This window comes from Bos mutus, chromosome 27 (assembly GCF_027580195.1).
Source record: "Bos mutus isolate GX-2022 chromosome 27, NWIPB_WYAK_1.1, whole genome shotgun sequence".
In the NCBI taxonomy this organism is placed as follows: Eukaryota; Metazoa; Chordata; class Mammalia; order Artiodactyla; family Bovidae; genus Bos; species Bos mutus.
This window is the reverse complement of record NC_091643.1, coordinates 1011612-1083700: the sequence shown is the minus strand read 5'-3', so window position 1 is coordinate 1083700 and position 72089 is coordinate 1011612. Positions and strand designations below refer to the sequence as shown.

The window sequence follows — 72089 nt, the reverse complement described above, 5'->3', positions numbered from 1 at the left end:
CTGTGACTCCAGAGAGTTTTCAAACACAGTGTTCCACCGTCCCCTGAAAACCAAAGCACTTTCCACTTGTGAGAATAATTTTCAGAGAGTTTGTGTGGCTTTTTAGATTCAACATAGGAAGGACTGAACATCAATTGCTATTCAGCTGCAGTGGCAGATCCGGAAATCTCTCCTCGGTGAATAAAGTTATTTGGAGAACCATTTATTTATTAAAAATGTGCATGTTGCTATGATACAAATCTGCAACAGGCACAGTGCTGTGCTAAAGTCGCTGTTCCTGGAGGGCAGTGCGCTGTGGGTGTGGGCTACCCTCCGCTGCCAAGCCAGAGCCCTCTGTCCCTTCCAGGGCAGTGGAGTCTGGACATCGTGCCCCTGTCCTGGCCTTTTCTGGAGGCCAGAACTAACTTCTCTTGGAAAATTGGTGGACAAATCCCCAGATTCAGTGGATTGCCTCTTATTTTAATTTTCCATCATAAGAAAAACCCCTTGATCCCTATGTAAATTCTAGACAGAATTTTGGTCAAACACATTGTGAAATATCTGTCTTCTTGCTTTAAGTTACATATTTGCTTTGTGCCTTTTCCCCAGAGTAGCTTTAGCAAATGGCTTGTGGTGTAAATTTAGTGAAGCAGGAACATTGGGGTGGGTGACGAGTGATGCGGAGCCTTAGAAGGAAAGAGGACGTTCTCACGGTTCACTGATGTGTGCAAAGTATTGATAACAAAAGCTAAGACCAAGGGGTTAAAATTTCACAGAAAGAGTTTGGCTTCACGTAGAAGAATGCTTTGGAAGTGATAATGTCATCTGGCCATCGAGCCAGGGTGCCAGATGCTGAGAAAGCCAGCTTCGGAGAGGTCATGCCTGGCTTAGAACTCTGGCTCAGCCACGACCCACTGTGTCCTCAGAAACCTTGTATCACCCCTCTGTGTCTCATCTGTGTTATTTGTAAAATAAGGATAACCATAGTGCAGAAAGCACAGAACTACTATGAAGATCAAGAGAAAGACGCAAACGGCTTAGCACATTGCCCTGTAAACAGGAACAACAAAAACAACTCACAGTCTAGTTAACATTTACTGAATGCCTCATATGTGCAGTCACAGTCCCGAGAGTTTTATATATGACCTCATACTATTTTCATAATATGTTGCACGCTGTCGCTTCAGCCGTGTCTGACTCTGTGACCCCATGGACTTCGGCCCACCAGGCTCCTCTGTGCATGGGATTCACCAGGCAAGAATACTGCAGTGGGCTGCCATGCCCTCCTCCAATTTTCTCAGTAACCATACATTGTCGGAAATCTTATGACTCTCCACCTTAGAAATTAAAAATACAAAGTTGTTAAGTGAGGTACAGAGGCCCGAGCTCTCACAAGCCTAGGATAAAGATTCTAACTCATGCAGTGATTTCAGAGTTCGAGGTTAAAACCACTGATCCTGTTCTGGGTTTTAGAATATGCTTGGCACATTGTAAGCCTTACATAAGTATTAGCTATTCCTTCTCTTATTATTAACTATCAGTAGATGCCTTGGAAAGCAGGGACCTGGAACTATTCAGAATTTGGTTCATCATTCTCAAAGAATTCTGGATGAAGGATGACTGCAGTTTGTAGAAAATTATTAATTGGCCTTAAATGACCCTTTCAACAGAGAAGGCAATGGCACCCCACTCCAGCACTCTTGCCTGGAAAATCCCATGGATGGAGGAGCCTGGTGGGCTGCTGTCTATGGGGTCGCACAGAGTTGGACACGATTGAGCGACTTCACTTTCACTTTTCACTTTGATGCATTGGAGAAGGAAATGGCAACCCACTCCAGTGTTCTTTCCTGGAGAATCCCAGGGACAGGGGAGCCTGGTGGGCTGCTGTCTATGGGGTTGCACAGAGTCGGACACAATTGAAGCGACTTAGCAGCAGCAGCAGCAGACCCTTTCAACTCTGCATTGACTTTGGAAACAAGTTGATGTGGATTAAAATACTCATTCTGCCACATTCTGTGCTTCCCCAGTGGCAAAACAGTAAAGAATTCACCTGCAGTGTAGGAGCCAAAGGAGACGTGGATTGGATCCCTGGGTCAGGAAGATCCCCTGGAGGAGGGCATGGTGACCCACTCCAGTATTCTTGCCTGGAGACTCCCATGCACAGAAGAGTCTGTCCTGCTGCTGCTGCTGCTAAGTCGCTTCAGTCATGTCCGACTCTGTGTGACCCCATAGATAGCAGCCCACCAAGCTTCCCCGTCCCTCGGATTCTCAAGGCAAGAATACTGGAGTGGGTTGCCATTTCCTTCTCTAATGTGTGAAAGTGAAGTCGCTCAGTCATGTCTGACTCTTAGTGACCTCATCGACTGCAGCCTACCAGGCTCCTCCATCCATGGGATTTTCCAAACAAGAGTACTGGAGTCCATAGGGTTGCAAAGAGATAGACAGGACTGAATGACTGAGTACGCATGCTCTGCTACTTTCTAGTTCTGTGACCCTGGACAGGATGTTTAACATCTGTGAAAATTTCAGTTGCCTGAAAAATCCCAAGAGTAATATCCATATTATAAGAGTTGAATGGAAATCATGTGTATAGAATTTCACACACTGATTGATACATGGTACCTGGTGGGTGATAGCAATAATTTCTAATATTATTATATTATTTATATTGATTGGTTTCTTCTTCAGTCGGTTTCATTCTCTAGTGTCATCTTTTCATGTTGTTGGACTGCTTAGTGTCTTAGAACAGAAACATTTTGCAGATGGTTCTGTTACTCTGTCAAAGAAAAAGCTAATTGGGTACCCAAGGTTAAAGGAAGACGGAAAAGACTAGAAGGAACCACTGAAAGTGGAGGAAGTGGTGCTGAAAACTAGAAGGGAGGAGATTAGCAGATCTGTGCGGCTGACTCCTCATGGTCGCCTAAATCTGGTGCCACTGCCAAGGACGGCTAATGCTGAAGAGGAATGACAGCGATGGGCATCCGCAGGTCACAGCCAAGCTGATGCGTCCCTAGCAGCGATGATAAGAGGGCTGACCCACGCGGATGGAGCGGGCTCGCTGGCCCTGGTTTCCTCTCCAGAGGCAAAGGCAGTAAGCGCAGTCCAGTCACCCCCGGCCTCCCCGTGAGAACCGTGGTGAGTTCCGCACTGGCTCCCACAGCGGAACGAGGGTGCTTAACCAGAGGACAAGTAGGCGTTCCAACAGGGCTGAACGACCCTGATGGGACGGAATCGAGGGGAATCCCCCAAAGGCAACACGTGTAGGTAAACATATTGGGTTCAGATTACACGTCTGACTCCTCGAGGATGGCCTCAAGCTCATATTTTTTTTATAAAATTATTTACCCGGATCCCAAACAATTTGAGGTCCTTTTTATGAGAGGAAAGCAGAAATTATTCGCAGGTTTATTGTGAAGGGTTTCTATTCCTTTACAGGTTTCAGGCTGTGAAAAGGGAGGGGGAGTGGGAGGATGGAATATCACAAAGAACGAAGCGGAAGCAGAAAATTCAGACTCCATGCGCTTCTCACACTATAGTTACGCTGTCACTAATGTAGCTATTAGCTGTTCACGTTCAGATTTATTATGCTGTCATTATAGCACTTTTCTTTGCTGATGTATCAAACCACTATTACATATTTGTTGGCATCTCATCTATTTAAGGGAAACAAGCGATTACCCGTTGCCAAGGAGACTAATAAGGAGTGTGTAAGCAAAGACTGCAGAGCTCTTGTTGGAAGATAAGAAGTGCCTGGTATTTTAGTTTCGATTAAATCGTAAACTACCTCATTGTTCGAAGAAAAATTATCTTCTTTCTCCCATTAAAAAAAAAAAAAAAAAACTAGAGCACTATTTAAAAGGTAAGTCTAAAGATATTTGAAAAATGAAATAGATGGACATGATTGACCAAAAATATTTTGGAAAATAATAACATCTGATGTTTCCCTAGAAAGAAAATTAATTTGGGGGATTTTGAAAAGTTTTCTTCTCCATCAGAGAAACATGCAACAAAAATATGGCCCAATTGTTTCTTTTAAAAAATTAAATAAGACACGAGGCTGTGGATATGAACTGTAGATTTTCACAGACTCTGTGGCACATGTTTCAAGGAAATTGCATGGGCTTTAAATAAAATTAGGAAGATCTGGGTATTCTTTCTCGGCCTCCATGGGTTGGCGGTCAGTCTTGCCCAAATGCTTGTCTTCTTGCGTTCCTTCCTTTGCTTATGAAACAGAGAAAATGACATTTCGCACAAGCATGGTTGCAAAAGTTAAATGAAATAGCATTTGTTAATCATCTACAATATGTAATTTTCTTGTACCTCTCAATACTTTGTCATCATTCCTTGAATTCAAGCTTTCATTGAATATCTGCATTTACTTCAGTTCAGTTTAGATCAGTCACTCAGTCGTGTCCAACTCTTTGTGACTCCATGAATCGCAACACGCCAGGCTTCCCTGTCCACCACCAACTCCCGGAGTTCACTCAGACTCACGTGCATCTAGTCAGTGATGCCATCCAGCCATCTCATCCTCTGTCGTCCCCTTCTCCTCCTGCCCCCAATCCCTTCCAGCATCAAAGTCTTTTCCAATGAGTCAACTCTTCACATGAGGTGGCCAAAGTACTGGAGTTTCAGTTTTAGCATCATTCCTTCCAAAGAAATCCCAGGGCTGATCTCCTTCAGAATGGACTGGTTGGATCTCCTTGCAGTCCAAGGGACTCTCAAGAGTCTTCTCCAACACCACAGTTCAAAAGCATCAATTCTTCAGTGCTCAGCCCTTTTCACAGTCCAACTCTCACATCCATACATGACCACTGGAAAAACCATAGCCTTGACTAGACGGACCTTTGTTGGCAAAATAATGTCTCTGCTTTTGAATATGCTATCTAGGTTGGTCATAACTTTTCTTCCAAGGAGTAAGTGTCTTTTAATTTCATGGCTGCAGTCACCATCTGCAGTGATTTTGGAGCCCCCAAAAATAAAGTCTGACACTGTTTCCACTGTTTCCCCATCTATTTCCCATGAAGTGATGGGACTGGATGCTATGATCTTTATTTTCTGAATGTTCAGCTTTAAGCCAACTTTTTCACTCTCCACTTTCACTTTCATCAAGAGGCTTTTGAGTTCCTCTTCACTTTCTGCCATAAGAGTGGTGTCATCTGCATATCTGAGGTTATTGATATTTTTCCCGGCAATCTTGATTCCAGCTTGTGCTTCTTCCAGTCCAGCGTTTCTCATGATGTACTCTGCATATAAGTTAAATAAGCAAGGTGACAATATACAGCCTTGACATACTCCTTTTCCTATTTGGAACCAGTCTGTTGTTCCATGTCCAGTTCTAACTGTTGCTTCCTGACCTGCATACAGGTTTCTCAAGAGGCAGGTCAGGTGGTCTGGTATTCCCATCTCTTTCAGAATTTCCCACAGTTTATTGTGATCCACACAGTCAAAGGCTTTGGCATAGTCAATAAAGCAGAAATAGATGTTTTTCTGGAACTCTCTTGCTTTTTCCATGATCCAGCAGATGTTGGCAATTTGATCTCTGGTTCCTCTGCCTTTTCTAAAACCAGCTTGAACATCAGGAAGTTCACGGTTCACATATTGCTGAAGCCTGGCTTGGAGAATTTTGAGCATTACTTTACTAGCATATGAGATGAGTGCAATTGTGCAGTAGTTTGAGCATTCTTTGGCATTGCCTTTCTTTGGGATTAGAATGAAAACTGACCTTTTCCAGTCCTGTGGCCACTGCTGAGTTTTCCAAATTTGCTGGCATATTGAGTGCAGCACTTTCACAGCATCATCTTTCAGGATTTGAAATAGCTCAACTGGAATTCCATCACCTCCACTAGCTTTGTTCATAGTGATGCTTTCTAAGGCCCACTTGACTTCACATTCCAGGATGTCTGGCTCTAAGTGAGTGATCACACCATTGTGATTATCTGGGTCGTGAAGATCTGTTTTGTACAGTTCTTCTGTGTATTCTTGCCACCTCGTCTTAATATCTTCTGATTCTGTTAGATCCATACCATTTCTGTCCTTTATTGAGCCCATCTTTGCATGAAATGTCCCCTTGGTATCTCTAATTTTCTTGAAGAGATCACTAGTCTTTCCCATTCTGTTGTTTTCCTCTATTTCTTTGCATTGATCACTGAGGATGGCTTTCTTATCTCTTCTTGCTACTCTTTGGAACTCTGCATTCAGATGCTTATATCTTTCCTTTTCTCCTTTGCTTTTCACTTCTCTTCTTTTCACAGCTATTTGTAAGGCTTCCCCAGACAGCCATTTTGCTTTTTTGCATTTCTTTTCCATGGGATGGTCTTGATCCCTGTCTCGTGTACAGTGTCACAAACCTCATTCCATAGTTCATCAGGCACTCTGTCTATAAGATGTAGGCCCTTAAATCTATTTCTCACTTCCAGTGTATAATCATAAGGGATTTGATTTAGATCATACCTGAATGGTCTAGTGGTTTTCTCTACTTTCTTCAATTTAAGTCTGAATTTGATAATAAGGAATTCATGATCTGAGCCACAGTCAGCTCCTGGTCTTGTTTTTGTTGACTGTATAGAGCTTCTCCATATTTGGCTGCAAAGAATATAATCAATCTGATTTCGGTGTTGACCATCTGGTGATGTCCATGTGTAGAGTCTTCAGTTAACAAATATGAATAAGACACCTCACAGTCTCTAAACTCAGAATTGTTACAGCAGTCTAATAAGTGATTCAGATAAATAAAATATAATTTTAATACTAAGTTTTCAGTATGGTTACAGAGTCCAATTGTTGTGGTAATTCCAGCTACTGTAACAGATCAATATCTAAGTCTTAGCAGTTTAACACTTCAATGATTTCAACATATGTGTTTCTAATGGTTAGGTTGATGGGCTTCCCATGTTTATGTAGAACCCAGGATCCTTTCAGCCTCTTCTGAAAACATCTGCTTCGTCTTCAGTGTAACAGGCAGAGAGGACCAAGGATTATCCTAGAGAGGTTCTCTAAGGCCAGACCTGGAAGAATTACATGTCACTGCTGCTTGAATCGCACTGTAACTGATTGGCTAGAAATCCGTTACAAAGCCACTCCTACCTGTAAAGGAGACTGGGAAAAGTCCACTAGCTTTGAGCCCAGGAGGAAGGAAGTGGTTTATGAGCATCTGGATCATCTCTGCAACCCAGAATCAAGCACACATACTAAGGAAAAGCAAAATAGGACTACAAACTTCAATCTAAGGTGGGTGGTAAACGGGAGTGAGGAAAGACTTCCTGGAAGAAAGGATCATTGGGTTTTGCTGAAAAAAAAAAAACAAAAACGTATTATTTACGCAACATTGGACGTGAGAGGGTGCTTGAGGAGGTGGAAACAACAGAAGTAGAGATTTACAGTATGAGGGGCTTCCCTGGAGGCGCTGCAGCAAAGAATCCGCCTGCCAGGGCCAGCGACGTCGGTCCGACCCCTGACCCAGAAAGATGCCGCGTGCACGGAGCAGCACAGCCCGCGTGGAGCAGAAGCAGAGCCCGAGCCTGCGCTGGGGCCTGCGCGCCCGACTTCCCAGCGCCCTGGGCTCCCCAACCAGAGAAGCCACCGCAGCAGCAAGTAACCTGCTTGCAGCAACTAGAGCAAAGCTCACGCAGCAATGGAGACCTAACACACCAAAAAATATTATGAATTTAAAAAAGGTTCAGAAAAATTCAGAGTATATAAAGTGATAGAATAAACAGTGTAATACATAGAGGGTACCATGGTGGTTCAGTATTACTGGAGTGAAGCAACACGCGACAGAGTGTGATATTAGGTAATAAGGAAAGGGTGGAAGAAAAATAATAAATATTTTTTTTATTATTTTATTTTTTAACTTTACAATATTGTATTGGTTTTGCCATATATCAAAATGAATCCGCCACAGGTATACATGTGTTCCCCATCCTGAACCCTCCTCCCTCCTCCCTCCCCATACCATCCCTCTGGGTCGTCCCAGTGCACCAGCCCCAAGCATCCAGTATCGTGCATAGAACCGACTTGTTTCATATATGATATTATACATGTTTCAATGCCATTCTCTCAAATCTCCCCACCCTCTCCCTCTCCCACAGAGTCCAAAAGATTGTTTTATACATCAGTGTCTCTTTTGCTGTCTCGTATACAGGTTATTGTTACCATCTTTCTAAATTTCATACATATGCGTTAGTATACTGTATTGGTGTTTTTCTTTCTGGCTTACTCTACTCTGTATAATAGGCTCCAGTTTCATCCACCTCATTAGAACGGATTCAAATGTATTCTTTTTAATGTCTGAGTAATACTCCATTGTGTATATGTACCATGGCTTTCTTATCCATTCATCTGCTGATGGACATCTAGGTTGCTTCCATGTCCTGGCTATTATAAACAGTGCTGCGATGAACATTGGGGTACATGTGCCTCTTTCAATTCTGGTTTCCTCAGTGTGTATGCCCAGCAGTGGGATTGCTGGATCATAAGGCAGTTCTATTTCCAGTTTTTTAAGGAATCTCCACACTGTTCTCCATAGTGGCTGTACTAGTTTGCATTCCCACCAACAGTGTAAGAGGGTTCCCTTTTCTCCACACCCTCTCCAGCATTTATTGCTTGTAGACTTTTGGATCACAGCCATTCTGACTGGTGTGAAATGGTACCTCATAGTGGTTTTGATTTGCATTTCTCTGATAATGAGTGATGTTGAGCATCTTTTCATGAGTTTATTAGCCATCTGTATGTCTTCTTTGGAGAAATGTCTATTTAGTTTTTTGGCCCATTTTTTGATTGGGTCATTTATTTTTCTGGAATTGAGCTGTAGGAGTTGCTTATATATTTTTGAGATTAGTTGTTTGTCAGTTGCTTCATTTGCTATTATTTTCTCCCATTCTGAAGGCTGCCTTTTCACCTTGCTTATAGTTTCCTTTGTTGTGCAGAAGCTTTTAAGTTTAATTAGGTCCCATTTGTTTATTTTTGTTTTTATTTCCAATATTCTGGGAGGTGGGTCATAGAGGATCCTGCTGTGATGTATGTCAGAGAGTGTTTTGCCTATGTTCTCCTCTAGGAGTTTTATAGTTTCTGGTCTTACGTTGAGATCTTTAATCCATTTTGAGTTTATTTTTGTGTATGGTGTTAGAAAGTGTTCTAGTTTCATTCTTTTACAAGTGGTTGACCAGTTTTCCCAGCACCACTTGTTAAAGAGATTGTCTTTAATCCATTGTATACTCTTGCCTCCTTTGTCAAAGATAAGGTGTCCATATGTGCGTGGATTTATCTCTGGGCTTTCTGTTTTGTTCCATTGATCTATATTTCTGTCTTTGTGCCAGTACCATACTGTCTTGATGACTGTGGCTTTGTAGTAGAGCCTGAAGTCAGGCAGGTTGATTCCTCCAGTTCTATTCTTCTTTCTCAAGATTGCTTTGGCTATTCGAGGTTTTTTGTATTTCCATACAAATTGTGAAATTAAGTAAATACTTTTTAAATTTAATATTTATTGTTGTTGTTCAGTCGCTCAGTCATGCCCGGCCTTTCAGACCCCATGGACTGCAGCACGCCGGGCTTCCTTGTCCTGACTACCTCCTTGCGTTTGCTCAAACTCCTGTTGGTTCTTTACAACACCAGACACTGCACCGCTGAGCATCATTTCTGCTTTGTCCCAGCCGCTTCATTCTCTCAGTAATTGCCCCGTGCTCTTCCCTCAGAGCATCCTGGACACCTTCCGACTTGGTGGGGGTGGGGGTTCATCTTCTGGTGTCATAAGTTTTGCCTTTTCTATTGCTCATAGGGTTCTCATGGTAAGAATACTGGGATGGGTTACCATTGCCTCCTCTAGTGGGCCATGTTTTGTCAGAACTCTTCGCTGTGACCCAGCCGTCTTGGGTGGCCCTGCACCACCTGGCTCATAGCTTCACTGAATTGCACAAGCCCCTTTGCCACGACAAGGCAGTGATCTATGAAGGGGAACATTTATTGACTACTTATTAACCACCAGGCCCAGTTCTAATATTTTATGTATATTAACTAATTTGATCCTCAGCAATCCTGAGTCAGGCAGATCCCCTAGAGGAGGGCATGGCAACCCACTCCAGTATTCTTGCCTAGAGAATCCCATGGACAGAGGAGCCTGGCTGGTTACAGTCTATGGGGTCACGAATTGTTGGACATGAATGAAGTGACTATGAGGTAGGCATGGGATTATCCCATGACAAGGGTGAGGAAACTATATAGTTTGTCCATGAACACAGAGTGATTAAATGATAGAGCTGGGATTCAGACCTAAGCTATGAACTTCCAATCATAACATTAAACATTTGAATATGTCTAGTATAAGGTCCTAATCGGAGAAGGCAATGGCACCCCACTCCAGTACTTTTGCCTGAAAATCCCATGGATGGAGGAGCCTGGAAGGCTGCAGTCCATTGGGTCCCTAAGAGTCGGACATGACTGAGTGACTTCACTTTCACTTTCGTGCATCAGAGAAGGAAATGGCAGCCCACTCCAGTGTTCTTGCCTGGAGAATCCCAGGGATGGGGGAGCCTGGTGGACTGCCGTCTACGGGGTTGCACAGAGTCAGACACGACTGAAGTGACTTAGCAGCAGCAGTATAAGGTCCTAATAGAAGATCATATTGGCTATGGGTGACTTATTACATCAGAGTGAGCAGGGGAGAGGAGCTACACAATGAAACCTGCACTCTGAGTCTGTAGTTCACTCTGGTGGTTGGTGGGGGTGAACTGGGCTTCCCAGGTGGGGCTAGTCTGGCCAGTACAGGAGACATCAGAGACATGGGTTGGATCCCTGGGTCGGGAAGATCCCCTGGGGGAGGGCAGGGCAACCCACTCCAGTATTCTTGCCTGGAGAATATCATGGACAGAGGAGCCTGGTGGGCTGCAGTCCACAGGATTGTATTGAGTTGGACAAGACTGCAGGGACTTAACATGTGCACAGGCACAGAGGTGAATTATTAGAATGTTTATCAACATGAGTGTGCGCTGAACTCCCCTGAGTTTATTAATCCACAAACAGCTGGGCTGAACCCGCAGAGTTTCTGGTTTGGTTGCACTGGAGTGAGGTCTAAGATGTGTATTTCTAAGAAGTTCCTAGGAGATGCTGTGCCCACATTTTGAGAATTACTGATGAGAAAGGGTAAGATTGAAATAAGCGTATTTGGGTTGGCAGTAGTTAACATTTGGAGTTAATAAAGAGTAGGTGTGTAATTCCCTGCTCCATTGTTAGAATAGCACCATTTTTGTTCTATTTTCTGAATTATAAAATGTCTATGAGATGTTGTTTTGATTGATACTGTGGGCTTAGTCGCTCAGTTGTGTCTGACTCTTTGTGACCCCACAGATTGCAGCCCACCAGGCTCCTCTGTCTGTGGGATTTCCCAGGCAAGAATACTGGAGTGGGTTGCCATTTCCTCCTGCAGGGAATCCTCCTGACCCAGGGACCCAAACTGCATCTCCTGTGTCTCCTGCATAGCCAGAGGATTCTTTACCTGCTGAGCCATAAGGGAAGCCCCTTTTTGATTGGTCGTTACCACCAACAGGAACAATAAGTAATTATACCGCAGTAAATACACAGTATTAGCTTGCCAGGGTTGCCGGGACAAACGTCAGAGTGTGTGGCTCAAACAACAGAAACTTCTACTCCTCCTTCTGGAGGCCCAGACTCCAAGACCAGAGTGTTGACAGGTCTGTTTTCTTCTGACGCCTTTCTCCCTGGCTTGTGGATCTCAGCTTCCTGCTGTGTCCTCACATGACCTTATTCTGTGTGTTTGCAGCCGTGGTGTTTCCTTGTCTTTTTGTAAGAACACTGGTCACACTAGGTTAGGTCCCATTGCATGAGAGCCCCACTTTATGGGCCTCATTTTAATCTAAATACCTCTTTGAAGCTTTTATTTGCAAAGACAGTTGTATCTATTAGAATTCACCCGTATATCTGATTTTGACTCAGTTATCTCTTTAAAGGCTCCATCTCCAAATACAGTTATATTCAGAAGTACTAGGTTTTGAGACCTCAATAAATGAATTTTGGAGAGATATAATTCTGTTCATAAATCTGCTAATTTAAATCTTCTATGAAGTGTTAAGTTTTTGATGTGTGACAGCAGTGATACGAGGGTATTCAATTTCCCCAAATTGCCCAGTTACTGACACTTGCATATTATTTAGCCAAATAGCTAAAGCAAAATTTTTCATCTTTCAGATATAAACAAAGATCCAGTGTTACTCTGCCATTCAGCCTGTATACTCAGGACAAAATATTCTGTTGAATACAGGTTCCTCATACATTACTAGAGGGCATATTAAATGGTACAACCCCAAGGAAGGAGAATTTGGTAATCTCTAGTAAACGTATGGAGAAGGCAATGGCACCCCACTCCAGTACTCTTGCCTGGAAAATCCCATGGATGGAGGAGCCTGGTGGGCTGCAGTCCATGGGGTGGCTAAGAGTCGGACATGACTGAGCGACTTCACTTTCACTTTTCCCTTTCATCCATTGGAGAAGGAAATGGCAACCCACTCCAGTGTTCTTGCCTGGAGAATCCCAGGGATGGGGGAGCCTGGTGGGCTGCCGTCTATGGGGCCGCACAGAGTCGGACACGACTGAAGCGACTTAGCAGCAGCAGCAAACTTATATTGCATTTTTTTCACCCAGGAATATCAGTTGTAAGAATATATATGCCATAAATACACTATCTAAAGTATGAAAAGAATGTCAAGATCATTTATTGCACTATTATATTATTATTTTAATAAAATCAAAATACTGAAAATAATGCCCAAAGATTAATGTGTGTCAGTTAAACTATGATATATTCACACAGTGGGTAATTATGCAGATGAAAAAATGAATGAGGAATATACCCATATACTACCATATCTAGGGTATATAATTATGTGAAAAAACAAGGCAGAATAAATTCTATGTGGAATGCTACTATTTATTTAAGAAATAATATAAATTAATGCAAGCAATTTAAATGTCTGTAGAGGAAGGGGAGATAGGGTAGAAGAAATGGAAACAATACTGTTTATAAAAGTGTATTTTCTGTAGTTTTAAAAATGCATTATTGAGGTATAATGATATCCAATAAATTGTGTATATCTAAAGATAACATTTACTAAATTTTGACATGTATACATCCATTAAATTAAGATCATAATTGTGAGAATAATCATCCATCATTCTCAAAAATTTCATTTGTGTTCTCTTCCCTCTCCAAATACCTTTCACATCTCCACAGGACCATCTCTAATATTCCTTCTGTCATTAGAGATTTTTCAAATTTTTCTAGAACTTTATTTAAATGGATTTACACAGGATGCAGTCTTTTTTGTATATCATTTCCTACTCAGAATAATTCTTTTGAGATACATCTGCATTGTTGCATGGATCAATAAGTCATTCCTTTTCATTTTTAGATGGTATTCCATTGCACTGGCATTGGCATGCCAGTTCTTATTGATACTATTGATAGATATGTGGATTGCTCTAAGTTTTTGGCTACTGCAAATGAAATTATTATGAATGGTTGGGTGCATTGTACCAATATATGGTTTCATATCTCTTGGTTAAATCTCCAAGTGAAATGGCTGGGTCTTATGGAACGTATATGTTTTACTTTATAAAGAAATTGGCAAGCTGTTTTTGCAAAGTAATTGTAACAACCAGCAGTTTATGAGAGCTTCCAAATTCTCTACATTCTCCCCACATAGTATGCTCACACACAGTATGGTCAGTTCTTTTCATTTTAGCCATTCTGGTAGATGTGTAGGAAGGTCTTCCAAGGTGGTACAGTGGTTAAGAATCTGCCTGCCAATGTACGAGATGCAGGAGACTGAACTAAATCCCTGGCCTGGGAAGATCCCCTGAAGGAGGAAATAGCAACCCACTCCAGTATGCTGTCGACTGAAAAAGATGCACAACGTGAGCATTGTGAGTTAAGTTTTATTAGGGGAAAAATGAGGACTCAGCCTGGGAAACAGCACCTCAGAGAGCTCTGAGGAACTGTTCCAAAGATGTAGTGGGGAAAGCCAATATATAAGATCTTGGTGAAGTGAGAGTTCAATGCAATCAGGAGCTTACTTTACAAAAAAAGTTTTTCTGCCAATCATGAGGAGCTGATGTCACTATGAAGGGATCTCGTGCTTTCCTAGACGTGAAGAGACGCAAGGATTGGGATCATGAAATCAGTTCCTGAAAATATCTAAGATCCAGTTTCCCTGGAGCACAGGGTGCCCCACTCTCCACCCTGACTTCCCCTCAGGTGTGTCGAAGGTCAGCAGCTGCAGCAGCTCAGGGTTCAATCTCAGCAGAGGCAGATGGCAAATGCCCTTGTGGTTCAGTCACTGGTAAATGCTCTTGGCAAGTGCCAAATTGTGGTTGCCAGTGCTTGCTTGGACAGTCCCAATCCCAGAGGAGCCTGTTGGGCTACAAAGAGTTATAAACGACTCATGGGGTCGCAAAGAGTCAGGAACGACTGAGCTACTGAGCATGAAATAGATGTGTAGTATCTTATTGTGGCTTTATTAGATGAGGGTCCATCTAGTCAAAGCTATGGTTTTCCCAGTAGTCATGTGTGGATGTGAGAGTTGGACCATAAAGAAAGCTGAGTGCCGAAGAACTGATGCTTTTGAACTGTGGTGTTGGAGAAGACTCTTGAGAGTCCCTCAGACTGCAAGGAAATCCAACCAGTCCATCCTAAAGGAACTCAGTCCTGAACATTCATCGGAAGGACTGATGTTGAAGCTAAAACTCCAATACTTTGGCCACCTGATGTGAAGAACTGACCCATTTGAAAAGACCTTGATGCTGGGAAAGATTGAAGGCGGGAGGAGAAGGGGATGACAGAGGATGAGACGGTTGGATGGCATCACCGACTCAATGGACATGAGTTTGAGTAAACTCCGGGAGTTGGCGATGGACAGGGAAGCCTGGTGTGCTGCAGTCCATGGGGTCGCAAAGAGTCAGACACAACTGATCAACTGAACTGAAGTATCTTATTGTGGTTTTAATTAGATTGTTCTAAAGACTGATGTAAAACAAACAAACAAAAAAGTCACCTGTATATCTTCTTGGTGAAATGTGTCTTCAATGCTCTTTGCAATCTTTTAATTTACAAGAAAAATATAACTTTGGTCCTTCTGAAGACCAAAATACATGTCTCATATTGTATTTGGTCTTCCTTCACAGTTCCAGGTTCACAGCTCCCCAAACTCTTGGAATTTCCTAAGTGTTCAAAGTGACAAAGTGTGTCTTTTGCTATGTTAATAAGGAGACTTTTGGAAAGTCCCTGAGGATGTAGACCTTCTGATTAGGGAGCCCCACTCCTGACCTCCAGGGAGAGAAGAGGGGCTCGAGGGTAAATCACATTGATGGCCAGTCCTTTAACCAGCCATGCCTATGTGATGAAGCCTTTGTAAATACCCAAAAGGACGGGGTGCAGAGAGCTTCTGGTTTGGTGGCCATCTGGAGTTTGGGGACCACGGGGCTGTCCAGTGCATGGAAGCCCCATGCACTCTCCCCGTAGCATCTGGCTGTTCCCAACGTACATCCTTTATAATAAACAGGTGATCAAGTAGGTATAATGTTTCTCCGGTTCAGTGAGCTGCTCTAGCCAATTAATCAAAACTAAGAAGGGGACCATGGGAGCCAGTGGGTCAGAAGGACAGATAACAACCTGGACTTGTGACTGGCATCTGAAACCCAAGGTGGTCACTGGAACTTCCAATCTATAGCCAGTGGGGTCAGAAGCATTTGGACTTGTAACTGGCCTCTGAAATAGGGGTGAGTGAGCAGTCTTGTGGGACTTAGCCCTCTACTGATGGAATCTAATGCTGTGTCCAGGTATATAGTGTTAGAATTGAGTTGAACTTTCAGACACCTAGCAGTATCCAAGGATTGCTTGTTGGAAGGTGTGGGAAATCCCTCACTGTCATGTTGAAATTGGGTCTAGGAGCCCTGAGTCTCACATTTTGCCCCTTTTAACTAAGCTGTTTATTTTCTTATTATTGAAGTCTAAAGAATATTTACATATTTTGGAGTCAAATCCCTTATCAGATATTTGCTTTGCAAAGACTATTTTTTCCCCAACCTATGGCTTTTCTTTTCATGTTCTTAACAATGTCATTCAAAAGGCAGAAGGTCTTACATTTAATGACTTCCAAGTTATGTTTTTTTCTTATGTTTCATGTTCTTGGTGTCAAATCTAAGTAACCTTTGACTATGCATGGTTACAAGAGTTTTCTCTTGTATTTCTTCCAGAAGTGTTATAACTTTAAGTTTTACATTTGGATCTTTGAACTAATTGTAAAAACTTTTGTATATGGTGCAAGACATGAATCCAGGGTGGGTTTTTTGTTTGTTTGCTGCATATTTCAGCTGAATGTTTCAGGAGTATTTGTTGAAAATACTCTAGTTTCCCCTTATAATTTTCCTTGCCCATTTACTGAAGATTCATTGACTACATAAGTGTGGGCCTATTTCTGGGCTATGTTTTTATGTATTTATGTTCCATCACCCTATTTGTCTGTCTTGGTGTAAGTACCATATTATTTTTAATACTGTAGTTTTACATTCCCTTAAAATCGGGTAGTTTTAGTCTTCCAACTTTGATTGTTTTAGAAGCCTTTTTGGCATTACCGTATGGATTTTAAATTCAGCCTGCTAATTTCTACAAAACACTCTACTGGAGTTGATTGAAATTATGCTGAATCTATAAATAAATTGCAGGAGAGCTGGTAGGAAGCCAGTGTTTCACTCATTTGTTTTGGTTTTCTTTCATTTCTCTCAACGATGTTTGGAAGTTTTCAGCTACAGTTTTTCACATTTTTGTCAAAATTTTCCCTATGCACATATTTCATATTTTATGTTTTTCTAAGTGGAATCTTTAATATTTAAATGTCTGATTATTTGTTGTCAGTGTTAATAGAATTGATTTTTGTATACTCATATCTTAAGATCTTGATAATGTCACCTCTTAACTGTAATACTTTTTTTTAGATGCTATCAGATTTTCTACAAAGATTATCATGCCATCTGAGAATATTGATCATTCTGCCTCTTGCCTACCTGTCTGAAATTTTTGTTTTTGTTTTTGTTTGCATCATTGCACTAGCAATCGCTCTAACACAATGCTTGACAAAAGGATGGCTTCAGTTTGGGACTATTACAAATAAAATTTCCTTACTTCTTATTTTAGAGGGAATTATTTAGCATTTCATGATTAATATAATATTAACTGAAAGTTTTTGTAGATGCCTTTTATTATGTTGAGAAAGTTCTGTTTTTCAGTTTGTACAGAATTTTTCTCATGAATAGATATTAAATTTTGTCAAATGCTTTTTTCTGAATATATTGAAATAATAATATAGTTTTTCTTTTTTAGTATGTCAATATGGTGAATTATGTTTAATGATTTTTAATGTAACTCAACTTTGCATTCCTAAGATAAACCTTACTTGGGAATGATGTATCATCTTTTTTATATGTTGGGTGACTTCCTAAAATTTTGTGAAGAATCTTTGTGTCCAGTTTAATGTGCAATTCAGGTCTGTAGTTTGGTTTTTTGGCAATATCTCTGCTCTCTGGTTTTTGTTTGTTTGTTTGGATTGTTCTGGGTATCAGACTCATTCCTTCCTCGTAGAATGAAGTGGGGAATATACTTTCCTCTTGAATTATTTGGAAACTTTGTGTAAAATGAGTATTGTTTATTGCTTAAGGATCTAGTGAAATCCTCAAGGAAAGCCATCTGATCTTGAAGTTTTCTTTTTGGGAAGAATTTTCACTTCAAGTCCCATTTCATTAATAGATGTGGGACTATTCATGTTACCTAATTCTTTTTCAATGAGCTTTAGCAGTTTATGTCTTTAAGGAATTTGCTCATTTTATCTAGTTATACAATATATTGGCATGAAATGGTTTCTATATTCATTTATTATCTGTTTAACATCCACACAATCGGTTTTGATGTCATGTCACATTTTATATTTACAGTTGACCTCTTTTATCGTGATCAATCTGGCCAACATTTATCGGGTTGTATTGATCTCACGTGATTTAATTGATTTTTCCCTTTTATTTCCTTAATTTATATTTATTTCTACTCTGACCTTTTTTTGTTTCCCTCTTTTGTTTTCTCTTTAAATTGGAAGCTGAGTTCTTTGAGACTTTTTATCTTGCTTTCTTTTTTTTTTCCTAATGTGAGCATTTAGTGCTTTTCCTCTCTCTTTCAGAATTCTATTAACTGTATGCCATACATTGTGATGGTGGAGAAGGGGGCAACAGAGGATGAAATGGTTGTGTGGCATCACCAGCTCAATGGATATGAGTTTGAGCAAACCCCAGGAGAGCGTGAAGGTCAGGGAAGCCTGGCGTGTGGCAGGCTTGAAAAGAATATGTATGCTGCTGGTTTTAGCTGGAGTGTTCAATAAATGTCAATTTAGGGCAAGCTAATTGATAGTCTTGCTCAACTGCTCTGTGTCTTTACTGAGTTTCTGTTTCCTTATATTAATTATTGAAAGAGACTTGCTAAAATCTCTGATGATAATGATGGATGTGCTTGTTTCTTTTCTCAGTTTATTCGTTTTTGCTTTATCTATTTTTAAGATCTATTGTAAAGTAAAGAAACATTTAGGATTGTTACATCCACTTGAAGAACTGACCCTGTGATCTTGAAATTACTCTTTATCCAAGTAATGTTCTTTGCTCTAAGATCTGCTTTGCTTGTTATTAATATGGCCACTCACTTTATTATTATTATTATTAGTGTGCAATTACCATCTTTTACTTTTAGTTTATTTGTGTTTTTACTTTTAAAGTGAGTCTTTAATAGGCAGCATACTTATGTGCATGCTAAGTCGCTTCAGTTGTGTCCAATTCTTTGAGACCCTATGGACTGTAGCCCGCCAGGTTCCTCTGTCCATGAGATTCTCCAGGCAAGAACACTGGAATAGGTTGCCATGCCTTCCACCACAGGGATCATCCAACCCAGAGATCCAACCTGTGTCTCCAGCGTCTCCTGCACTGGTAGGCAGATTCTTTACCACTGGTGCCACCTGGGAGGCCCAGGCAGCATATACTTGAGCATTGTTCTATTATTTATTTATTTGCAAGAGCCTTGCTGTTTATTTAAAGAAGACTGAAGAATTATTCACAAAATGGGCTTGAAGTTAAACATCTAAACAGCAAATGCATTCCTCTTGGTTTTACTTTTCTCAGTTTCCTGTGTGCTCAATCACTAAGTCATGTCCCACTGACTCTTTGTGACCCTGTGGACTGGGGGCCACCAGGGTCCACTGTCGAATTGTCCAGGGAATAATACTGGAGTGGGCTGGTATTTTCTCCCCCAGGGGATCTTCCTGACCCAGGGATGGAACCCATCTCCTACACTGGCAGGCAGAACGTTACCACTGAGCCACCTGGGAAGCCCCTCCAAAAAGCCTGTCGCCCACTTCTCCTTCCAGGCCATTGCAGCCCTGTGTCATCCCAGGCCCTCCAGTGGGGGGAACGTGCAGGGAATGGGACAGTTACCAAGGCAGCGTTTCAGGAGTGTTGGTGGCATTCACTCCATTTTTCTCTCAACCTTTGAGTCAGGGCTCAGCTGCAGGGCGTATCAAGCACTTTAACAGTAGAGTTTGCTAGGAGTCATGTATGGATGTGAGAGTTGGACTATAAAGAAAGCTGAGCACTGAAGAATCGATGCTTTGGAACTGTGGTGTTGGAGAAGACTCTTGAGAGTCCCTTGAACTGCAAGGAGATCCAACAAGTCCATCCTAAAGGAGATCAGTCCTGAATATTCATTGGAAGGACTGATTCTGAAGCTGAAACTCCAATCCTTTGGCCATCTGATGGGAAGAGCTGACTCACTTGAAAAGACCCTGAAGCTGGGAAAGATTGAAGGCAGGAGGAGAAGGGGACGACAGAGGATGAGGTGGCTGGATGGCATCACCAACTCGATGCACATGAGTTTGGGTAAACTCGGGAGCTGGTGATGGACAGGGAGACCTGGTGTGCTGCAGTCCTTGGGGTCACAAAGAGTCAGAAATGACTGAGCGACTTCACTTTGCTAGGATGGGAAATCCAGATCTTCACAGAACTGTGCTGCACAGGTGTAACTGTCTGTAGGCACACACCTGAAACAGTGGCTCTCATGAGACCCCTTCTCCGTGGGAATCAGTGTAAAATTCAAAAGATTATCTGGCTTCATGATTCATTTCTCACCACCTCCCAGTCATCCACCCACACTCCATTTTATTTTCTTTTTTAAAACTTTTTATTTTATATTGACGTATAGCTGATTACCAATGTTGTGTTAGTTTCAGGAGCACAGCAAAGTGATTCAGTGACACGTCTACATACATCTGTTCTTTTTCAGATTCTTTTCCCATATAGGTTATTACAGAATACTGCTCTATGCTACACAGTAGGTTCCCTGTGCCACACAGTAGGTCCTTATTGGTTAACTATTTTGTATACAGCAGTGAATATTATCCTTTTACCCAAGCCTACATTCTCTGCTTTTTTGAGTGGACTATTTACATTTAAAGTGACTATAATATTCTGTTTACATTTATTAATTTCTTACTTATTTTCTATTACTTTCTATTTGTTTTCTTCTCTTTTGTCTTCCACATCTGTCCTGAGAAACTTGGATATTTGTTGAAGGGATATTTGTGATATTAAAGCATTACAGGTAACCAGTTATCAGGAGCAGTAGTACAATTGTGATTGTATTGTTAACATAGACACGATTTTTTTTTTAGATATACAAAGTAAAAATTTGTGACTGAAATGATAAGATAGTTGAGATTTTCTTCAAAATAATGTGAGAAGTTTAAGTATGTGGGTCTATGGATGAAAAAAATATATTGGCTCTAAGTTAATAAAAGCGATGGATTCCTGAGAGTTTATTATACTGTTCTATCTTGTTTGCATTTGACATTTTTCATAATAAAATATTTTTAAATAAGAAAATCCAAACCAGATTTTAAGACTTACCTGACAGAGTTGTGTGTAGGATAAACTCTCGGTGCAAATCCCACAGCAAATAACTGGCCCATAATGGGGACTTGATATGTCTCAGTTACTGCCGCCAACTTCACAAACAGATGTAAAGTCTTGCAGTAAGGATTTGTACAACATGTGCTTCACTGACTCATAAGGCTTTGGGAACTGTCTCATCCCTACCTGAATCCACCCATTAGTAGAAGGTAGAAAGTTGTCACTTCTTTCTTTAGGGCACAGCCTTCATTCAATAAGTTGCTATGGTGATGTGTTAAATAAACTCTCAGGCATTCACTTCATAGCAAGTAGATGGGGAAACAATGGAAACAGTGACAGACTTTATTTTGGGGGGCTCCAAAATCACTGCAGATGGTGACTGCAGCTATGAAATTAAAAGACTCTTACTCCTTGGAAGGAAAGTTATGACCAACCTAGATAGCATATTCAAAAGCAGAGACATTACTTTGCCAACAAAGGTCTGTCTAATCAAGGCTATGGTGTTTCCAGTAGTCATGTATGGATGTGAGAGTTGGACTATAAAGAAAGCTGAGCGCCGAAGAATTGATGCTTTTGAACTGTGCTGTTGGAGAAGACTCTTGAGAGTCCCTTGGACTGCAAGGAGATCCAACCAGTCCATTCTGAAGGAGATCAGTCCTGGGTGTTCATTGGAAGGACTGATGCTGAAGCTGAAACTCCAATACTTTGGCCACCTCATGCAAAGAGTTGACTCATTGGAAAAGACTCTGATGCTGGGAGGGTTTGGGGGCAGGAGGAGAAGGTGATGACAGAGGATGAGATGGCTGGATGGCATCACCGACTCGATGGACATGAGTTTGAGTGAACTCTGGGAGTTGGTGATGGGCAGGGAGGCCTGGTGTGCTGCAGTCCATGGGGTCACAAAGGGTTGGACATGACTGAGCGACTGAACTGAACAGTCACTCAGTCCTGGAGTTTTCTGTGTCCTTAAAAGTATAGGACTTAAAAACTTAAAAGAAAATTAAATATAAAATTTTAATATTTTCTTACCTGTTTTTGTGTTTTGTTTTTGTTTTTCCACCAAGTCCTTCCCCCATTCTTGGGCAAAATCCTTTGTTGTGCCACCCAGTACTATTACAAAGAAGTAATTTACATCATCATAGCTAACTGTCAAATATTTTTAACATCCCAAAGCAAATAGCATATCCCAGGGAATATGCTTCCCAAAACAACAATATGCTTTCTTTGGCAAATAATCAATTTTGCTAATTATGATTTTATTTACATTAAAAAGTTAGAGATGCATAGCAATAAATATGTAATTGTATAATTAAATTTTCTTTAAAAATCATAATATTTACATTTATTTTTGGTGTATTAAAGACTTTTATATAGGTTTTATAGATATTTCTAATTCTCAGAGCTATGATAGAGATTCTTTTATTAATTTCATACATGAAAAATAATCCCTGAAATCATAAAGAAGTTTTTTAGCATGCCCAAAGTCTCAAAACCAAATGAGTGGAAGATTCACAAACTTGTCTGAAGTCTATCACATTGAAAACCACAGTTCTTCAGTGAGGACAGCAAAATCATCATATACTAAATTACATTTTAGTACCTAATATGTATATATTAAAACTGTTTAGAGAACATTTAGGATCTTCATATAATAAAGGCTGAATTTTGCTGTCTGATAGAAATATATATTTTATACATAATGAAACACATTCATATGCTTCACATTAAAAGAACTAATAACAAAAAATAATTTTAAAAACTGAATTATTTCTTTCCTCCTAACAACAGCTACATAGACGTTTGATTAGTAGATGCAGATTATTACTTTGTTTAGTTGCTAAGTTGTGTCCTACTCTTTTTCGACCCCACGGGCTGTCCATGTGATTCTCCAGGCAAAAGTCCTGGAACAGGTTGCCATTTCCTTCTCCATAGGCTATTCCCAACCCAGGGAAGCCATGTCTCCTGCATTGCAGGCGGGTTCTTTACTGCTGAGCCACCAGGGATTTGGTTTATTGCAAGGTTTCATGTTTACACGGTGTGAGGAAATGCCTTCCAGTTACCTCACAAGACCGTCAACGTCACCAAGTGAATGCTCACAGCTCCAGAATGTTCGTACAATAGCCTGTTACTGAAAAGAATATATTATGACTCCTGGGAAAACCTGTGGGATAAAAGCAGTTATCCCTTTTGCTAATCTTTCCCCCTGACCCCCCACGCTTTATGGCAACTGGTCAAAAGAATTTTAAAGAAAAAAAACAGTTGGGGAAAATTCATTTAATCATTACTCTACCTAAGGAATGGTCCAAATCTCTTAATACAAGTCCAGAGGAATTTCTGCTGTATATAGCATCACCGACTCAAAGGACACGGGTTTGGGGGGACTCCGGGGTGGTGATGGACAGGGAGGCCTAGCATGCTGCCGTTCATGGGGTCGCAAAGAGTCGGACTTGACTGAGCAACTGAACTGAACTGAATAGAACTGATTAGATTGTTCTGAAAGTAAACCTCAAGGGCCAAAACATGACTTTTCCTCCAAAAGAATGATAAGTTATTTCCACAATCACGTATTTTGAGCAAAATGTAATAAATCAAATAAATTCAAACACATGCGCTGAAAGGTTCTAGAGAAGCAAAGAGGGATTTTGAATCCCCTTTCTGGCCACATTCTGACAAATACTTAAGTGACTCTTCTGAGTCAGATACTGTTTTGAGGCATTGATGACATCATGGGGATCAAGGCAGACACACCCCATCCTCCAGCAGACCTTATATTTTAGAGGGGGGCAGAAAGAGGGGAAATAAACCAACAGATTGATGAGCTAGGATGCCAGGTAGCAATCGTTGCAAACCCACCTAACACGGTTCAAAATGGAATAACGCCTGTCAGTAGCCACTCAGAACTGGACCTTTCTGAGGTCAGTAAGTCTATTCTCAGAAAAACCACACCTCACAGAGATGCACCCACCCGGATACTGCTGGGGGCCAGAGCAGACCTGAGCTCACCCTACTGTTTCCTGCAGCTCGCCCATTGCTGCTGCTGCTACTGCTAAGTCGCTTCAGTTGTGTCCGACTCTGTGAGACCCCATAGACGGCAGCCCACCAGGCTCCCCCGTCCTTGGGATTCTCCAGGCAAGAACACTGGAGTGGGTTGCCATTTCCTCCTCCAATGCATGAAAGTGAAAAGTGAAAGTGCTCAGTCATGTCTGACTCTTGGTGACCCCATGGACTGCAGCCCACCAGACTCCTCCATCCATGGGATTTTCCAGGCCTGTTAGAGCTCAACAAAAGGCTCAAACCATCACCCTTGGGGCCCACGCCACTCCATGGGTCTGGCCCCTTTCCTCTCTTGTAAAGTGAATAAAAACTTTCTTCTCTTCTCTGGTTAACACTTCTGTGAGTTCTTTCACAGCCTGGCTTGGCAACAATCATACGATGAAGACAAATGACATCATCCATGCATATGTATGGCTGTGTCCCTGCATGGTCCACCTGAAGCTATCAGAGCATTGCTGATTGGCTACACCCCAATACAAAATGCTTTGGTGTTAAAAAAATAAAAAATTAAAAAAGAAATGACATAGTCCAAGAGAATAGAAAGGAGGGGTATCTTACAGACGGAAATATTGAGGAAAGAGCCAGAGGAGGTGACACTTCTGTGTGGCAGTGAATTAAATGAGTCAGTCTGCATGTAAATAATAAAAAGGAGAAGCTCCCAGGAGCCACGTGTGCAAAGGCCCTGGGACTTGGATGGGACTGACACACATCAGGCCTGTACTGAGTTGGCCAAAAGTTCACTTGGATTTTTCCAAAACATCTTATAGGAAAGCCCAGGGAACTTTTTTAAGCCAATCAATGCTCACAGAGTGAAGAGAAACTGTAGCTGCATTTTTCTATGGTTTATATTTCTTAGTAATGAGTTATGTAAGTTTCTTATAATGTTAGAGGTTTCTTCTTCCAAATCTGAGCCACCATGGTCTAGAAGTTGGAAGAAATCAGAGGGCAATAAGGACCAAGCAAAGAAATATTTGGCTTCCCAGGTGGCACTAGAGGTAAAGAACCCACTGCCAAAGCAGGTTGGACGTGAGCCACGTAAGAGAGTTCCCTGGGTTGGGAAGATCCCTGGAGAAGGGCACAGCAGTCCCCTCCAGGGTGCTTGCCTGGAGAATCCCCATGGACAGAGGAGGCTGGTGGGCCATGGTCCAAAGAGTCAGACATGACTGAAGCGACTTAGTGTGCACGCATGCAAAGGAATATGATTTCACGCTTCCAACTAACAGCTGTGAGAGTATCTTCACAGGAGGAGATAAGTGTGTGTCCTTGCCAAACCTAACGCTGATAAATCACAAAAGTGACTTTGAAACCAACATCTCACCAACTTAGCTGGTCTGTCATGGTGATGGGGACATTTCCAGAAAAGGAAAAACAATCTCCTAATATATTTAAAAGATGACACGAACCAACCATATGCTGTCTATAAGAAACTCATCTCAACCAGAGGTAGGTTAAAAATAAAATGCTGGAGGATAGTATATCAGATGCCAAGATTTTTCAAAGGAAAGAAATAGTGAGTATATTAATATTAAATTATGTAGTCTTTACAGCAAAGAACATAACCAGAGAAATAGAATCTTAGTATTCAATGATAAAAGGCAAGTCCACCATGCTGCAATACTAAATGTGCATGCAGCAAACAGCTGAACTGTCAAATGTGTGAAGCAGGAACTGACAAAAGCAGGAAGGAAGACAGAAAAATCTCAAAATTTAAGTACAGATTTAGCACCATTCTCACAACTGACAGAACAACTATAGAGATAATCAGCTAGGTATTAAAGAACTGAAAACCATCAACCAAAAGGGTCTCAGTTACATTTGCTAAAAGATTCTACTCAACAACAGAATATACGTTCTTTCCAAGGGCCCACGGGACATGTACTAAGACAGGCTGCCTCGTGCATCAGAAGCAAATTGAAAAGACTTACACAAATTACGTTTTTTGAGCACACTGGGATCAAGCCAGAAGCAATAACAGAAATATAAGTGGGAAATCTCTGAAAAGTTGGAAACCAAGTAAAACATTTCTAAATGACTCTTGAGTTAAAGAGGAAGCTTCAAAAGAAATTAAAGATACACTGAACTTGAATAAAAATAAAACTATAGCATGAAATTTGTGGATACAACTGTAGCAGTTTTGAGAGGGAAATTTACAGTGTTGAATATTACATTATATAAGAGGAGAAGCATCCAATCATTAATATATCTCAGATCTCAAGGACTTAGAAAAAAGGGGCACAATAATTCCAAAGTGATTATAAAGAAGAAAATAATAAAGATAACATAAAATCAATGAAACTGAAAACAAGCAAGAACAGCAGATAAAATCAATGAAACAAAGTTATTCTCTTTTAAATAATAAAACTATCAACTCTCTAGTAAGACTGACAAAAAGAGAGAGAGAGAAAGAAAGCACAGATTACTAATATTAGAAATGAGATAGAAAATATCACTATAGATGGTACAGACTTCCATGGATAATAAAGTTATACTAGTAACAATTATACACCCATAAATTTGACAACTTAAACAAATATACCAATGTCTCAAAAATCACAAAATCTACAACTCCTACAACATGAAATAAATAATTTGAAATACCCTGAAACTATTTAGTAAATTAAATTTATAATTAATAACATCCCTAAAATTGTCTCCAAGTCCAGATGGTTTCACTGAAGAATTCTATCTAATGTTTAAAGAATTAACAATTCATAATCTCTTCCAAAAAGATAGTAAGATGAAGAGAAAATTTCCCAGTTTATTTTGTGAAGTTAGTAACCCTGATAACAAAAACAAAGATAGCAATAAAAAAAAATAGATAAGTTAAAACACAACCCAATATCCCTCTTGAACAGAGATATAAAAATTCTTAACAAAATAATCAGATCAGATCAGTCGCTCAGTCGTGTCCGACTCTTTGCGACCCCATGAATCGCAGCACGCCAGGCCTCCCTGTCCATCACCAACTCCTGGAGTTCACTCAGGCTCACGTCCATCAAGTCAGTGATGCCATCCAGCCATCTCATCCTCTGTCGTCCCCTTCTCCTCTTGCCCCTAGTCCCTCCCAGCATTAGAGTCTTTTCCAATGAGTCAACACTTCACATGAGGTGACCAAAATACTGGAGTTTCAGCTTTAGCATCATTCCTTCCAAAGAAATCCCAGGGCTGATCTCCTTCAGAATGGACTGGTTGGATCTCCTTGCAGTCCAAGGGACTCTCAAGAGTCTTCTCCAACACCACAGTTCAAAAGCATCAATTCTTCAGGGCTCAGCTTTCTTTATATTCCAACTCTCACATCCATACATGACTACTGGAAAAACCATAGCCTTGACTTGACGGACCTTTGTTGACAAAGTAATGTCTCTGCTTTTTAATATGCTGTCTAGGTTGGTCATAACAAGAAAGCTGAGCACTGAAGAGTTGATGCTTTTGAACTGTGGTGTTGGAGAAGACTCCTGAGAGTCCCTTGGACTGCAAGTAGATCCAACCAGTCCATCCTGAAGGAGATCAGTCCTGGGTGTTCATTGGAAGGACTGATGCTGAAGCTGAAACTCCAATACTTTGGCCACCTGATGCAAAGAACTGACTCATTGGAAAAGACCCTGATGCTGGGAAAGATTGAAGGCGAGAGGAGAAGGGGACGACAGAGGATTAGGTGGTTGGATGGCATCACTGACTGGATGGACATGGGTTTGAGGAAGCTCCGGGAGATGTGATGGACAGGGAAGCCTGGTGTGCTGCAGTCCATGGGATCGCAAAAAGTCAGACACGACTGAGTGACTGAACTGAACTGAACTGTGTTGGCCTTTATGAGTCAACTGCCCCGTGACAGTCCCTGTGAGCAGACCCTGGATGCTGTGCTCACCTGTACTGCATCACATGCCAACTGCCGCAGCCCCAGCACACTCCGTTTCACTCAGACCACATGGACAGGGTGACTCACACAGGGAGATGAAGGCGTCGAATGTATAGGACAGTCTTTTGGACTCTGTGGGAGAGGGCAAGGGTGGGATGATTTGAGAGAATGGCACTGAAACATGTATATTATCATATGTGAAATGAATCGCCAGTCCAGGTTCGATGCATGATACAAGATGCTCGGGGCTGGTGCACTGGGATGACCCAGAGGGATGCGATGGGGAGGGAAGTGGGATGGGGGTTCAGTATGGGGAACACATGTGCACCTGAGGCGGATTCATGTCAATGTATGGCAAAACCAATACAATATTGTAAAGTAAGTAGCTTCCAATTAAAATAAATAAATTTATGTTATATTTTAAAAAAAGAGAAAGAATGCTAGGGAGGAAGATGCAATATTTTTTCACTATAAGGATTTGAATTTCACTATAAGGATATACAATTAACAAGGGTAGCCTTACAGATACAGACACCTGAATGTCACCAAGCTTCCTCCTCCTTATGTGCAAATAAGATCAAATTAATACAAGTATCATTGCTAGCTTGCAGCCCACCATCTTTATAGCAATGTATTCTCTGTCATTATACCTTGCCTCCATCTATGCAAGTTCTTCAAGCTTTCTTATTTCTTCCAACAGATCTAGGTGTCTGTAGAAGTCTTCCATGCTCACAGGTCGTTTTTAAACTATTGCTGTTTCTGCCGCCCTAGCTACATAGAAGCCCTCTCCTGTGGTTGCAGTGGGGTGATGCTGTAAATGCTGTGCCTCACCTTTGATCAACCTCCAGGTGAGCACCGAGATTTCACGTACTTCTCGTACATTTTCATCCTGGAGTACTGCTGGTGGACAGAGTTTATATTCTCTTGTCCACCCATTTTCAATCTTGTGTATAAATCCCTTCCCTCTATTCCCTGTGGTCTCACAGAAGGCTGGCAATATTGGATGGATTTTATTAAAGAATGAGTGGCAGATACTTTGTGGGCTTGGATAGCTCTTGGGATTTCATCATGGCTTCTGTTATACCTGCTTCCTTGCTGGCGCCTCGGCCATTGCCTCGAGCTCCCAAGTTTCCGTGAGAAAGCCTATACTTCTTAGCGTGAAGGTTAAATAGGGTGACCGAATTTTAGAAAGGCAGCTCAGCACAAAGCCATATCAGACAAAAATATTATTATAATAGAATATATGAAATAATTGTCCACATATTAAATTATGAGTTATTATTTTAACACAAAAATATGAAAAACAGATGCTTGAAATTCTGTATTCCTTTTTGTTGTCTAAATTGTTTTTTATTGTTGTTATTCTCTGCTGTGTCCGACTCTTTGTGACCATATGGACTGTAGCCCACAAGGTTCCTCTGTCTGTGGGATTCTCCAGGCAAGAATTCTGGAGTGGGTGGCCATGCCCTCCTGCAGGGTGTTTCCTGGCGCAGGGATCAAGCCCACGTCTCCTGCATTGGCAAGTGGGTTTTCTTATCACTGGCTCCACCTGGGAGTCTCCTGTTACATACAGCTGTTATTTAAGCACAACAGTAGGACTAGTAACAGTGACAATTAATAGTAACTAACAGTAGGACTAATAAAAGGCAACATGTGTGAAAAATATAGCAGTAATTTTACGTTCCTTTTTGTCCTTTGATTTTGCGGTTTAACTTTAAAAATTCTTTATTTTTCAGGTCCCATTATTGTATATTCTAGAGGTACATAAATTTAAGTATTTTTAAAGGTGAACATCAACATAATGGACAGAGTTAAACAAATATTACCTACTGCTGCTAAGTCACTTCAGTCGTGTCCGACTCTCTGCGACCCCATAGACAGCAGCCCACCAGGCTTCCCCATCCCTGGGATTCTCCAGGCAAGAACACTGGAGTAGGTTGCCATTTCCTTCTCCAATGCATGAAAGTGAAAAGTGAAAGGGAAGTCGCTCAGTCGCGTCCGACTCTGTGCAACCCCATGGACTGCAGCCTACCAGGCTCCTCCATCCATGGGATTCTCCAGGCAAGAGTACTGGAGTGGGGTGTCATTGCCTTCTCTGAATATTACCTACATTTTATTTAAAATAACAATGGTGTTTTTTTTTCCACAATAGAATAGGATACTTTTAATCTTTCTGTTTCTTTTCAATATACTTCTCTGAACTTCATTTTGCCTTTAGGATATCTTTTTATTCTTTTATGTAGTGGCAAAATTGAACACAGTTAAAGATGAAATTCACTTTGACTTGAAATTTTGTTCTTATCAAAGCTATACTACATTGATTCTTGGTGCTAGTCTAATATGGTAACATCAAACTAAACAGGCTTTCAACAGAAGTATAAGAGCATGGAGTACTTAGGGTTTTACTTACCAGCAATGGCAGTCCTTTGCAAGTTGTAGGAATTAATTTTCAATTTTCCAATAATGTCACCCAGGGACTCCTGGCTTCTGGTCTGACATGTAAAGGGGTTGGAAGCTATGAATCCTGTCCCTAAAATTGGAAAAAAGGTAAACAAACTGAAAATCACCAACTATTCCTTGATCTATCAAAGAATTGAGGTTATAGATCAAGACCCTACCCTAACATTGACGAGACAGTTGACTAAAGGGATTCACAGCTTACTTGGAGCAAAAGCACATGATTGAACTGAGTACCAGAAGGAATACTCAAGTAATAATTGCTGGAGGTTCAGCACTGACCAGCTGAAGAGTTATAAGCTCCTGGAGTTTTTTCAGATATAACACCAAAAGCACAATCAATCAAAAAAAATTGATAAGTGGAATATCATTGAAATTAAAAATGCTAGGAAGGCACTATTAAGAGAATGAAAAGATAAGTTACTGATTGAGAAAAGACATTTGCTAAAATCATGTCAGACAAAGGACTTGCATGGAAAGTATATGAAGAAGTCAAAACTCAACAGTAAAGAAACAAACTCAGCGAAGTGGGTGTAGAGAGAACACATCTCAACGTGATAAAGGCCACACATGACAAACGACAGCTAACACCATACTCCGTGGTGAAAGGTTTAAACTTTTCCTTTAAGACCAGGAAGAAGACAAGGGTGTCAACTCCTGCTGCATCAACATTGCAGATTATTTGGTCGATAAAGGATGCATATGAATGAAACATCAGACCCTTTTTCTTCACTAAGAGAAAACTTGGAAGATGCTGGCGAGTGTCTGGAAGAAAGAATGTGTTTCTGCATCATCGCAGACGTTGAGGGTAACTCTGTGTAAACTTATATTTAAATTGTCTTAAGTGCTTTAAAAATTAATCTATAAAACCAAAAACAAAATACTTCAATAAAAAAGAACAAAAAGCCCAATTATAAAATGTGAAAAATGTTTGAAGCTCAACAAAGAAAATGCACAGATGGCAAATAAACATGAGAGAAAGATGCTAACATCGTACATCATTAATGAACTGCAAATTAAACGAAGAAGGAGATGCAGCTACATGCCTTTTATAGTGACTACAATAAAAAGCACAATAAAGTCATCCACATTGTATCTATATGCTTGTTTTGGCAGATGAACAGCTTGCCATTCAGGTCATTTTCATCTATAAAGCTTTTATATAGATTAGCCATGTCTAAAATACCCATCATTCTTAAGCATTCAGAAGTTCAATGGATTTCATAAGTTATATTCCTACAGGAAAATGGTTTTAATACCCAGAGATAATTTGAACTTGTAAAATCAAAATTGGATTCCAAATTTTAAATTACAGTTTTTGTAAAGATGTTGAGAAAGTCCTATTAAACTCGGCTTCCCTTTTCTGTAGACGTACTTTTGAATTTCCAGTAAATGTGTCGTGTGTTTCATTATATGAATTTTTGTTGCAACCCACACATAGTATCAAATAACTCAGGAGCAGTCAGGTCATCCTTTTCCTGACTCATCATGGCCCCTTTAAGATCATTAAACAGTTTAAGAGAAGCAGCACACAAGTTTCTGTTTTATTGTAATTCTTTTCCCATTTTTTATCCTGCATGTTCAGTTCAGTTCAATTCAGTTCAGTTGCTCAGTCATGTCCGACTCTTTGCAACCCCATGAACTGCAGCACACCAGGCCTCCCTGTCCATCACCAACTCCCAGAGTTCACTCAAACCCATGTCCATCGAGTCGGTGATGCCATCCAGCCATCTCACCCTGTCGTCCCCTTTTCCTCCTGCCCCCAATCTCCCAGCATCAGAGTCTTTTCCAGTGAGTCAACTCTTCGCATGAGGTGGCCAAAGTACTGGAGTTTCAGCTTTAGCATCATTCCTTCCAAAGAAATCCCAGGACTGATCTTTAGAATGGTCTGGTTGGATCTCCTTGCAGTCCAAGGGACTCTCAAGAGTCTTCTCCAACACCACAGTTCAAAAGCATCAATTCTTTGGCTCTCAGCCTTCTTCACAGTCCAACTCTCACATCCATACCCGACCACAGGAAAAACCATAGCCTTGACTAGATGGACCTTTGTTGGCAAAGTAATGTCTCTGCTTTTCAATATGCTATCTAGGTTGGTCATAACTTTCCTTCCAAGGAGTAAGCGTCTTTTATTTTTTATTTTTTTCAGATTTTTTTTATTTTATTTTTAAACTTTACAATATTGTATTAGTTTTGCCAAATATCGAAATGAATCCGCCACAGGTATACCTGTGTTCCCCATCCTGAACCCTACTCTCTCCTCCCTCCTCCCTCCCCATACTCTCCCTCTGGGTCATCCCAGTGCACCAGCCCCAAGCATCCAGTATCGTGCATCGAACCTGGACTGGTGACTCGTTTCATACATGATATTATACATATTTCAATGCCATTCTCCCAAATCTCCCCACCCTCTCCCTCTCCCACAGAGTCCATAAGACTGATCTATACATCAGTGTCTCTTTTAATTTCATGGCTGCAATCACCATCTGCAGTGGTTTTGGAGCCCAAAAAATAAAGTCTGACACTGTTTCTACTGTTTCCCACTGTTTCTCCATGTAAATATTTCTAAATTGAAGAACATTTTTCTTGTCCCAAACTTTTGAAATATGATTTTACAATAGCCCAACATTTTAATATATCTCCTGTGACTCAGTGGTTAAGAATTCACCTGCAATGCAGTAGACACATGAGATCAGACACAGGAGACCAATCCCTGGGTCAGGAAGATCCCCTGGAGAAGGAAAGGGCAACCAGCTCCAGTATTCATGCCTGGAGAATTCCATGGACAAAGGAGCCTGGTGGGCTACAGTCCATGGGGTTGGAAAGAGTCAGAAACGACTGAGCAACTGAACATCACAGAGTCATCCTCTAGACATGTAAAAGGCTATCGTCTTTTATTTCAATAACGTCTAAAACACCTTAAATGTTCCTCTGCACATTTCAAGGAAACTGAAAATTGATTAAAAAAATTCTCATTACAAAATCCTCACTCTCACAGATAAGCAAATCACACACTTCAGCACTGTTGTGTAGAGGTTTGCAGAAAATTCAACAAGGTAAAATCTTTTTGTTTTATTTTGTAAGACATTTATAAACTGAATGGAATTTTTCAAAATTTACTTTTGCTTTATTGGCCAAATCAACAGTTTGATGAGCAGAGTTTAGAGGGTATTTAGAGCAGGATACAACATTTTTTTTTTTACATGTACTCATGTTTCATTAAAATCTTCACAGAAATTTAGAAACCAATTTCAAACTACCTTCTTCAAATCAAAGTACCTGATAGCTATGGATAACATTTTCATTTGTTTGCTTTTTCTGTGATTCAGCTCATCACTTGAGATACTATAAAATATATGATTCTTAATAAGATATGACAGAAAGGGCTATACACTCCAAGAAACCAAGAGATTTTCAAAACTTCTCCTTTTGTTTACTCATAAGACATTTTAGTTTGCATCTGTGAACTAGGAAATGCAGCAACACATTTTCATAGGATAAGAAACAGAGTGATGCAATATTGTCCAGAGTGCAGCTCACTTACTGGAGGCACCGTCTTGGCCTCCACTGTGTTCTGCCAGGGTGGGGCCTCTCTTGCAAGCGCCCTTGTCCATCTGGCTAAAGAGGTAAACGAGGGCAAGCTTGAATCCCGTGGACCCCACGTAATGTTCACTGAAGCAATACCTAGAATCGAGGTCACAGAAGCAGCCTAGAGGTCCATTGACAGATGAATGGGAAAGGAAGTTGTGGTACATTTATACAATGGAATGTTACTCAGCCATAAAAAATGAATTGACTTGAGCCAGTAAGTGGGTGAACCTAGAGCCTGTTTTACAGAACAAAGTAAGTAGAAAGAGAAAAACCAGTATCATATATTAACACATACACATGGAATCTAGAAAAATGATACTGAAGGACCGAGCAGAGAACAGACTTATGACAATGCAGGGGAGGGTAAGAGTAGGATGAAGTGAGGAAAGAGCTGACATGTGCACACCCACGTGTAACACAGATCGTGGGAATGACATGTGCACACCACACATGTAACACAGATCGTGGGAATGACATGTGCACACCACACGTGTAACACAGATCGTGGGAATGACATGTGCACACCCACGTGTAACACAGATCGTGGGAATGACATGTGCACACCACACATGTAACACAGATCGTGGGAATGACATGTGCACACCACACATGTAACACAGATCGTGGGAATGACATGTGCACACCACACGTGTAACACAGATCGTGGGAATGACATGTGCACACCACACATGTAACACAGATCGTGGGAATGACATGTGCACACCACACGTGTAACACAGATCGTGGGAATGACATGTGCACACCACACATGTAACACAGATTGTGGGAATGACATGTGCACACCACAAATGTAACACAGATCGTGGGAATGACATGTGCACACCCACGTGTAACACAGATTGTGGGAAACTGCTAAATAGCACAGGGAGCCCAGCCTGGTGGGAACCTAGAGGGGCGGGATGAGAAGAAGGGAAGGAGGCTCAGAAGGGAAGGAGTATATGTATGATTATGACTGATTCATGTTGTGGTGTGGTAGAAACCAACACAAAATTGTAAAGCAATTTCACACCAATTAAAAAATTATTACAAAAAATTAAAAGGACCTGCTGTATACTATGGGTGACTTTACGCAATACTCTATAATGGCCAATATGGGAAAATAATCAGTTCACTTCAGTTCAGTCGCTCAGTCGTGTCTGACTCCTTGCATCCCCATGGTCTGCAGCACACCAGGCCTCCCTGTCCATCACCAACTCCTGGAGTTTACTTAAACTCATGTCCATCGAGTCAGTGATGCCATCCAGCCATCGCATCTTCTGTTGTCCCCTTCTCCTCCTACCTTCAGTCTTTCCCAGCATCAGGGTCTTTTCCAATGAGTCAGTTCTTCCGCATGAGGTGGCCAAAGTATTGGAGTTTCAGCTTCAACATCAGTCCTTCCAATAAACACCCAGGACTGATCTCCTTTAGAATGGACTGGTTGGATCTCCTTGCAGTCCAAGGGACTCTCAAGAGTCTTCTTCAACACCACAGTTCAAAGGCATCAGTTCTTCAGTGCTCAGCTTTATTTACGGTCCACCTCTCACATCCATACATGACTACTGGAAAAACCATAGCCTTGACTAGACGGACCTTTGTTGGCAAAGTAATGTCTCTGCTTTTGAATATGCTATCTAGGTTGGTCATAACTTTCCTTTCAAGGAGTAAGCATCTTTTAGTTTCATGGCTGCAGTCACCATCTGCAGTGATTTTGGAGCCCCCCAAAATAAAGTCTGTCAATGTTTCCATTGTTTCCCCATCTATTTGCCATGAAGTGCTGGGACCATATGCCATGATCTTTGTTTTCTGAATGTTGAGCTTTCAGGGGAAAAAAAAAAAGAGTGGATAAAAAAATAAAATAATTTGGGAAATGCAAACTGCAGCCAACTATGGGCAAGTCTGGTGAGAGTTTGGGATGAGTTGTATTTACAGGCAGGGAATGCAAAGACTGCCTGAGGGTGGGATGTCCAGATTAGAGTCCATGTGGTAAGTTAATTGGCTTAAAGGGGGTAGGGATTCTTGGCAGATACTCCTTGGTCAGGGGATCAATTACAGTTTTCTGTAGATCAGGCAGGGGAAATGAGTCTCCCTGTTCTTGAGATTCTCCCCTTTGCTCACCTTGCTCCCCGCCGCCTTAAATGTATGGGATTCTCCATTTCATTTCAGATTGAAATCCTTTCACATTCTAGATAATAGCTGGCAGGGTCACAAGCAAATATAAGTTTCAGATGTGACCTTGCCAACGGCCCTTGTGGTCAAGTCTCCCTCTTCTCCCAGGGCCCTCCCTTGTATGCTTCTTAGAGAAGACTCCCATGGAGCTTGTTAAAGCTCCACTGTTTTGGTTTGAACAGACTCACCCAGCCTTAGCCTCGCTACCCAAATAACCCTATGCACTAACCCTAATAAAGGGACAGTCCTAAGCCCTGTAGCTGTCTCTGCCTGAGCCCTGCATTGACTTCTCCATGTGGACTCTTGAGGCATGCTGCATACTTCTTTCAAGATCCATCAGTCTTAAGCTTCTCTATTTCACTTTCCCTAGTAGTCTTTTGTTGAATCCAGGCTCACAATCCAACCGTAGATCCAGGGTTCTATTTACCAATTACTAATTTGAAAAAGCCAAAACAGACGTGCGCTTGCTAAGTTGCTTCAGTCGTGTCCGACTCTTTTCAACCTTATGGACTGCAACCCACCAGGCTCCTCTGTCCATGGGATTCTCCAGCAGGAACACTGGAGTGGGTGGCCATTTCCTTGTCCAAGGGATCTTCCTGACCCGGGGATGGAATTCACATCTCTTAGGTCTACTGCATTGCCAGGGAGGGTTCTTCACCACTAGGACACCTGGGAAGCCCGTCAGATAAGGGAAGTGAAGAAAGTCACATTGATTCAGTGGTTGCTTTTCATTGAGCATCAATATCTTTGGCGGAGATCAAAAAGCTTTTAACTGGTTTAGAAGGACTTGCATATCTATCCCAAACTTGTGACACTGTCACTTCTCCACCCAGTACACGTCCAGATTCTTCCATGCATATTATTTAACATGCTCTGTTCTGATCATTCCCCTTCCTTATCCAGTTGTATTTCCACCTGCTATTAACACAGGCACTTAGCCTTCTCTTTTGCTGTTGTCTGGGTCATGCTAGTAATGGAATCGGGATCATTCTCATTTTTACTATTTAAACTCTTCGAATACATGATCACACTATTTACAATGTTAAAAATTAAATTTTCATTCTCTTGATAAAAAAGTATAGCAGTTCATCCACAGGAAAAGACAACTAATAAACTCAGGATTACAATATATTTAATGTTCATATCTATATTGTTGCATTGATTAGGCCTTACTGTCACAAATACTCCAATACTGGGTTTTCTATTATGGATTTTGCTTTATGTTTGCATAAATAGATAGTTCATTCAGGTGGTTTTGTACATCTGATAACTTATATGCTCAAAGTGTCCTCAAATCTCATAAAATCAGCTCACATCTTTGTTTCCTTAAAAATAATTTTCAGTGGAATATAGTTGCTTTACAATGCTGTGTTAGTTTCTGCTGTACAGCAAAGAGAACCAGCTGTACGTACACATATATCCCCTCTGTTTTGGATTTCCTTCCTTTTGGATCCCCACTGAACACTGAGGAGAGCTCCCCGTTCCGCACGGTAGACTCTCATTAGTCATCGATTCTGTACTTCCTGTCGATAGTACACGTGTCGGTCTGCAATCTCCAGTTCCCCTCTCGCCTCCCCCTGCCCTGTGTCCACTTCCTGTCGATAGTGCACGTGTCGGTCTGCAATCTCCAGTTCCCCTCCCGCCTCCCCCTGCCCTGTGTCCACACACATGTTCTCTAGGTCTGTGTTTCTACTTCCGCTCTGTAATAGGGTCATCTACACCATTTCCCTAGATTTCACAAATATACTCACATCTCTGAATGCCTGTTCTCTCAGGTTCTACTGTTGCAATGAATAGTTCCAACTTCTAGTCAAGACTGACTGAGGTTCCCAATTCTCTGTTTACTCTGCAAACTGAAAATACGTCTGGAAATTCTGTAGGTGGCAAACTATTAGAGACAGTATAGGTGGGATTAACTTGATCCTACCTGATGCATTTTTACACAAATGATGTCACAACAAAAACGGAAATACAGGACCCTAAGATATTAATGAAACATATTAACCATGGGATAATTTCATATCAGTAAATCAGATGGAGGAATGAAAAGAGACATATGACAGTCAGGTTCAGATTAAACAATTAAATCGCAGAGGACCTCAGACAACTCTGTCTGAGTTTGTATGAGCAAGAATGAGTTTTTAAGTTTCCCCCATGGAATAGTAAGGACAGTTTCAAAGGCTCCTCTTGGCTAAATGTATTTTACATGAATACATAATGCAAAAGCTGAAGTCAAAAGCAGGTACACTCTGGTCTATTCAAGGCCAACTTCAGTGACGTAAGTTGAAAATCCATAAATACATGCACTGCAACCTCTCTTTCTTCCTTTCTTTCTCATTTTATCTTTCACACTCTTCCTGTCTTTCATCTTTCCTCTTTTTAGGGCTCAGATGGAAATGTTGTGTTTATCTGGCAGCAAGGAAAAGCTCTCTGACTTTTTCACTCAACAGCTTTGGAACGGAATCCAGTCTGTGAAAGTCAAGTTGAGGTTCCTTTATTGACCCACATCGGACGGTCCTATAGGCTGTCGGGCAGGCTTTGACCACCACCACCTAATGTTTACAGGTCCTCCAGGCTGGGTGGCAGGCAAGGAGTCATTTTCAGAATCTACAGGACAGGAGTATGAGAATTCCTGAGAATGGGGAGACGGGAACCCCAGGCCACCATGTGAGGTCCCTGAGAGCTCTGTGTCTCGTTTGTATCTACGACCCTGGCCACACTTGTGCATGGCACGGTAGTCCTTCAGTAAAAATGTGTTGAATCAGAATAAATCCCAGTACAGGGACTTCCTTGGTGGGCCAGTGGTTAGGAATCCACCTTCCAAGGCAGGGGAGGCAGGTTAGATCCCTGGTGGGGGAGCTAAGATCCCACATACCATGGGGCAAATAAGCTTGTGTGATTCAACTTCTGAATCCAGTGCTCCACAGTGGACGCTGCTGGGCCACAACTGAGACCATAAATGTTAAAAAAAAATCCCAGTATGAGAAATAAGGCCTCAAGACCTCAAGTAGATCAGATCAGATCAGTGGCTCAGCTGTGTCCGACTCTTTGCGACCCCATGAATCACAGCACGCCAGGCCTCCCTGTCCATCACCAACTCCTGGAGTTCACTCAAACTCAAGTCCATCGAGTCAGTGATGCCATCCAGCCATCTCATCCTCTGTTGTCCCCTTCTCCTCCTGCCCCCAATCCCTCCCAGCATCAGAGTCTTTTCCAGTGAGTCAACTCTTCGCATGAGGTGGCCAAAGTACTGGAGTTTCAGCTTTAGCATCATTCCTTCCAAAGAAATCCCAGGGCTGATCTCCTTCAGTAGGATTCAGTAACATACGTTTACTCCAAAGGAGAGTAAAGAGCAATGGGCGGTTTTGCTAAAAGCCAGGTGGACTTCTGACAATTATTCCTTGGTGTGTTACCACAGGAGTCTACAGGTTACTTCCTGTGGAGATCCACACACGAAATACAGTTCAGTCATCTCAGAAGTCCAAAAGAGTCGGGAAGTTCTTACTTTTAAATGATACATCCGTAAATACTCCTCGAGGAGCCCTTGAGAATACTCTGGACGCTGGCGCAAGTAGCACATGGACACCCACTCAGCTTACTGCTGAGGTTCGGGTGACACCAGGCATGGCTTCCCCACTATCTGGAGGTTGATTGTATTTGTTTCAGACAGACAGTAATGTCTGTGTGATAAAGTTATCATTACCATTGCATATGCGGGAAAATGGGGGTTCTATTTTCTCCCCTGTGATCTCAACCTTATGGACAGAACTAGACATAGCACAGCACTGTTTTCTCCCTAGCATCTGCTCTTAGCATGATACAGCTTTCTTGATTTTTTTTTCTTGGTCTGAATTCAACTGTATTTGGCTATCAGAATTGCAATCAACACTTTCATATAATTCTCCTTTGCCTCTGTCCTTGTCTTTATTTTTAGCCTTTTGGAATCACTGTTTTAGGTATTCTCTTATATACACATTGAGGTAGATTTTGCTTCCTGATCCAATTTTTTAAAAAGGTTTTTTTTTGATGTGGACCATTTTTAAAGCTATGATATCGCTTCTGTTTTATGTTTTGATTTTTTGAGCGTGGACACGGGGGAGCTTAGCCCCTGCACCCGGGGTCAAACTCACACCTCCCGCACTGGAGGTGCAGGAAGGCAAAGTGCTAACCGCTGGAGCGCCAGGGAAGTCCCTCACCCAACCTGGGAAGCCTTTCCTTCAGAATACAAGCCAGGCCCATAGATCTGTGCTGTGACTGGTGTTTGGGCTCAGCTGCATCTTGTTTCATGCTCACTGTGCATATTGCATCTACTGTGTTTCTTTCTGCATTTGGCATGTCTTCTCTGCTTTAAAATTTTATTTTGGTAAATATGAAGATTTCAGTTTTTGCTTTTGCTGTTGTTCTAGAGATACCTTTATTTTTACACTTTTTAAAGTGCTCTCAATCCCCCTTTCTCGTGCTTTTTACTCACCTATCACTGTCTGGCCAGTATTCATTGGTATCTCTACACAATAATCCATGACTTATTCCCTTTTTTCCTCTCTCTCTCATATGCTCCTGTTCTTCAGTCATGTTCTTTATTTTACAAGAGCATATAATGTGTGCATATTCTTCTTTCACTTTTTGTTTTAGACTCAGTTGTAAAATTCAATATATAAAACACTCACTATTGCTCTGTTGGTCAAAGTTTTTCCAGGCATCTTGGTTGGGTCAAGTTCATTTCTAGTAGACTCCACAGAGAGAACACATGAGTGTAACCTTCTCTGAGTGTTAAAAATTATTTTCCAACAAACTTGATACTTAATAAAGAAAGCTTTCATTGACTCTTTGCTTTTAGGAACTGCTGCTCCATCGTGCCTTGATGTGTAAGTTGTTTTGAAGACTGATGCCTGTATAATTGTCTTATCCGTCTAAGTTATTTCATCCTTTTGCCTGGAAACACCAAGGATATATTCCTTCCCTTTGAATTCCAGTCATTTTAGTAACACATCCTCAAAACTGATTCTTGCCCATCCACATTTACGGCAAGTTGGTGAGACCTTTCAAGTTTTGTATTATGTCTAGGAATTTTTCTTGGGTCATAATTTTGCACATCTATTCTGTTCAAATGTTTTTCTCTTCTTTTTCTAGCACATATCATGGTGTCTTTCCTTCTTTGCCATTTCAACCATTTTCTCTCTGACTCTTTTTTAACATTGTCATCTCATTTCCATTCTCTTATCTGCTTATATAATAGTGAAGTCGTTCAGTCATGTCCGATTCTTTGCAATCCCACGGACTGTAGCCTGCCAGGCTCCTCCACCCATGGGCTTTTCCAGGCAAGAATGCTAGATTGGGTTGCCATTTTCCTTCTCCAGGGGATCTTCCCGACCCAGGGATTGAACCCTGGTCTCCTGTGTCTCCTCCATTGTCTGTTTATAATGTGTCTTATTTGCTTTTCTTTTACACTTATTCTTCCCTGAGTACCTTATAATTTTATCTTCCTTTCAGACATCATCTTGTGTTTTCTTTCTGTATCTTTTTAAATCCAGTCAACATGTTTGCTTGCTTCCTGCTTTTGTACATTTCTGCCTTTAAGTTTCAGATGAGAGATTCACATTGCTCTGCATATCCCACAGGCATCATGTAATAGGATATTTAATTTAGCTTAGTGAGTGACTGTGTAAGATACAGATATCCTAATCCCTGGAACTTGAGAATGTTACTCTATATCATGAAAGGAACCTTGCAGATGCGATTATATTATGGATCTTGAGATGGGAAGATTATCCTGGATTCTCTGGATTGACCTTGAAGTAATTATCATTGGTGTTGTTTAGTCACTCAGTCACGTCTGATTCTATGCAACCCCATAGAGTATAGACTGCCAGCCTCCTCTGTCCATGGAATTTCCCAGGCCAGCGTATGGAGTAGGTTGCCATTTCCTACACCAAGGGGTGTTCTCAACCAAGGGATGGAACTTGGGTCTCCTGCACTGCAAGCAGACTCTTTCAGTCTGAGCCACCAGGGAAGCCACCACTGAATATATCTAATATACACCTAAATGTACTTTGTGTATGACATAAACATATTTACTATCTAATCCATTGCATCTTATTTTCTGTGACTCTTATACAACATGAGACTAAAGGTCCATTTACAAAATTGCAGTTTAAAGGTGTGTATTAAGCTTTACCATAAAATTAAAATATAGAGCATAAAGCCTGGAGAGACAAACATATGTATACCAACTGCATGGTGTCACTGTGAAATGGTTTCAGGGATGAAAATTAGGAACTGTGACCATTTTTCCTTGTTGCAGTAATATCTGACTGGTAACTTTCTTGGAAGTAGCTCTTGAGATCCACAGAGTAAAGCATTTTGCTCTCTTTCCCGTATTCACAACAACCTTGGGCTGAAGAAAGGTTAAGTGACTTACACCAAAGTGGGAGATAACCTGTGTTTTGAGACTTGGTCCAGGGCATTTTCCATCACCCCGTGGGATTCATGGCTGGAGGTTACCTTGTCTCTTCAGGAGCCTCGAAGTTTCTGCTAATCAGGGGCCTTCCTAACATATGACAGTTGTATCTAAAGATTCACATTCGGAGAAGTTACTGTGTACAGCCAGAAGACGAACAGAAACAGTGCAAAGCAGGAGGCTGGGGAGGGGGGTAAAACTGAGGTGATCACAGAACAGTACTAGTGAAACTGACACAAGCCAGGAAGGAGACTCCTCACTCACTTCCTGCCTCATCATGTGCCTTCCTTCTCTTCTTCCTGCCTCATCATGTGCCTTCCTTCTCTTCTTCCTGCCTCATCATGTGCCTTCCTTCTCTTCTTCCTGCCTCATCATGTGCCTTCCTTCTCTTCTTCCTGCCTCATCATGTGCCTTCCTTCTCTTCTTCCTGCCTCATCATGTGCCTTCCTTCTCTTCTTCCTGCCTCATCATGTGCCTTCCTTCTCTTCTTCCTGCCTCATCATGTGCCTTCCTTCTCTTCTTCCTGCCTCATCATGTGCCTTCCTTCTCTTCCTCACCCCTCTCCTGCAGGCTCCTACCTCCTTCTTCTAACACAGCCCTGGCTGCTCGTTTACACTGGAAATGGCACCGTGGTTCCCAGCCTCTCAGCTTAAGATCCCCATGGTAGCCTGCAAGTATGGCTACATTTTCCATTTATGCTTTCCCCTTCTACCACCTCTGAAATGTGATAACCTCTGATTGGAATGGGTCATGGTTGAAGAATCAGAGAAGTAGGTTTACAGAACTAGTGTGGAATTGAAAATAAAACACAAGAAATTCTCTTTCAAATTTATTCTGCAAAAGCATTACTGGCATACCATGGAGATATTGGGTGTTTGGTTCTGGACCACCTCATAAAGTGAATATTGTGATCAAGGGAGGAACATGATTTTTTTTTCCCCAGTGCATACAAGTTATGTTTGTATTGTACCATAGTTTATTAAGTGTGCAATAGTATTATGTCTAAAAAATGTACATACCTTAATTAAAAAGCCGTTATTGATAAAAATTGCAAACTGTCATCTGGGCTTTCAATGAGTTATAATCTTTGCTGCCAGAGGGTCTTGCTTCAGTGTTGATGACTGCTGATTGATCAAGTTGGTAGTTGCTGAAGGTTGGAGTGGCCATGGTAATTTCTTAAAATAAGACAGAAATGAAGTTTTCCACATTAAATGAGTCTTTAATTTATGAACAATTTCTTTTTGCATGCAATGCTGTTTGATAGCATTTTGACCCATAATGTAACTTGTTTCAAAATAGGAGTCAGCCCTCTCAGACCCTGCCGCCGCTTTCTCAAATGCGTGCATGATAAGTCATCTCAGTTGTGTCCCATTCTTTGTGACCCTATGGACTGTAGTCCGCCAGACTCCTCTGTCCATGGGATTCTCCCAGTAAGAATATCTGAGTGGATTTCCATTTCCTCCTCCAGGGGATTTTCCTGATCCAGGGATTGATCCCACTCCTCTCTCTGTCTCCTGCACTGGCAGGTTGGCTCTTTACCACTAACACCACTGCTAAGATTTACCAAATAGGATTATGTAATATTCTGCAGGTGGGCTCTTTACCACTAACACCACTGCTAAGATTTACCAAATAGGATTATGTAGTATTCTAAGGGCTTCTCAGGCGACACTAGTGATGCAGAATCTGCCGATACAGGAGATGTAAGAGGTGCAGGCTTGGTCCCTTTGGGAAAGTCTTTTGAATTGTGGTGCTGGAGAAGACTCCTGAGATCCCTTTGACTGCAAGGAGATCAAACCAGCCAATCCTAAAGGAAATTAATCCTGAATATTCATTAGAAGACTGATGCTGAAGCTAAAGCTCTAATACTCTGGCCACCTGATGTGAAGAGCGGACTCATTGGGAAAGACCCTGATGCTGGGAAAGATTGAAGGCGGGAGGAGAAGGGGATCACAGAGGATGTGATGATTGAATGGCATCATGGACTCAATGGACATGAGTTTGAGCAAACTCTGGGAGATAGTGAAGAGCAAGGAAGCCTGGCACACTGCAATCCATGGGGTTGCAAAGAGTTGGACAGGACTTAGTGACTAAATAACAAGAATATTTAAAATCCTTTGTTGTCATTTCAATCATCTCCACAGCATATTTATCAGGAGCAGATTTCATTGCAAGAAACCCCTTTCTCTGCTCTTCCACGAGAAGCAACTCCTTATCCTTTAGGGTTTTATCCTGAGATTTTCCCAACTCAGCCACATCTTCAGGCTCCACTTATAATTTTTGTTCTCTTGCTATTTCCACCACATTTGCAGTTATTTCCTCATCTCACACCTTGAGCAGCATAACGTCATCCATAAAGATTGGAATCAGTGTCCTCCAAACTCCCGTTAATGTAGATATTTTGACTTCCTGTGAATCACAAAAGTTTTAAGATGACATCTAGAGTGGCGATGTTTTGGGACTTCCTTGGTGGTCCAGTGGCTAAGACTCCAGCTCCCAACGTAGGGGGCGCTTGATTTTTGATCAGGGAACTAGATCCCACATGCGGCAACTAAGAACCTGTATGCTACAGCTAAAGGTCCCACAAGCTGCAGGGAAGACGGAGGGTCCTTCGTGCTGCAACTAAGACAGAGCAGCCAACTAAATACACAAATATTTTTAAAAAATAGAATGATGAATCCTTTTCAGAAGGTTTTTTATTTTCTTTACCCAGATGCATCAAAGAATCACAGTTATAGCATTACAAAATGATTTCTTAAAAAAAAATAAGACTTGAAAATCTAAGTGACTCCTTAATACATGAGCTGCAGAATGGACATTGTGCCAACAGGCATGAAAACATTAATTTTGTTGTACCTGTTCATCACTCCATCAGACCTCTTGGGTGACCAGGTGCATTGTTAATGAGCAGTAATATTTTGAAAGGAATCTGTTTTCTCCAAGCAGTAGGTCTCAAGAATGAGCTCAAAATAATCAGTAAACCATGTTTTAAATAGATGTGTTATCATCCAGGCTTTGTTGTTGCATTTAGAGAGCACACAGTAAATGTAGCATAATTCTTAGGGGCCCTAGGATTTTTGAAATGGTGAGTGATTATTAGCTTCAACTTAAAGTCACCAGCTGCATTACCCCCTAACTAGAGAGTCTTCCTGTCCTTTGAAGTTTTGAAGCATTGACTTCTCCTCTCTAGCTATGAAAGTCCTTTACTTTGGAAGATAGCATCTTCCAAAGTAAAGCTGTTTCATCTACATTGAAGAGCTGCTTTTCAGTGTAGCCACCTGAGTTAATTATCTTAGCCTGATCTTCCAGATAATTTGCTGCTGCTTCACTTGCATTTTTAAATATTTATTCATTTGGCTGCTTTGGGTCTTAGTTGCAGCGTGTGAGATCCCTTGCTGAGGTGCACGGGAGTCTCCAGCTGCATCACTGGGCTCAGTAGCTGTGGTGCACAAGCTTAGTTGCTCCGAGGTATGTGGGATCTTAGTGCTCAACCAGGGAAGGAACCCACATGTCCTGCATTGCAAAATGGATTCTTAACCACCAGACCACCAGGAAATCCCTCACCTTGCAGTTTTATGTTATGGAGACTGACTTCCTTTCTTTTTCCCTTTGTTGTTCATGAACTAACTTCTGCTACCTTCACAGCTTCCTCATCTTTCTCAGCCTTCACAGACTTGACGAGAGCTAAGGTCATGCTCTGAACTAAGTTTTGGCTTATAAAAATATTGTGGCAGATATGACGTTCTGTACAGATGACTAAACCTTTTTGCATGTTAGCAATAAGTCTGTTTTGCTTTCTTATCCTTCTTGTGTTCATTGGGGTCACATTTTAAGAACTTTTCCTTTGCACATACAACTTGGCTAATTGTGTGGTTCAAAGGGCCTAGCTTTCAGCCAATCTGGGCTGTTGACATGCTTTCCTCAATGAGCTTAATTATTTCTAGCTGTTGATGGGAAGTGAGAGGTGTGTGACTCTGTCACTTGGACACTTACAGGCCATTATAGGGACATTAGAGTCTAGTTTCAGTATCGTCATGTCAGGGAACAGGGGTGTAGAGGAGTGGGAGAGAGGCAGCGGCATGCCCCATCCATGGAGCAGCCAGAATACAGGCAATATTTGATTAAGTTCACTGCCTTACACGGGTGAAGTTTGTGGCACCTCAAAACAATGACAAGAGTAACATCAAAGATCTCTAATCACAGATCACCATAACAAATATAGTAATAATGAGAAAGTTTGAAATATTGTGAGACAGAAACAAAATATGATACAGAAACACAAAGTCAGAAAACATTGTTGGAAAAATGATACCAAGAGACTTGCTTGACACAGAGATGCCAGAAAACTTAAATGCCTAAAAACTGCAATATCTGTAAAGCTTGATAAAGAAAAGCACAACAAAAAGAAGCGTGTCTGCATGAGAGAGTACAGCTAAACAACTGCTTCAGCCTGTGCTTTTGACATATAGCCACTTGTTTACATTTTAATTTACCTTAGAAAATAATTTTATTGTAAGGAAAATAAAGCAACTTAAACTTTGATTGAAATTTTTTCTCATCAAAACAATTGGGGAATCTACCCAATACAAGCATATCAGGAAAGATGACGGTGTGGGTCTTTGTGGAAATGCTGGTGTGTCTTTACCAAGCGGCTCTGCATTTAGGGACAGCAAGGCCTTTCAAGCCTGTAGCAGGGCAAAGCAAGGTTTTCCACACAATCACTCATCTGTGCCAGGTTTTTCTGTGAAACAGTTATTTACTACGGATGGAGTAGGGGATGATGTAATTATAGCCAGGATAGGGAAGAGAGGGGTGGCCTTCCAGGCATCTTACAGATCTTAAACTGTAGATGCTCAAATTTTGCCCAAACAGACTGTTGATGGAAGAATTAAAATATCACAGCCCTCTTGCTCTACTGAAAGCAAAAACATGTTCCATAGTATATGGATCTAAATTTTAGAATTAAAAAGAAGCAAATAGTTAAATATTTCTGAATGTCTTGCAGTACATGCGTGTTACGGTCAATTTACATGGTGTTCTGTATACCAGTAAAAGTATATTAATGATATTACTATGCAAATGCAGTGATCTGTAGACTGCCAGTCTTACTCTCTAAATCAAAAAACAAAATTTTCATTTGGTGAATATTCATTTTTACAAAAGAGCCAAACTTCCAATTTTCCACACCATTTTCTGTTCTTGAGAATTTCCACTGACCCTGTAGAAATGGCATGATGCTGACATTTAAAACTAACAAATAGGAAATAACTTAATCCATGTCATGCCCAAACCCTCATATGATTTTGTATTGGAAAACACTAGTTATTATATCCAGAGATACTTTGGATTTTGATCCAGAATGCAGAAGCAGGGACTTTCGCCAGCATTTCCATAGAAAAACAGCTGAAGTGCGCCCTCTTTGCTTCCACAAGTACGACGGCCTTGGTTCAGGGTCGTGAAGGCTCCCTGTTCTCTTACCTTGTGCCACTTGGTGATTTAAAACCACCACCCTGTAACTTTTGTTGCTCACCCTTCTGAAAATCGGGAATTGAGCCAGGGCAAAAGATGGGTGTGTGTCCCCATGGTGCTCAGGGCTTCAACAGATCAGTCCCAATACTCAAGGGCTGCCCATGACTGCTTTCGAGTCATGTGGTCAGGACCTCAGTTCTGTCTTGGGGCTATTTTCTTTCATCGTTTTCAATTTGGCCCCTGTCAACTACAAGTTGGCACTTGCCAAGAGCATTTGCCAGCGACCAAACAACAAGAACAAGGGCATTTGCCATCTGCCTCTGTGGAGACTGAGCCCTGTGCTGCCATAGCTGTTGACCCTCAGCACCTGCTGAGGAGTGCAGGGTGGAGTCAGGCGCTCTGTGCTCCAGGGAAGCTGGTGGGACAGGTCTTTAGATGGCTGGGTGTTTTTAGGAACAGATTTTATGATCTCAGTCCTTGCAGCTCCTCATATCTAGAGAAGCACTAAGTCCCTTCATGATGACATCAGACCCTTGTGACTTGCAGAAAACCTCTTATAAAGTAAGCGCTTGATTGCATCGAACTGTCCCTTCACCAAAATTTTATATATTGGCCTTCTCAGCAGTCTCTCAGACTAACTGAGGTGCTGCCTCCCCAAATAAAACTTAACTTGCAGCTCTCAAGTTGTGCATCTTTTTTAGTCAACACTCCCGCTAGTGCTTAGTTGAGCTTCCTCATAGTATGAGCAGGCTTCCCGGGTAGCTCAGCTGGTAAAGAATCCACCCTCAATGCCAGAGACCTGAGTTCAATCCCTGGGTTGGGAAAACCTCCTAGGGAAGGGAATGGCTACCCACTCCAGTATTCTTGCCTGAAGAATCCCATGGACAGAGGAGCCTGGTGGGCTACAGTCCATAGGGTTACAAAAAGTTGGACACAACTGAGTGACTAAGAACATAATATGAGCATCTCAAAAGGGAACATGAAATGTGCAAATGCTTATTAATTCTCTGCTTGCATCATACTAGCTGATGCTCCGTTGACCAAAGCAAGTCCCTTGGCCAAGTCCAGAGTCCATGTGGGAGAGGGGCATGTAAGGCATGAGTGCGTGAGGCAAGGCTCATTGAGTGCTACGAATGGAACAGTCCATGTCAACTTCACGACCTACGGTCTGGATGTCTGCGCCCCCACCCCCACTCATATGTTGAATCCTATTTTCCAGTGTGATGTTATTAGGAGGTGAGAACTTCCATAGGTGCTTTCATCGCAAAAGTGGAGCTTTCTTTCATGGAAAGGGTTAGTGCTTATAAGAGAGACCCCCACAGAGCTCCCTGGTTCCTTCTGTCATGTGAGGCCACAGAAAGAAGGCGACAGTCTGCAACCTGGAAGAAAGGCTTCACCAGAACCTGACTGTGCTGGCATCCTGACCTTGAACTTCCAGCCTCCAATGCTGTGAGACATTAATTTATGCTATCGATAAGTCCCCCAGACTGTGGTATTTTGTTATAGCGTCCCAAATGAACTAAGACAGAATAAGAAGTTAACCTAGCTTTGGGTTAGAACAGGGTCTTTTGATCTATCAAAGCAACAGCAATAAAAAAAGGAAAGATAGTCTACTTGTTGTTTGAGTCCCAGAGTCGTGTCTGACTCTTTGTGACCCCATGGGCTGTGGCCCACCAGGCTCCTCTCTCAGTGCGATTTCCCAGGCACGAATACTGTAGTGGGTTTCCATTTTCTTCTCCAGGGTATCTTCCTGGACCAGGGATTGAACCCCCATCTCCTGCATTGGCAGGTGGATTCTTTACCACTGAGCCACCAGGGAAGCCCAGTATACTTTTTAGCTCAAATGTATCAATTTGGACATTGAAGAACTGTTGTTATGGATGAAGTGATGCATTCATAACAACAAGAAGTAGATTATCTTTTCTTTTTTAAATGCTGTGGCCTTTATAGGTCAAAAGACACAGTTCTAACCCAAAGCTAGAGTTAACTTCTTCAGTCTTAGTTCATTTGGGGTGCTACAATAGAATACCACAGTCTGGGGAGCTTATAAGATTTGAGGGGACCTGTAGGTAGGGCCCATCCTTAGAAGTTGAGATACCTTGGTAAATGTATTATCCAGTGTATCTTGATGAAATGCTTAGGGCTGGGGAGAGGGCTAGATGATCTCTATTTTGTGCAATGTAAACTATTTAAACACAGCTTGATATATTAATTATTTACCCTTGACCCTTGACTTATGGTCACTATCTTTAAAGCCCCACTTTAAAGGGGCTTATACCTGAACTTTTATACTTTGATTTTTCCCTCATAATATTAGAATCCTTTAGAGTACCCAAAAGGTATTTAACACTTCATTAATTTTTTTTTTAAATCTTTGGCTTTGGGCATTGTTTCCCAGTTCTCAAAAAATTCTTATTTTGCCCTCCTCCTCCCTTATCAGACTAACTCCCACCTTGTTGGATCTGTCAGGCCTGTCTGCCAAGCAGGAGCTTAGACAATGTGCATTTTAGTATAAAAATCCAAAGAATCCTCCCTGATTGTTTAAGTGTATCTTTTGAGGCTTCCAGTTTTCACAATATTGATTCTCAGCCCTTTATATCAATAGCAAAGCCTTTAGAATCTAATGAGAAACCTCTACAAATCCAGTGTCCAGGACCCGAAGACTTCATTTAATCCAGTTAACTAGTGGTGCAGACTACCGGCCCCACCCCCGTCTTTTGGTAACAGGTACTTTGTAATGGGTCTTTAGCATCCTGAAATGATAATCATATTTACTGAACTATCTATACATCAAAAATTAATAGAAATTCATGAATTCTAAATGTATGGATGTGAGAGTTGGACTGTGAAGAAAGCTGAGCACCGAAGAATTGATGCTTTTGAACTGTGGTGTTGGAGAAGACTCTTGAGAGTCCCTTGGACTGCAAGGAGATCCAACCAGTCCATTCTGAAGGAGATCAGCCCTGGGATTTCTTTGGAAGGAATGATGCTAAAGCTGAAACTCCAGTACTTTGGCCACCTCATGCGAAGAGTTGACTCATTGGAAAAGACTCTGATGCTGGGAGGGATTGGGTGCAGGAGGAGAAGGGGATGACAGAGGATGAGATGGCTGGATGGTATCACTGACTTGATGGATGTGAGTCTGAGTGAACTCTGGGAGTTGGTGATGGACAGGGAGGCCTGGTGTGCTGCGATTCATGGGGTCACAAAGAGTCAGACACGACTGAGTGACTGAACTGAACTGAACTGAAAGTAAATAATGTAAAAGGAAAGTAGGTGATAATGAAATACTAGTTTTGATACACAAATCCTAAAAGGTAAATTAAGTAGTCAGATGTTTCCCTCTAACTGTAGAATTTCTGGAATGTGACAACTACACATACTGATTGATACAGGAGTGTGTAATGGAGTCCCAAATACCATGAAAGCACTGCTGTTGGCATGTAGTTTTCTGAAATAACAAACAATGCTACATACAATTCCTTACAAAAAAAAGGAAGATCTTTACTCTATACACACAATAGTTCCACTTCCCGGAGCCTTCAGCACACATTAAAGCAGTGTCATGGAATTCCCTGGTTGTCCAGTGGTCAGGGGTCCATGCTGTCACTGCTGAGGACCAGGGTTCAGTCTCTAACTGGAGAAGTAAGATCCCACAAGCCACGTGACACATCCAAAAATAAATAAAATAAAACTGCTAAAATACTTAGAATTTTATGAAAACTTGCTGTTTGTGGGTTCAGATAAATATAAACAACTTTTCATTTATTTGACTGTCTAGTGGCTAATTTTCTGAAAATTGTGTATAATAAAGATCATTCATTTCTTGCTTGTGCCAGATGGTCTCAAGAATTGCAAGATGTCTTAACAGATGGCCAGTAGGCACATGAAAAGATGCTCAACATTACTAATGATGAGAGAAATGCAAATCAAAACTACAATGAGGTACCACCTCACACAGGTCAGAATGGCCATCATAAAAGCCTATGAATAACAAATACTAGAGAGGGTGTGAAGAGAAGGGAACCCTCTTACACTGTCGGTAGGAACGTAAGTTGGAGCCGCCGCTAGAGAAACCAGTATGGAGGCTCCTCAGGAAGCTAGACCTGGAGCTAACGCATGATCGTGCAGGCACACGCCTGGCATAAACCCTGACGAGACTAGTTCAGAAAGACGCTTGCACCTCTATGCGCATAGCAGCACCACTCATAATAGCCAAGACGGAAACCACCTAAATGTCTATCAACAGGGGACAGATAAAGAAAATGTGGCACACCCTCACCACTGAAATGGGGTGTCACCTCTTTCTTTCGATTAATGCCAGTGTGGCTTAGTGGTAAAGAATCCGCCTGCCAATGCAGGAGACACAGGTTCAATCCCTCGATGGGGGATCCCCTGGAGAAAGAAATGGCCACCCACTCCAGTATTCTTGCCTGGGAATTCCCAAGGATAGAGGAGCCTAATACAGTCAATGGGGTTGAAAAGAGCCGGACATGACTTGTGACTAAACAACAGTCCTAATGTTGTGTACCAATAACATATTTTGGCATTTCCATCTTGTTTCATCCGTCTTACTGTCAGTTAAGACACAGGTACCACACTCTTTAAGGAAAAAAGAAAAAGATGTGGTAATGTATAGATACAGCGGAATATCACTCTGCCATAAAGAGAATAAAATAGTGTTGTTTGCAGCAACACGCTTGCAATTACAGGTTATAATACTAAGTGAAGTAAGTAAGAAAAAGACAAACACCATATGATATCACTTATATGTGGAATCTAAAATATGACACAAATGATCCTATCTATGAAACAGAAGTAAAATCACAGAGAGACCAGGCTTACAGCAGTGAGAGAAGGGGGATGGAATGGGAGTTTCGGGGTTGGCTGAAATGGAGACTAGGACATTTAGAATGGATAAACAACAAGGTCCTACTATTTCGTATGAGGAACTACATACAATCTCCTGGGGTAAGCCATAATGGAAAAGAATATAGAAAATAATGCACGTATGTGCATAACTGAGTCATTTGCTGCACAGCAGAACTTGGCACAACATTGTAAATCAACTACACTTCAATTTAAAGAGTTGTGAGATGTCTGTCGTCCTTAGACTTCCTCCCAGTAAATGCCTGTTAGCATCGTTTAATCAATACAAGTTTTTAAAACGTCCAATTTCCCCATAGAGGGCAACACCATGCCACTGAAAGATATCAAGTTGAAAGTGTGTCAGATCCAGGTAGTTGATTCCGGGAGAGGCTAGGCCCAGCACAGTTAGGGAGGACTGGCTTTTCGCACTGATTGATGTATCAGTCCTTGAACACCAGATTCTTTGATTATTTGGAAACATGTATTTTCTGAGCTTTCCCTTTCATTGTCTAATCACACTCTGACAAGAATTCTTACTTATTTAGCTTAAATCTCTCTCACCTTAGCTAAAGCACAATTCCTCCTATAGAACTAAAAATGATCAGTGGCATCTTAAAAATGTATAATCATATTAGAAAATAAGTCCATCTCTCAATTTTTTACCTCACCCAAGAAAACATGTGACTCCATGATTAGCAGGCCATCTCAACACTTGGCCATCTTCCAAGGTGTTGTCAGTTTGGCAAATCAAGAAGTAAGTTACTTGAACTCTTTACAAAATGCGCTTCTTATTTTGGCGTCACACAGTCTCTTTAATAGGCATGCGCTTCTCATTTTCTCGCTTTTGAGAAGGATGCAAAGATGAATGGAGCTGAGTGTGCGTTGGTTCGTGCGTCTCTTCAAGACTGATACAAGACGGCCGACGTCTTCTGTCACCCCAAGGCCGACGTGAGCGTGTAGCCGTGGGGAAGGGGAAGTGTGAAGATGCTGTCAGAGCCCTAAGTCATCTGTCTGCCCAGAGGCACTGTGGTTTTCTCTCCTGTTTACAATGTGCGGTCTCTAAGTTTATGTTGGGCATGGCAAAAGGACGTGGGATCAGTGATTACCTTGGGGTGTACCCATGGCTTGCTGTGTCTAGGCAGATCGTGCCAGCATCAAAGTGTTGTAGAATGTTCCAACACTGGCAGAAAGGGGTGAAGGCTTGGCCCAGAGGATGGAAAGACAGTAGAAAAGATTTACCTAGACTGACTGGAAGGATATAGAACCAGAAAATGGAAGTGCAAAGCAACATGGCTGGAGTCAGTTCTGGAGAATGATGTTTTTCATGATTATATAGCCCTGGCATCACCGACTCAATAGACATGAGTTTGAACAAGCTCAGGGAGTTGGTGATGGACAGGGAGGCCTGGCATGCTGTAGTCCATGACTGAACTGAACTGAACTGAGGTTCACTCTGTTCATTTAGTTAGTTGTGTGTAGTTTGAGACATTGGTGTTAACCACGATAGTGGTTTTACTGGGAAAATTCTGAGGGTCTTTACTTCAATAAAACTGTTCTGTGACCCTATGGACAGTAGCCCGCCAGGCTCCTCTGTGCATGGGGTTCTCCAGGCAAGAATACTGGAGTGGGTTGCCATGCCCTGCTCCAGGGGAGCTTTGCAAACCAGGGATCCAACCCAGGCCCCTTACATCTCCTGCATTGGCAGGTGGGTCCTTTCCCATTAGTGACACCTTGGGAGCCCAGTAAGAAGTCAAGAGAGCAAAACAGAGTTTCATTTTCACACACAGTTCAATCCACTCTGGAATTCACCCTTAAGATAGATCCCCTTTCCGAACTTCTGAACTTCTGGGAATAGATCCAGTTGTTCACTCCAGATCTTTTCTTGTACCTACTCCCTCCCACTACAACACACACACACACACACACACACACACACAAATACACTATTTTCTATCCTGTTACCAAAGGGCTTGAGGGCAGTATCTTTTATTTCCTTATTGAAATATTTTAGGCTACCAGCCCATCATCTAAGCAGAAATCAATTTTGGTCTAAACACCATTTTTAAGTATATCATCATTACTACTATTCATTGATTTTAAATGGAGAATTTTTGAAAATTAAACTAGAAAAATATTCTTTCACTTGCAAATGGAAGAAATTAAGTTAAGCCCAGTAGGCATGCATTGTTATTTTTCTTTTAGCTTCCCATCATATTTTGATCTTATAAGCCCCATGCCACATTTTCTGATTTATGAAAAATTCCTCAGTTCAGTTCAGTCACTCAGTCGTGTCCAACTCTTTGACACCCCATGGACTGCAGCACAGCAGGCTTCCCTGTCCATCACCAGCTCCTGGAGTTACTCAAACTCATGTCCATCGAATTGGTGATGCCTTCCAACCATCTCATCCTCTGTCATCCCCTTCTCTTCCCACCTTCAATCTTCCCCAGCGTCACGGTCTTTTCAGATGAGTCAGTTCTTCACATCAGGTGGCCAAAGTATTGGAGCTTCAGCATCAGTCCTTCCAATGAATATTCAGGACTGATCTCCTTTAGGATGGACTGGTTGGATCTCCTTGCAGTCCAAGGGACTCTCAAGAGTCTTCTCCAACACCACAGTTCAAAAGCATCAATTCTTTGGTGCTCAGCTTTCCTTATAGCCCAACTCTCACAACCATACATGACTACTGGAAAAAACCATAGCTTTGACTAGACAGACCTTTGTTGGCAAAGTAATGTCTCTGCTTTTTAATATACTGTCCAGGTTGGTCATAACTTTTCTTCCAAGGAGCAAGCATTTTTTAATTTCATGTCTGCAGTCACCATCTGCAGTCATTTTGGAGCCCAAGAAAAATTTCCAAAGAATTACTTATATTCTTTTTAGACCTGGTTTCCTCATTTGCAAAATGCAAGTTCGGATCTCCATGATTCTCCCACTTCTCTCTGTGACCCCATGGTTGTTGCTTTCTCTCTCTTCTTCTTTTTTTTTTTGTCTTCTGGCCACACAGCAGGTGAGATCTTATGTTCCCAACCAGGGATTGACCCTGAGTCCGCAGCATTGAAAGTGAGGCTTCGTAACGGACCACCAGGGAAGCGCCTTCCCCTCGTCTTAACTGCAGAGTAGAGGACTGCACCCTTTATCATCGCATTTATTCTCTAATAAGGGAAGCAACTTGAAGGGTCATCAGTAATTCTCAACTCTCCTATAAAGACAGATCACAAAGACATCCAGTTATTTCTTTTCTGGTCTCAGGCAGAATTTGGGCCAGTCCCAAGGCAGTGCATGTACTTAGAATGTCTTTGCACCTTTCATCATGATGGTGACAACGGATCCCTCTCCTTTTCCTACTTAATTAATACATCACTCAAAACGCCAGTTTTTCCTCTCAGTCATCACACTGAAGGCCATAAACGTCCTGTAGAGGCGGGTGTGTATTAGTTATTATTCCCTTTATTTGTGTTAATTAGGTTAAACATCAGGGTTTAAAACAAGCACAAACAGCATTTTGGACATCTTTTGCATTTTGTGACTAGGTTGAAATAATAAATCCCTAATACCTAAAGTCAGAAACAAAATTATTTATTACCTATTTCCACTACATACTTTTACATTTGTCAGTTTACTTATTTAATAACTGCTGTTTAATGTATATCCACTTATTTCTAAAAAGCATTTGATGTAGTTTCAGAGATACACATACTTGACGTGTACTTGAAATGATTAAATAAAATTAAACTTTAAAAACTTGCACAGAATTTGCACCTAGTCTGAATAAAGCAATGTGGACAATGTTTGTTTACAAAGGTTTGGCTTTTTCATACGATATTTTCCTTCCTTTCAGTTTTCACAGTATTAGGGTGTACACCCTATATTTTGTTGATAATTTTTTAAGTGGCTTCATCTCCTGTGAATGCCAGCATGCCATGGATATGACATGAGTCTTTCTCACTGGTGTGTTCCTCTTTCAGCAACTTGTAAACTGTAGTGTTGAAGAACAGTTATGGAGCTCAAAAGGCACAAACACTTCTGTTTGGCACCAAGTAGTGGATCCCTCAGTGTTACTGCTCTCGGACATTTCTATTGAATTTCTTATTTAAATCCTATTATGATTTCAGCTTTTTATATCTAATCTCTTTATATGAGGAGCTAACTTTCATAACACACTCTGGCATGGTCTTAAACCAGATCAGCCCCTGTGAGACATGTATTCTGACCAAGCACACCCTCATCCAGTGGTAGGACTACTGCAGAGTGTTCCAGGCCCAGGGAATATCTGCTATTCCTCCCCCTAGGTGCTGGCTGTTTTATGAACATTAAGCCTTTTAGTTGAAAATTCAACAGTCAACATTAAAAAAAAAAAAAAAAAAAACATGAGAATTATGAGATAAGCTTTATTTGGGGTCAAATGAGGACTCTAGCCCAGGAAACAGCCTCTCTGGTCTCGCTCTGAGGCACTCTCAGAAGAAGACGGGAACAGGTCAGTACAGATGTAACTTTACTTAAGGGGCAGGCGTGACATGAAGCACACACTTTGGTGGAAGGCTGTTGCTAGTCACAAGAAAGTTGCTCCTACTCACGAGGAGCAGATATCTCTGCTAATGATTTTAGTGTTCTTCTAGATATAAGAAGATGCAACAAAGCGGGCTCATCAGATGTTCTACTGAAAATATCTATTTGAAGTCTGTTCTGGCAGTTTTTGCCAGAGCACCGAGTGCCTCGTTCCTGATCTCCATCCTGAAATCTTTTCAGGGGTTGTGGAAGGTCAGCAGCTGCAGTGGCTAATGATTTAATTCTTCTAGAACCAGATGGTGAGTGACAATTTTTAGTTGGCACTATAAAGCTGGTGTTATTTTAAGGCTGAAGAGAAGAAGGTTCAGAGACAAGAGGAGACTCACCAAGATGATGTGCTTTATCATTTACTAATTTTTGTTCAGTTCAGTTCAGTTCAGCCGCTCAGTCATGTCCAACTCTTTGTGACCCCATGGACTGAAGCACGCCAGGCCTCCCTGTCCATCACCAACTCCTGGAGCATGCTCAAACTCATGTCCATTGAGTCAGTGATGCCTCCAATCATCTCATCCTCTGTCATCCCATTCTCCTCCTGCCTTCAATCTTTCCCAGCATCAGGGTCTTTTCCATTGAGTTAGCTCTTCATATCAGGTAGCTAAAGTATTGGAGTTTCAGCTTCAGCACCAGTCCTTCCTATGAATATTCAGGACTGATTTCCTTCAGGATGGACTGGTTGGATCTCCTTGCAGTCCAAGGAACTCGCAAGAGTCTTCTCCAACACCACAATTCAAAAGCATCAATTCTTTGGCACTCAGCTTTCTTTATAGACCAACTCTTACATCTATATATGACCACTGGAAAAACCATAGGTTTGACTTGACAGACCTTTGGTGACAAAGTAATATCTTTGCTTTCTAATATGCTATCTAGGTTGGTCATATCTTTTCTTCCAAGGAGCAAGAGTCTTTTAATTTCATGGCTGCAGTCACTATCTTCAGTGATTTTGGAGCCCCCCCCCCAAAAAAAAATATCTCATTGTTTCCATTGTTTCCCCATCTATTTGCCATGAAGTGAAGGGACCAGATGCCATGATCTTGGTTTTCTGAATGTTGAGTTTTTAGCTAACTTTTTCACTCTCCTCTTTTACTTTCATCAAGAGGCTCTTTAGTTCTTTTTCACTTTCTGCCAAAAGGGTGGTGTCATCTGCATGCTGCTGCTGCTGCTAAGTCACATCAGTCGTGTCTGACTCTGCGTGACCCCACAGATGGCAGCCCACCAGGCTCCTCTGTCTCTGGGATTCTCCAGGCAAGAATATGAGGTTATTGATATTTCTCCCAGCAATCTTGATCCCAGCTTGTGCTTCATCCAGCCTGGCATTTCTCGTGATGTACTCTGGATATAAGTTAAATAAGCAGGGTGACAATATACAATCTTGACGTACACCTATCCCAATTTGGAACCAGTCTGTTCCATATCCAGTTCTGTTACTTCTTGACCTGCATACAGGCTTCTCAGGAGGCAGGTAAGGTGGTCTGGTATTTCCATCTTTTCAAGAATTTTCCACAGCTGGTTGTGATCCACACAGTCAAAGGCTATTCTGTAGTCAATAAAGCTGAAGTAGATCTTTTTCTGGAACTCTCTTGCTTTATTGATGATCCAGTGGATGTTGACAATTTGATCTCTGGTTCCTCTGCCTTTTCTAAAACCAGCATGAACATCTTGACGTTCATGGTTTATGTACTCTTGAAGCCTGGCTTGGAGAATTTTAAGCATTATTTTGCTAGTGTGTGAGATGAGAGCAATTGTGCAGTAGTCTGAACATTCTTTGTCATTGACTTTCTTTGGGATTGGAATGAAAACTGACCTTTTCCAGTCCTGTGGCCACTGCTGAGTTTTCCAAATTTTCTGGCATATTGAGTGCAGCACTTTCACAGCATCATCTTTTAGGATTTGAAACAGCTCAACTGGAATTCCATCACCTCTACTAGCTTTGTTCAGAGTGATGCTTCATAAGGCCCACTTGACTTAGCATTCCAGAATGTCTGGCTCTGGTAGAGTGATCACACCATCGTGGTTATCTGGGTCATGAAAATCTTTGTTGTATAGTTCTTCTGTGTATTCTTGCCACCTCTTCTTAATAATATCTTCTGCTTCTGTTAGGTCAATACCATTTCTGTCCTTTATTGAGCCCATCTTTGCATGAAATGTCCCCTTGGTATCTCTAATTTTCTTGAAGAGATCTCTAGTCTTTCCCATTCTGTTGCTTTCCTCTATTTCTTTGCATGGATCACTAAAGAAGGCTTTCTTATCTCTTCTTGCTATCCTTTGGAACTCTGCATTCAGATGGCTACATCTCTCCTTTTCTCCTTTGCCTATAGCTTCTCTTTTTTTTCCTCAGCTATTTGTAAGGCCTCCTCAGACAACCATTTTGCCTTTTTGCATTTCTTTTTCTTGGGGATGGTCTTGATCACTGTCTCCTGTACAATGTCATGAACTTCAATCCATAGTTCTTCAGGCACTCTGTTTAACACACTTAATCCCTTGAATCTATTTGTTACTTCCACTGTATAATTGTAAGGGATTTTATTTAGGTCATACCTGAATGGTCTGACCAAGGCAAACCATTCAATATCACAGTAATCCAAGTCTATGCGCCAACCAGTCATGCCGAAGAAGCTGAAGTTGAATGGTTATGAAGATCTACAAGACCTTTTAGAACTAACATCCAAAAAAGATGTCCTTTTCATTATAGGGGACAGGAATGCCAAAGTAGGAAGTCAAGAAACACCTGGAACAACAGGCAAATTTGGCCTTGGAGTACAGAATGAAGCAGGGCAAAGGCTAAAAGAGTTTTGCCAAGAGAATGCACTGGTTATAGCAAACACCCTCTTCCAACAGCACAAGAGAAGACTCTACACATGGACATCACCAGATGGTCAACACCAAAATCAGATTGATTATATTCTTTGCAGCCAAAGATGGAGAAGCTCTATACAGTCAGCAAAAACAAGACAGGGAGCTGACTGTGGCTCAGATCATGAACTCCTTATTGCCAAAGTCAGGCTTAGATTGAGATTGCACCCAAGGATTGCAGTTCAGACTCCTTTGTTGACTATGAGTGCTACTGCATTTCTTCTGAGGGATTCCTGCCCACAGTAGCAGATACAATGGTCATTCTTCTGAGGGATTCCTGCCCACAGTAGCAGAGGCAATGGTCATTCTTCTGAGGGATTCCTGCCCACAGTGGTAGAGGTAATGGTCATTCTTCTGAGGGATTCCTGCCCACAGTAGCAGAGGTAATGGTCATCTGAGTTAAACTCAGCCATTCCAGTCCATTTAGTTCACTGATTCCTAAAATGTCAGTGTTCACCCTTGCCATCTCCTGTTTGACCACTTGCAATTTATCTTGACTCATAGACCTAACATTCCACGTTCCTATGCTATATTGCTCTTTACAGCATCAGACCTTGCTTCTATCACCAGTCACATCCACAGCTGGGTGTTGTTTTTGCTTTGGCTCTGTCCCTTCATTCTTTCTGGAGTTATTTTTCCACTGACCTCCGGTAGCATATTGGGTACCTACCAACCTGGGGAGTTCATCTTTCAGTCTCCTACCTTTTTCCCTTTTCATACTGTTCATGGGGTTATCAAGGCAAGAATACTTGATGGATTTTTGTTAGTCAACTGTTAACCTAAACATAATACAGATTAACTTCATTCACAGGTTGAGCCCATTCAGAAGCAGGCACTCTATGATTCATATGGAGCCTCCAATAAGTCTTAGACCTGTGCTATTTCTGTTCCTGCTCTGCCAAACTATGTACTTGACGTTCATTTTCAAGTTTGCCTCGTTGCCCCAAGTGGCTGCTAGAATTCTGGAAATCGCATTTATAGTTCACTGAGGAAGCAGAAGGAGTCATGAGGGAGATAGAACTGGTGCAGTGCAGATTTGTGTCCCCTTCTTAAGGACTTTTCTTGGAACCCATCCACATCAAACACCTCTCTCTTAAGCGCCACTGGCCAATCATAGCAACATACAAATGAGAGCAATGCTGCTGGTGGGGGTGTGGGATGGAAGAAAATGTTTCTATTTCTAAATCAAAGTCAGGGATGTGTTGGGGGCAGACAACTAATAATCTCCACCAAGAAAGTGGCAGAGTCAGGCTCTTAACCCAGATGTCACAGGTTTCAGTTCCTCCATATATAGCATAAGCCCCAGAGTTAAGAAACCAAACATTACATCTATTTCTTTTTGTATACACCACAGTATCAGCATAGCATAGAGAGTTATATGTGTTTGTTAAATTGGTAGATGAATGAATGCATGAGTCAAAGAAGTGAGTGAAGGATGGATGAGTAGGGTTATACCTGCTGGTCAGTCAGGGGTGCATAGTCCTATATACTAGTGTTTTTATTTTATAAATAATGGAGGTAGAGCTTAGGATGGATTGGTGTTCATGGTGAGAAATGAAACAAATTAAACTCTCAAATTTAAATTCTGTGTGGTACTGTTTACAATTAGCAGTTAAAGTACATGTGTTAAATAGCCAAGATTTGAGAATGACCTACATATCCATCAACAGAACAGATAAATCAGATGTGGTGAATATATATACAGTATACAATTGTATATACAATAAACAGTACTCAGCCCTAAAAATGCATGCAGTAACACCATTTGCAGCAACATGGATGGACCTAGAGATGATCACACTAAGTGAAATGAGTCAGAGAGAGAAAGACAAATACCACTGTTGTTGTTCAGTCGCGGAGCCATGTCCGACTCTTTATGACCGCATGCAGCATGCTGGGCTCCTCTATCCTCCACTGTCTCCTGGAAATTAATGTCCATGGAGTCAGTGAGGCTATGTATCCATCTCATCCTCTGCTGCCCTCTTCGCATTTTGCCTACAATCTTTCCCAGTGTCAGGGGCTTTTCCAATGAGTTCGTTCCTTGCATTAGCTGGCCAAAGTATTGGAGCTTCAGCTTCCATATCAGCACTTTCAATGAACATCCAGGGTTTACTTCCTTTAGGATTGACTGGTTTGATCTCCCTGTAACCCAAATGACTCTCAAGAGTCTTCTCCAATACCACAATTAAAAAGCATCAGTTTTTCGGCACTTCACCTTCTTTAGGGTCCAACTCTCACATCCATACACAACCACTGGAAAAACCACAGCTCTGATGATACAAACCTTTGTGGCAAAGTGATGTCTATACATTGTCTAGGCTGGTCATAGCTTTCCTTCCAAGGAGTAAGCGTCTTTTAATTTCATGGCTGCAGTCACCGTCTGCAGTGATTTTGGAGCCCAAGAAAATAAAGTCTGTCACTGTTTCCATTGTTTCCTCATCTATTTGCCATGAAGTGATGGGACCAGATGACATGATGTTAGTTTTCTGAGTGTTGAGTTTTAAGCCAGCTTTTTCACTCTCCTCTTTCACTTTCATCAACAGGCTCTTTAGTTACTCTTCACTTCACTTTCTGCCATTAGAGTGGTGTCATCTGCATGTCTGAAGTTGCTGATATTTCTCCTGACAATCTTGCTTCTAGCTTGTGCTTCATTCAGCCCAGCATTTTGATTGATGCAATCTGTATGGAAGTTAAATATGCAGAACTACAATATCAACCTTGACATTCCTTTCCCAATCTTGAAACAGTCTGTTGTTCCGGTTCTAGCTGTTTCTTCTTGAGCTGCATACAGGTTTTTTAGGAGACAGGTAAGGTGGTCTGGTATCTCCATCTCCTGAAGAATTTTCCAGTTTGTTTTGATCCACACAGTCAAAGGCTTAGCATAGTCAATGAAGCAGAAGCAGATTTTATTTTATTTTTTAATTCCCTTGCTTTCTCCATGATCCAACAAGCATTGGCAATTTGACCTCTTGTTCCTCTGTCTCTTCAAAACCCAGTTTGTGCATCTTAAAGCTCTTGGTTCACGTACTGCTGAAGCTCAGCTTCAAGGATATTGAGTATAATCTTTCTAGCAAGAGAAATGAAAGCAACTATATGGTATATTGAACATTCTTTGGTATTGCCCTTCTTTGGGACTGGAATGAAAACTGACTTTTTGTAGTCCTGTGGACACTGTTGAGTTTTCCAAGTTTGCTGACAGAGTGTAGCACTTTGACAGCATCATCTTTTAGGACTTTAAATAGCTCAGCTGGAATTCCGTCACCTCCACCAGCTTTGCTCACAGTAATGCTTCCTAAAGCCCACCTGACTTCACACCCATGATGTCTGGCTCTAGGTCAGTGACCACACCATGTGACATCACATACACGTGGAATCCAATATATGAAAACCTGAACTTACCTACAAAACAGAGACAGACTCACAGATGCAGAGAACAGATGTGTGTTTGCCAATGGGGAGAGACCGTGAGGGAGGGAGAGATTGGGAGTTCGGGATTAACAAATGCAAACTATTATTCACAGAAAAGATAAGCCATGAGGTCCCACTGTATAGCACAGAGACCTATGCTCAACATCCGGTGATAAGCTATGATGGAAAAATATCAAAAAGAAATTGTTTCGCTTTGCTGTACAGCAGAAATCAACACAACCTTGCAAATCAACTCTACTTCAATAAAATAAATTAAAAATGAATAATAAAGCACATGTGTAAAAATCTTTGAAACACAGAAGGGGCTAAATAACTATCAGCTTCATTTACTCATATTCATTCCTTTTATCAAAAATTCATCTCACTTACAAGCATAAGTATATGTCTCCTTTTAATGACTGTATTTGACAGGTTTCTGATTGTCAATGTCTCAAAAAATCTGTATTTTGAAGTAAAGAATGAGATGGATAAGTAAAACAATTATCTGAATATTTCAGGAAACTTTTTGTCTCAATTGCTGTAAAAACAATTATCAAGGTATTTCCCTTGATTTCCATTTCAAACACTGTGTTTGTCAATGAAATTAAATCAACCATTCAGCTCTCGATTATTTTGTATTCTCTTTTTAAGTTAAACACACACACTGCCACGTAGCTAACCCACTCTGACTATTTTTTGCACTTTTCATTGTCTCGTGAGCTCAATTACTCTTAATGAAGATGCCAGATTTGGCCTCTTTGGCAAGTAATAATTAAATGTGTAATGAATCTGCTAGTTCTTATTTGGGCAAATTGCTTAAGCGTGACAGCACACCTGAATCTGGCACATGGGGAGAAAGCAATAGGCTATTTCAAGCATAGTCAGTTCTAAATTGCTTGCACTTGAAGCAGAGATTCCAGAATAACCCAAACCTTCTTTCTTAGCTAAACCCATCAGAGCAGGAATGCCGTAAGACTGCCCACAGGCCTTTGATGCAGTAATATTATGCTGTGTCAAATATCACTTAAAATAGATGGGCTGCTGATCAGGCCTTGGAAAGAATTTTACAATGTGGAACCTCGGGGTTTAGTGACATTTGTTGGGTAATCGTGTGCCTTCTTAACTTGTTGGTAAGCTTTGTCCGAAGATTCAGGTTTCTTTAATAGCTATATATATTCCACACAAGTTGTTAGCCCAGTTTTCAAGGTTCAGTGTGTTTCAAAATAATAACCAAAACTAAATGTGGAAAAACAGAGGTAGAAATGAATTATCAAAAGCAGGGAAAGTGTATTTTCATTTTTGATAACAAATGTCACATACTTCATTTTCTATTTGCTAGAAAAAAATTGATTTTGCTGGGAGAGAATATTAAAAGGAAAATGAACACCAGGAAGAGACTGCTCGTAGCCAACTTGGGATAGCTTGACACCAGCAGAAATCAGATGCGTTTCAGGGAATCTGCGAGAGGAGTGAGACTCACCTCCACAGGCTGAGCGTCTCAGCCTAAGTGCTAACAAGAAGGGAAAGCTGGTTAAGGCCCGCGTCTCACCGCCCCATCACAGCTGCACTGCTGCCTTTTATTCTCAGCACCACAGTTGGAGGGTATTTTCCTCCTCTTTCTCGTTGCTTCAGTTAACAGCAGCTGGCAGTAGATGCCTATTTCCGTTACCTGGGCCTGTCAGCCTGGATCAGTCACCAGTGCCAGCACTCAGAAGGCAATCACTTAACCAGACATCGCATCAGCCAGTTGTGCAAGATAAAGGATCTTTCCAATTTAGAAGATCAGCTCTCGAGGAAATGAGCTGTTAAAAAAGATAGCACCTTGCTCCTGACACACACACACACACACACACACCCCTTTCAGCTGCCTCCATGCCCTTGGGCCCAAGGTTAAACAGCAGTATTGGAAGAGGGCAAGAAGAGAGTAAATTCATCAGATGAGAAGCGACTTGTGAGAAGGCTGCATGCAGTACTGATGACTTACTGTGAACCATGTGGGATCCGTGATCTCCGAAGAAGAAGATTTAGCTTTGGGACCAGGGACCAGCCTTGATCACTCAGGAGCAAGTTTGATTAAAGTATGAAAAGGGGCAGAGAAAGCTTCTGACAGAGACATCAGAAGGGGAATGGAGAGTGTCCCCTCACTAGTCTAAGCAAGGGAGTTGTACACTTTTCTAATTAGTTATTACAATAAATCAGAAGAATGTCTCAAGCTGGTAAAAATTTTACCAGACCCATTCCCACAATTTACATTTTAAGGTAACAGGATTAGAACTTAACAATAGAAAGATCTTACCAGACCGACTCCCATAATTTACATTTTAAGATGACAGGATTAGTCAGAAGGTTTTCAGGAAGGTGAAACTGTCCTCAAGCAGGATACATTCTTGTTATATAATCCTAAACTGAGTTGTTGGGTAATCATTAGTTTTGGGCTTAAAGAAAAAAACATTTTATGTGACTGAGACTAAGGAATACAGAGGTGAAAAAAAGGTGTTTGTCCTTTCCTCCGCCTTGAGAATTCCAGACCCTTGTCTCCTCCCTGGGGATCCCGGACGTCTTATCAACCTGCCTAGGAATTGACTCTCTCAGTATTAAGGGGTGGAGTTGAAGCTGGTAGCCGACAGCATCCCTGGTGACACCTTCAGAAATCTTGGGTCCTAATGACTGGAGCACTGATGCATGGTTGAGATGCTTTGGCGCAGTCCCAGAACTGCAGCCTGCACACACGCCCATTCTTGGCATCTGAGCAAGGTTGGAAAGTGCAGTGTGCACACCCAGGTCTCTTGTCCTAAAAATAGACCTGTCAGAAATTAGCCTTGGAGGCACTGACTGGATGGGTGGACATTTGAAAATAATAATAATTACTTCATCTCACTTGAAGACAGAAAATGCACCTTAATCATCAATAATTACTATATTGGCTAGAATGGAGAAACTCATAGCTCCTTTAATATGAGAAACGTGAAAAACTCATCATAGCTATGGGTGAAAATCATACTGACATCAAAATTGACTAAAATGCACCACTCTATCAGAGCAAGCTTTGCAATATCAATCAAAACACAGTTGACCCCTGGACAGCAGGGATGTGAATTGCATGGGTCTACTTAGAGGAGGATTTTAAAAAAATAAATGTACAGTCACCGCCCCCCCCCCGCCTCCCGCAAAAATCTGTGAGTTCCACATGAGAGGCCTGGGGCCTGGGTGATCCTTCAAGGCAGAGTTGGAGAGGATGCATAATTCATGAGCGCGGAGGACCACGGGGCCTGAGCACAGTGGAGTCCCATATGGGCAGGTCCTAGAACAGACCGTCCTGAAGGTAGAACCAGCCAATTGTAGCACTTTCTAATTAAAAATCAATACACATAAATTATGAAGTGTTGAGAAACACAAAAGAGCACAAAGAAAACAAGCACAGTTTTTCTAGAGTCTAGAAAACCCATTTAAACCTAAACCTAAAATTTATAAATTTTCACTTTATACATATATATATAATTTTATTTACTTATCTATTTCTTGGCTGTTATGGGTCCTTGTTGCTCTGCAGGCTTTTCTCTAGTTTCAGGGAGCAGGGGCTATTCCCCGGTTGTGGGGTTCAGGCTTCTCTCGTTGTGGAGCAGGGCTCTAGCGAGCCTGGGCTTCGGTAACTGCAGCTCCCACGCTTTAGAGCACCGGCTCAAAAGTTGAGGCACAGGTTGAGTTGCTCTGCAGCGTGTGTGATCTCCAAGGAGCAGAAAGTGAAAGTGAAAGCAAAGTCGCTCAGTCGTGTCTGACTCTTTGAGACCCCACGGATTGTAACCGCCAGGCTCCTCCGTCCATGGGATTCTCCAGGCAAGAGCACTGGGAGGGCTGCCAGTGCCTTCCCCATCTAGGAGCAGGAATTGAACCCACGTTTCCGTTTCCCGCATTGGCAGGTGAACCTTTTTCCACTGAGACACCAGGGAAGCCCTCGCGGCATTTCCTTTTGGATCTCTTTCTCTTTCTTTGCCTCTCTCGTATCTCTTCATAATCAAATTCTATGCACGCTAAGCTGTTTCAGTAATGCTTGGCTTTTTGTGATCCCACAGACTGTCACCCGCCAGGCTCCTCTGTCCATGGGATTCTCCAGGCAAGAATAGTGGAGTGGGTTGCCATGCCCTCCTCGAGGGGATCTTCCCCACTCAGGGATCAAATCTGTGTCTCTTACATCTCCTGCTTCCGCAGAGATGTAAGCATCACCTTACATCTAACACCCCTAGCATCACCTGGGAAGCCCCATCAGATTCTATACCTTCCTTGTTTCTCACTCAACATTACGTTATGAAACTTTATATACCCTACTAAGCATTCTTGGAAATCATGATAGCAGGAGGTGGGGGTCATTCTATCTTGAAGGATAGAAGCCACTCAGTTAATTATCTCTCACCTTTGAAAAATATTAAAGATTAAATTCCCCAAGATTAAATCAACCTTGATGCAAAGATTGTCATCCAAGAAGTTAGTTAGGGAACACTCTGCGTATTCGAATTAGTGTGGGAAGGACTCAAGGCAGAACTGGGCAGAGGAAGAAGCTGGTCCATGATGCAATCATAGCAAAGACCCCAGCTGACCCCACAGAGTACTGGGAAGTCGGGATTGTGCCTGCATAATTATCCCAAGGTTAGCCAAAGGGGCCAGCCTTTATACCCAATTTCATCAGATACAGGCTGCCCACAAAACTGGTGTGATTGTGGTGCGGCAGCCCTCTTCAGTTTTGGGCAATTAGATAACATCTGTTACAGTCAACCTCAGGAAGCTCATGTTTTATGTCCAGATGGCTAATGCATGTTGATTGGATGGTTTGCTGAAGACCAAACTCAGTCTGTTAGCCAGCAGTGTTCTTAGCATCTGGGGAAATAGGGGCATCTGAATGACTGACCCAACTTTGAAGCCCATCCCTTGCTTTGCTCAAATACATTTCTGTGTTTAAGTTCTGAAAGTCACTCTTTCGGGATTATGTTGGTCTCATCTTCCTGGAGTGAGTTTGTAAGACAAAGATTAGGAGAATGAATGGTGGTTTCTGCCACTGAAGCTGGTGTCCCCAAATTTATATTCACTGTTTCCCCCTCTGCAAACCATCCCCGTCTTCTCCCCTCTCCAGTCCTCTCTGCTGCTCTGACTCAGAACCCCCTTCCTAGCGCACGTAGATCTCTTGTCACTGTGCCCGTCTCAGACCTACACTGTTGCTCTTGACCACTTCCTATTAAAACCAGGCAAGGGTGTGCCCAGAGTTGCCTAAGGAGATTGTCTGGGTGCTGAACACACGCAGCCCTGGCCCCACTGTGCAAGAGCAGCCTTTACTTCCTCTGGTTACTTCCTACCGGTCCCTTTGCACCTAAGGAGTCTGAAATAAAAAGTGGCAGCCATATGCTAAAGTTCCATGACGCTCTCTCTGTGTCCCTTGGTAGAAGAAGAACCACTTGGGAACTAGGATTTGAGCCTGGATTTGTGGGGATGGGAAGGCACAGATTTCTGAGGTGCGTTACTCAAAGCGATGGTTAGAGAAGCAGCCCCTGTTTTCACCCTTTGGTTTATGGACCCTGCATTCTAACTTTGGGGAGCAAAGCATGATATAGTACACAGGAATTTAGAGTTTATTCTGAATACAATATCATCCTGATGAGGTATAGTCTTTAAAATGTTGCCTCAAGCCTACCTTCTGTATGAGGTTAGAGAAGGAGGCATTCTGGCGGAAAAGTAAAGAAGCACGATAGCACAGGAGGAAGTGATTGGTTCCGATATCACCTCAGCAAAGTCTTAACAAAGACGGCAGAGGAGCCCAGAGGGAAACTCTAAAGCTGAGAGTCTTTCAGTGTTGATTCAAAGAGCAGCGAAGAGGTTGGACCTTCACACCTGCACATCGACAGCCAGTGGATGTAGCTGCCTCAGAAGAGGTCCTGGGCAAGGGCTCTCTGCGGATGAGGACAGTTCTTGGAGGCAGCTGACACCTGAGGGCTGGAGGCCTGCAGCAGTCTAAGCAACTGTCCTTGTCCTACGCAGATCGTCTGGATGACAGCACAGTGTCCACAGCCTGCAACCACGCCATGTCCCACCTGAACAGATATTCTGTTAAATGCTCACAGATAGATAGCCTAGTGCTATGAACTTTCTGTGGCTTTTCTTCACTAGATTTCCATTTTTCACTTAAAGAAAACCTCTATTACCCCTTTATAAATGAAATCTTGCTTTCAAAAGACGTTCTTATTTTTAGACTCTTTCCTTCAATTAGGTGTTTTTTTTTTAAATTTAAATTTATTTATTTTAATTGGAGGCTAATTACAATATTGTATTGGTTTTGTGTTCTATCCATTTCTGTTTGGAAGGGCTATGCATTTTTGATTGGTTCCAACTCTCAAAGAAAACACATTCCTGAGTATGTAAGAAATGAATTCTGTTTCCAAAATACTGCTTCTAGTACCTGTGTGTGGTTTGAGACTGTTACCCTGGCCCTTGATTTACCAGTTGCTGACCAAAGCATGTGGTTGGTTATCAGCCCCTACTCACATGAGCCTGTCTGTTGTTTCATCTTGATGTCAGACATCTGTAGACTTGTTGATTCTGTACTTTTAATGTTGGTTCTTACCATATTCAATTCTGACCTTGTATTAGCCAGGGTTCCTCAGAGAAATGGAACAGCAGGATATATGTTTATGTGCCCTAAAAAGTGATGGGAAGACAACATCCAGTTTCTTCTTTGAGGGTAATTCTCATCTTTTCTGCTCTCTCTGCTTTTTCAGATACTTCAGTGGCTGCCATAGAGCTAAATGCTGTAATCCCCAGATGAGATTCCTCATTTCACGTCAGTCTTTATGTGCTTCTTATCCTAAAAAAAAAAAAAAAAAAAGACATGTACATAAACTCACTTTTTGGAAATAACTCATGAAACTAAAATGTGTCTAAGTTATATATAAACTGAAATGCAACTGAAATAAGTTTAAAAATGAGTATAAGACAGCATCATCAATAAAAAATATATACATAGAAAGGATATAGATAGACATAAAAATAAAAATTAAGTTGAATAAGAATGGATTTATATATCTATACACACACACACACACACACACACACACACACATATATATATATATAAATTATATCTTCCCTGGTGGCTCAGAGGTTAAAGCGTCTGCCTCCAATGCGGGAGACCCAGGTTCGATCCCTGGGTTGGGAAGATCCCCTGGGGAAGGAAATGGTAACCCACTCCAGTATTATTGCCTGGAGAATCCCATGGATGTAGAAGCCTGGCAGGCTACAGTCCATGAGGTCACAAAGAGTCAGACACGACTGAGTGACTTCACTTGAATAAGAATGGAGATATATATATAAATTATAAGGAACTGATCAACATGATTATGGGGGCTGAGAAATCCCAAGTCTCATCTGCAGTCTGTAAGGTGGAGACCCAGGAAATCTGATTATAGTTCTAGTCTGGGTGTTAGTCTGAAGGCAGGGAAGATCAATGTCCCAGCTCGAAACAGTTGGAGAGAAGCTCCCTCTTATCCAGCGTTTTTGATCTAGTCTTCAGCTGACTGGATAGGCCATCCACATTATAGAGAGGGCAATCTGCTTTGCTTAGTCTAATAATTCAAATGTTAGTCTTATCCAAATTGCCCTCACAGATATATCCAGAAGACGTTTAACCAAATGTCTGGGCACTCCATGGATCAGTCAACAGACAGATAACATTAACTATCACAGACCTGTGTCTTTCAGGTTTTTCTCTGATTAATGTTGTTATCCTAAATTTTAAATGACCTGAAGACAAGAACTTTATCATGGTGGATTTATTGCTTTACTCAGACAAAGTAATCACTCCCCCTATTTTCAGAATATTTTTAGACTCAATCAAAAACTAAAGCATAAACTGTTCGATCAATACAAAAAGCAACTCTTTTGATTTTTTAAGTCTATGGATTATTAAATCACCTTTTGTATGATGGACATATTTATTATTATATATTATATTAATTATAAATGTAATCTCTTTGATTTCTAAATTCCAGAAAGATCACATATAAGAAATATATGTATATTATAGTTACATATTCTATATAATACATAATAAATATTTTTGCAGTCAAGGCCTGCATATGTGACCATTTACTCAGTCTCTCACTGGGTTATCAGGGAACCACAAGCTGAGCACATTTCAACCTGAAGGAATGTTGCTCTTCACACAGGTTTTCTCTAAAACCGACCTTCGTGTTTTTATCACTTAGTTCTAATTTCATTCTGAATTAGTAGATCCCAGGATCTACGGAGCTATTTTGATCTGCATATTCAATAATTTTCTTCTAATGTGTTCTGTTTTACTTAGTTCTGACCTTCAGGAATTTAACTTTC

General features: G+C 41.5%; 1 long non-coding RNA gene and 1 other non-coding gene across 2 annotated transcripts; one reads left to right on the top strand and one right to left on the bottom strand.

Annotated features, from left to right (window-relative positions):
- Positions 1-27949: 27949 nt before the first annotated feature.
- On the bottom strand, positions 27950-43724 carry LOC138985944 (uncharacterized). Its single transcript, XR_011462870.1, has 3 exons — positions 43574-43724; positions 30297-30416; positions 27950-28018 (listed from the first exon to the last, which is right to left on the bottom strand). It is a non-coding gene; the product is annotated as an uncharacterized lncRNA (long non-coding RNA).
- A 27121-nt stretch (positions 43725-70845) lies between these two features.
- Positions 70846-70917, top strand: TRNAW-CCA (transfer RNA tryptophan (anticodon CCA)). Its single transcript has one exon. It is a non-coding gene; the product is annotated as a tRNA-Trp (tRNA).
- Positions 70918-72089: the final 1172 nt, after the last annotated feature.